Source organism: Anguilla rostrata, unplaced genomic scaffold (assembly GCF_018555375.3).
Source record: "Anguilla rostrata isolate EN2019 unplaced genomic scaffold, ASM1855537v3 scaf1000, whole genome shotgun sequence".
In the NCBI taxonomy this organism is placed as follows: domain Eukaryota; kingdom Metazoa; phylum Chordata; class Actinopteri; order Anguilliformes; family Anguillidae; genus Anguilla; species Anguilla rostrata.
In genome coordinates this window covers 1-54,219 of record NW_026986352.1, presented here as the reverse complement: position 1 = coordinate 54,219, position 54,219 = coordinate 1, and the positions used below count along the sequence as shown (strand labels likewise).

General features: G+C 41.4%; 5 protein-coding genes, 1 long non-coding RNA gene and 1 pseudogene across 6 annotated transcripts; 2 read left to right on the top strand and 5 right to left on the bottom strand.

Annotated features, from left to right (window-relative positions):
• Window positions 1-18,933: 18,933 nt before the first annotated feature.
• Window positions 18,934-20,219, bottom strand: LOC135246975 (GTPase IMAP family member 4-like). The gene is made up of 2 exons (XM_064320249.1): window positions 20,122-20,219; window positions 18,934-19,730 (listed from the first exon to the last, which is right to left on the bottom strand). Exons 1-2 carry the CDS (start codon window positions 20,126-20,128, stop codon window positions 18,934-18,936), a joined length of 804 nt encoding a protein of 267 aa, XP_064176319.1. The 5' UTR covers window positions 20,129-20,219.
• A 5,916-nt stretch (window positions 20,220-26,135) lies between these two features.
• Window positions 26,136-44,205, bottom strand: LOC135246980 (E3 ubiquitin-protein ligase TRIM35-like; annotated as a pseudogene).
• On the bottom strand, window positions 31,651-34,507 carry LOC135246978 (GTPase IMAP family member 9-like). The gene is made up of 2 exons (XM_064320251.1): window positions 34,347-34,507; window positions 31,651-33,413 (listed from the first exon to the last, which is right to left on the bottom strand). The coding sequence occupies exons 1-2, from the start codon at window positions 34,351-34,353 to the stop codon at window positions 32,335-32,337; spliced, it is 1,086 nt and encodes a 361-aa protein (XP_064176321.1). The 5' UTR covers window positions 34,354-34,507; the 3' UTR covers window positions 31,651-32,334.
• LOC135246977 (GTPase IMAP family member 7-like) lies at window positions 35,758-37,973 on the top strand. Its single transcript, XM_064320250.1, has 2 exons — window positions 35,758-36,049; window positions 36,443-37,973. Exons 1-2 carry the CDS (start codon window positions 36,043-36,045, stop codon window positions 37,525-37,527), a joined length of 1,092 nt encoding a protein of 363 aa, XP_064176320.1. The 5' UTR covers window positions 35,758-36,042; the 3' UTR covers window positions 37,528-37,973.
• On the bottom strand, window positions 39,860-40,534 carry LOC135246982 (zinc-binding protein A33-like; the record flags this gene model as incomplete). The annotated part of the gene is made up of 1 exon (XM_064320254.1): window positions 39,860-40,534. A coding segment is annotated over one exon (576 nt), but the record flags the coding sequence as incomplete, so codon positions are not given.
• A 1,882-nt stretch (window positions 44,206-46,087) lies between the features above and the next one.
• Window positions 46,088-53,896, bottom strand: LOC135246979 (E3 ubiquitin-protein ligase TRIM35-like). Its single transcript, XM_064320252.1, has 6 exons — window positions 52,984-53,896; window positions 50,892-50,987; window positions 50,576-50,806; window positions 48,055-48,077; window positions 47,463-47,581; window positions 46,088-47,045 (listed from the first exon to the last, which is right to left on the bottom strand). The coding sequence occupies exons 1-6, from the start codon at window positions 53,386-53,388 to the stop codon at window positions 46,522-46,524; spliced, it is 1,398 nt and encodes a 465-aa protein (XP_064176322.1). The 5' UTR covers window positions 53,389-53,896; the 3' UTR covers window positions 46,088-46,521.
• LOC135246981 (uncharacterized) lies at window positions 48,565-49,845 on the top strand. Its single transcript, XR_010328042.1, has 2 exons — window positions 48,565-49,414; window positions 49,687-49,845. It is a non-coding gene; the product is annotated as an uncharacterized LOC135246981 (long non-coding RNA).
• Window positions 53,897-54,219: the final 323 nt, after the last annotated feature.

The window sequence follows — 54,219 nt, the reverse complement described above, 5'->3', positions numbered from 1 at the left end:
AACACTTTCTTTGTTGATTACTTTCTCACGTCATTCCAAAAGGGCTAATCCAAAATGACAAAAAATAGAACAAAAACCGTGGGGAAAAATTTTAAAATTAGAGTGGTACAGCCCCCGTTGTTTTCCTTCTTACGCTAGCCAGCAGCAAGTGGCCCTCCAGATGCGAACCATGCACCATAAATTAGTCCATAGTCTTCCTGGTCTTTTTGGGAATTGAAGAATGGCAGAGTAAAATTACGGCAGTCTGAAAAAGCTAAAGGTACGATTACTAGAATTAACCTGTTATTTTACCCTGACAAAAGTGCGGAAGGTGATTTCCAGTTTGCTTTTACTGTATCACCAATGTGAATTACGCAGAACTACCGCATACCTCACAAACTGTATCAAACGTTTTGAGTCAATTACAACGGCTAAGAAATCCGAAGAAAATATTCAGCAACCGAATTAATCCGTTGAATGTTTTAGTACGTAATATGCTCTTCCAGCACGAATGCTTAGCATTTTATAAAACGAATACTAAAGCAAGAAAAGAACAGAAGAGCACACGTTATAATTCCAAGACGTTGGCAGGCTGTAACCAAAAGTAGGCTACTGCGCCGCATAACATACAAGTTTGATTTGAAGTTATTATGAAAATAAATTGGTTTGCGCCTGCATATTTTCAAACATGGCACCTGAAAATAGACACAAAAAAATCCCGTGAGTACTCGACCAATCAGAAATGTTCAGCGCTGCAAGCTCAACCCAAAAGGTTCCTGTACTTTCGGAAAGTACTACCCCCTGAGCAGGAACCTTTTGGGGGGTAAAACAAAGCCCCCAGAACTAAATTTAGACCCTAGTTCCTGCGGTGGAAACGCACTGAGTTCCTCAAAAGGTTCCTAGTTCCGGGGTATAGTTCCTGCGATGGAAACGTGGCTTAAGTCTTAACTCGTCTTAACTATTGCTTGAATGTTCTCAGACTGCGTTGTTGCTGTTCTTGTTTGTGTTAGCGTTAATCAGTTTAACCAACTGGGTCCAAGTTGAACTATGCGGTTGTTCCCTGCACTTGGAACTGTAGGCTACTGCCTGGGTTTTCGACACACTAATTCCTGGTTATGGTTATACACTTTGTTGTACGTCGCTCTGGATAAGAGCGCCAGCCAAATGTGTGTAATGTAATGTAATGTTATATTTCCTAGCAACAAGATAAACCCGACATTAGCCCTAAAATATGCCAATACAGCAGTGACAAGGCTGCTCACTGAATAACGACATAAACGAGACAATTTTTCTTTAATTATACCATGTCTTTCTACATTCAATATCTGGGACTAAACTTTGAATAATTATACAATCTTACCACTGGTTTCACGCGTAGAGATGTTGCGACTGAGTGGTCATATATTGTCTTGGACAATCCGTTTGTGATTCCTGTTGCTTACGGCGTTGTCGCGGTTTTTAGTACAATTTGGCTTGAATGACAGTTCATTTATTCAGTAGGTGAGAGTATAAGCTTTCTAACGATGTAGCCTATAACATGTCTGATTTTGCATTTGGAACGGCGTTTTATAGTTCAGCGTAACAGAATGTTTTCTTATCGCATACACTGTGGCGTAGCATTAAAGACGATGCACTTAACGAAACGCTGTCAACGATTTTCATAATTTCTTGGAGAGTACTATTATTATTGATGACTTCGGGGCATAGCTAAGCCATTTCTTTGCTGATAGACCTATCTGACATCGTTTTCTGACGCAAAACAGAAGCGGATAGGATAGGACAATATCTGGGATATTGGTTTTACGCGTAGAGATGTCCCTTTTGCGACTGAGTGGTCATATATTGTCTTGGACAATCCGTTTGTGATTCCTGTTGCTTCTCATCTGCCAATAAATAAATAAAACGGTCGGCAGCTCTGCCCGTAGGTCGCGACTTGATAACTCGTCTTTTGTTTCGTTTTTTCTCAATGTCGTATTTATTATTTGAAATGTGTATTTATGTGTTATCATTCTATCTGTCTCTGAGGTGCTCTGAAATGTGCATTCTCTGCTAAACTGAGCAATGGATTGGAATATGTGTCTGGCGTAGTGTTGCATAGTAGTGGACGTAGTGGTACATAAAAAAAATAATAAAAACGGTTTCGTATTTGAATTTTCCAACGTTCGGTAGTTCTGCGTCAAATGTAAAAGCCAGGGAAATGTGTCTCCCGCATTACTGATTTAGAGGATGAAAAGTGTAGTTTGTCAGAATCTTCGCTAGATGGCAGTAGCAACTAAGGTTGCCAAGTGAGGTGACCTGCGCTTGTGCATTCCCTTCCCTCATACAGCGCAAGCTTTGACTCAGTTCACTTCAGTAGCAATAGGTGTTCCAATTTGGAAATATTTTATTATAGATAGATGCTTTATTGTTATTAAAATATGCTGTTTTTACATATTTTTCTATTGTTCAGTGTTGTAACACTATAGGCCTATGCATATTAATATGTTGAAGAGACTTCAACTTACAGGTTGTTAATGAACCAGGTTGTTAATAAACCATGAATTTGAAAATGAGGTCAACCCTTGTGGACATTACGTTTCTGATCTATTAAGGTAATTTCAGTATCGTTAGGTACCGAGTATCGAATTAGCACCGTTTAAGTTTCAAGTATCATTTCAGTATTGAGTATCGTAATACTAAACCTGGTATCAGTATCAAAGTCAAAATTTCGGTATCATGACAACACTAGTGTGACGCCTTTTTTAGCTGCGGCGCAGAAACACTGCAGCTGTGCATGCACACCGGACCATCTAAGTGTTATGACATCCCATCTAAGTGTTACGACATAGTAAAGGCCTTGACGGGAAGCGGCCAGGACACATCCATGGCGACGTAACTAAGTCATCCGACAGTGTCTCTTAGCTCAAAATTGGCCACAAGTCATCAATATTTCATACGATCATCATGATATTCAGTAGATATGTTGGGTGAAGGCGTATGATCATGAGGACAAAGCCATTTTAAAATCGCTCCATAGGGGGCGCGATGCTGCCAATGCTTGGACCCCTTCCAACGCCGCTTGCGGCTTTAATTATTATTATTTTTCTCCGCTAAAAGTGTCTGAGGCTCAGCACCCATAAGTCCTGGAGCAACCAAATTTGGCAGGTGGGTTCCTATGGCCCCCCACTACTCAGGCACTAAAAAGCACGCAAGTCAGCCAGATGGTGGCGCTATAACAAAGGGTAACGCGTAAAAGCCCATAACGCCCACACCATAAGTTAGATGAACACAAAACTTCATCGACCTATGCATCTGAACGTGCTCTACAACTTTGCCATTGGCCCCACCTATGTCCGCCATATTGTTTGCCCGCCAGTTAGACTTTTTAGTTGGGGCGTGGCAGTTTTCTCCTCAAAAATGTCTGAGGCTCAGCAACCATAAGCTGTAGACCAACCAAATTTGGTAGGTGGGTTCCTATGGCACCCCACTACCCAGGCACTAAAAATCACCTATGTCGGCCAGATGGTGGCGCTATAACAAAGGATCATAGTTTAAAAGCTCATAACTCCCACACCGTAAGTCAGATCAACACAAAACTTAATCGACTGATGCATCTGAATGTGCTCTACAACCTATTGGGAGCACCTATGTCCGCCATATGGTTTGCACACCATTCGGACTTTTTCATTAGGTGGGGTGCGGAAAAGCTGGAGCTCCAAATCCAAACGATTACGACATCGAGTAAACTTCTTTACGGCAAGCGACAACCATGGCGACGCTAGTTTTTATCAGTGAAAGCACGGTCTGACACTGCCACCTAGCGTGCATGCTAAGATCGGCTACCCAAAGTTTCTTAGTAAAAGCTTTCTGAGAGGATGAATAATTACTTTTATTTGGCATGGATCCATTTGAAGACAGTATCGGGTGAGTTCGTTTAGTCTTTGAATCTGTCATTATGCTGAGAAACAGCTAAACCATTTTATTTATTGGTTGTGAGTTTCTGTGAAAACGCGCGAAAACACGCTGGTCTAATGAAACAATGACGGTAGCGTAATACATATATTGTCCGCTTCGTTCCGTTGCTATCATAACATAATGACCTACAGCTGCAGTTTCTCGCTGCATTTACTAATATTGAATATAAACAAAAGACGCAATTTATGCTGTAAATCGTATCCTCAATTTAATCTCTAAATCGACTGTAAATTTAGGGTTGTAACTAGGTAGTTGTTTCGTAGGTGATTTAACTCGTCTTAACTATTGCCATAGGGTCTAGTTTTTATCAGTGAGGGGACGGTCTGACCGTCGGGAAGCATTGGAAGACAGTACCGGGTGAGTTTGTTTAGTCTTTGAATCTGTCATTATGCTGAGAAACAGCTAAACCATTTTATTGATAGGTTCTGAGTTTCTGTGCAAACGCGCGAAAACACGCTGGTATTATGAAACAATGACGGTAGCCTAATACATATATTGTCCGCTTCGTTCCGTTGCTATCATAACATAATGACCTACAGCTGCAGTTTCTCGCTGCATTTACTAATATTGAATATAAACAAAAGACGCAATTTATGCTGTAAATCGTATCCTCAATTTAATCTCTAAATCGACTGTAAATTTAGGGTTGTAACTAGGTAGTTGTTTCGTAGGTGATTTAACTCGTCTTAACTATTGCCATAGGGTCTAGTTTTTATCAGTGAGGGGACGGTCTGACCGTCGGGAAGCATTGGAAGACAGTACCGGGTGAGTTTGTTTAGTCTTTGAATCTGTCATTATGCTGAGAAACAGCTAAACCATTTTATTGATAGGTTCTGAGTTTCTGTGCAAACGCGCGAAAACACGCTGGTATTATGAAACAATGACGGTAGCCTAATACATATATAGTCCGCTTCATTCCGTTGCTACCATAACATAACGACCTACAGCTGCAGTTTCTCGCTGCAATTACTAATATTGAATATAAACAAAAGACGCATTTTACGCTGTAGCCTGCCAATGTCTAAATAAATAATACGGTCCATTTGAAGACAACATCGGGTGAGTTCGTTTAGTCTTTAAATCCGTCATTGTGCTGAGAAATCGTATTCTCAATTTAATCTCTAAATTGACTGTAAGCTTAGGGTTGTAACTAGGTAGTTGTTCCGTAGGTGACTTAGTCTTAACTCGTCTTAACTATTGCTTGAATGTTCTCATAGACTGCGTTGTTGCTGTTCTTGTTTGTGTTAGCGTTAATCAGTTTAACCTACTGGGTCCAAGTTGAACTATGCGGTTGTTTCCTGCACTTGGAACGCTATTTCTCTCTAGGGTTTTCGGCACACTTATTCCTGGTTATGGTTATACATTTTGTTGTACGTCGCTCTGGATAAGAGCGTCTGCCAAATGCCTGTAATGTAATGTCATGTAATGCAATATTCCGTAGCAACAAGATAAACCCGACATTAGCCCTAAAATATGCCAATACAGCAGTAAAAACGCTGCTCACTGAATAACGAAATAAACGAGACAAAGTTTTAAAAAAAAATACCACGTCATTCTACAGTCAATATCTGGGACTAAACATTGAATATATATAGAATCTTACCATTGGTTTTACGCGTAGAGATGTCCCTTTTGCGACTGAGTGGTCATCTATTGTCTTGCACAATCCGTTTGTGAAAAATATGCGCATATGTGACGACTGGGTCGACTATCTTCAAAAACAGCTGTGCGTAATACCACACCTGTTGCTTAGGGCCAGTGCGATTTGGCTATTTGACAATTCATTTATTCAGTAGGTGAGAGTATACGCTTTCTAACGATGTATAACATGTCTGATTTTGCTTTTGGGATAGCGTTTTATAGGTCAGCATAACCGAAATGTTTCTTATCTGCCATATGTCTAAATAAATAAAACGGTAGGCTACTTTGCGCCCAGTACGCCGATCGCGAGTTGATATTAGTCTTTTTTTTTGTTTTTTCTCAATGTAGTATTTATTATTTGAATTGTGTATTTATGTGTTATTATTCTATCTGTCTCTGTGGCGCTCTGAAATGTCCATTCTCTGCTAAGCTGAGCAATGGATTGGAATATGTGTCTGACGTAGTGTTGCACGGTATACCAAAACTTCAGCACTTTCTCGGTACTTAAAAAAAAAAAAAAAAAAAAAAAAAAAACGGTTTCGTATTTGAATTTTCCGACGTTCGGTAGTTCTGCGTCAAATGTAAAAGCCAGGGAAATGTGTCTCCCGCATTACTGATTTAGAGGATGAAAAGTGTAGTTTGTCAGAATCTTCGCTAGATGGCAGTAGCAACTAAGGTTGCCAAGTGAGGTGACCTGCGCTTGTGCATTCTCTTCCCTGATACAGCGCAAGCTTTGATTCATTTCACTTCAGTAGCAATAGGTGTTCCAATTTGGAAATATTTCATTATAGATAGATGCTGTATTGTTATTACAATATGCTGTTTTTAAATCTATTTAAAGGTGAATGACCTGTTTTAAAGATTATTTAGTTTACAACTGTTCAATTTCAGAAATATATTTAACATATTTCTCCATTGTCCAGTGTTGTAACACTATAGGCCTATGCATATTCATATGTTGCAGAGGCTTCAACTTAAAGGTTGTTAATGAACCAGGTTGTTCATAAACCATGAATTTGGAAATGAGGTCAGCCCTTGTGGACATTACGTTCCTGATCTATTAAGGTAATTTCAGTATCGTTAGGTACCGAGTATTTTATAGGTATCGAGTATCGTGATACTAAACCTGGTATCGGTATCAAAGTCAAAATTTTGGTATCGTGACAACACTAGTGTGGCGCTTTTTTTAGTTGTGGCAGGGAAGCGCTGCAGCTGTACATACATGCTCGGCCATCTAAGTGTTACGACATGCCATATAAATGTTACGACATAGTCAAGGCCTTGACGGGAAGAGGCCAGGACACATCCATGGCGACGTAACTAAGTCATCCGACAGCGTCTCTTAGCTCAAAATTAGCCATAAGTCATCAATATTTCATACGATCATCATGACATTCAGTAGATATGCTGGGTGAAGGCGTATGATCATGAGGACAAAGCCATTTTAAAATCGCTCCATAGGGGGCGCGATGCTGCCAATGCTTGGACCCCTCCCAACGCCGCTTGCGGCTTTAATTGAGCATTATAATTGTTCTTAGTTGTAAATTTTATAACCAGCTCAAACACATATTTTGTTGTCCAGTATTTTTCTACATAAAATTATTACATTCATTTTACATGTATATTACAGGCATCTTATCCAGTGCGACGTACAACAAAGTGCATAACCGTACCCAGGGACAAGTGTGTTGAAAACCCTAGAGGGAAGTACAGTTCCAAGTGAAGGGAACAACCGCATAGTTTAACTTGGACCCTGTAGGTTAATCTGTTGAACACAAAGAAAAGCAGCAACAAAGCAGTCTATGCAAATAATACAGGCAATAATTAAACAAGTAGGCACGAGGCATTCATGTAGTGAAATCTATCATTTTGGCTTGTATACTTTCTGCTCTTGTGCTGTCTATGTAGGCAGTAAAGTTTACTGTCAGTCTGTTTCCTCAGTAAAGTGTGAACTCTGTCTTGTCTTTTCAGGAGAAACTCAGGACTGCACTGGCTCCACTGCAGGAGAAGCTAAAAGCCTTTAATGCAGTGAAACTAGTCTGTGATCAAACAGCAGAGCACGTCGAGGTACTGTACTGAAGCTTTTAAATCACAGTGTTGAAAATGCAGCAGTGGATTGTGCTGAAATGATGGTGAATAATATTTATTCCAGAGCCAGGCCCAGCGCACAGAGAGACAGATAAAGATGGAGTTTGAGAAACTTCAGCAGTTCCTGAAAGATGAAGAGGCAGCCAGGATCCCTGCACTGAGGGAGGAAGATCAGTCAGATGAGTCAGATGATGAAGAAGAAGATTGAGAAAATGACAGAAGAGATATCATCGCTTTCAGAACTAATCAGAGCCATAGAACAGGAGCTGGAGCTGAAGACATCTCATTCCTGCAGGTAAGACGTGTCATAATCACACATAAAACATGTTTATCAAGATACTCAAATGGGGATATATTACAATGATACAGTTTTTATAGTCTGAGTATTGGTTATAGTAATAAAAATCACCTCTTATCCACTTATTTCAGAGCTACAAAGATGTGAAGAAACATGCTCCTCCAGCCTTTCTCTCTTTGCAATCTTTTAATCTCCTCTTCCTTTCTCTGTTCATTTTTAATGTGAGGGGGAGTTCACTAGTACTGTAGCATTTCACCAATCATGAGTAAAATGGGACCAGATGGAAAAAATGTTACATTCATACCTAAATGAGTTATCATATGAATTTATAAAATGATTGTATGTAGTATATTATGTTGATCATAATGATTAACATCATAAAAAAATTAATATCATTATAATCATCATATATATTACAGGTAATCAGTGATAGAATATAAATCCCCCCCCTCCTGTGTGTGTGTGTCCCTCAGTGGGGGTCTGGCTGCTTCATATCTGGCAGCCAGTGGGGCTGTGTGGCAGAACGCTGGGAGGGATGGAGCCATTTTCTTATAGAATTAGGATCTAATGTTGCTGCTGATAATCTTTATGGTAATGAAGCCACGCCCACAGCACAAGTGTCTCCTGAATATTATTGCCGAGCCCAGTGCACACTGGCGGATCCAGAGAAGGTCTCAGGAGCATTGATTGATGTGGCCAAGCACCTGGGCAATCTGAAGTACAGAGTGTGGGAGAAGATGCTGGGGACTGTTCAATACAGTGAGTACTGGAGGCAGGGAGCTCCACATTGTCACTGTACAGGGGGAATCTTCAGCATCCTTTCCACAAGCTGATAAAGCCAGTCAGAGTCATATTGGTCCTGTTTGTGCAAGGGCCCTGTGTAAGCAGTAAATATGAAAATAATATGGCAAAGACGTAGTTAGAATTAGATGTGCAGAGCCAAATAAGCATGTCGTGGCAAGGTTATTCCCAGTGAGAAATTGCAAAAAGGCTTAATATTTCCAGGTGCAGTGTTCAGTACACACTCAGGAAGGTCCAGCTGATGGGCAGTAATGTTAACAGGAGAAGACCAGGAAGATCAGGAGGCAGTAGACAAATATCTTGTGGTCTCTAGCAAAAGAAACCGTTCTTGTCGCAATGTTTACTTGTCCCCACACATCTAAGCCTAACTCCTTCTTCTTTGCCATATTGCTTGAAACGTTGGTGCGTATTTTACATGCACTAATATGGCAAAGAATGAGTTTAGATATGCAGAGCTTACTGGCACTACAGGGTAAGAGTATTAGGCTCTCCCACCCCTCCAACTGCTTCGCAGAGTAAATTCTCCTCTTAGAATAACCAGCATGATGAGGTTTATCCATATAAGAAATAGGATTTATTTCTGCAGAAAGAGTTCGGTACCTACACACAACAAGATGGATAAGCCAGAACTGAAGAAAACAGGGACGGTCCCTGCTTTTAATAGAAAAAAGTGTTCTAACGATAACATACATAATTCTGTGTCTACTTGGTATGTGGTTAATACATAATCGTAAAGAAAGATTTAACAAAGTAAATGATTGGCTATGTCTAGTCATATAGCATGAATCCTGAATAAGCACACGGTGACCACTTAGTCTTAAACAAGTCAGAAATAATAGTTTAGTCTTTAATCTATCAGTTACGTTCAGGGTCCTGGCCAGCATGGCATCATAGTTGGTTCCTCCCTGACAGGATGGCAGGGGGAGGATGAGGAGGAAAGCCAAGCTCACCTGTTTGGACTTCTGGAAATGCATAAGCGACATAGAGATATAAGACACACGCACATGCACACGCACACGCACACGCACACGCACATGCACATGCACACGCAGACACACACACACACAGACAAACGTACATGCAGTATTTCTAACTTATTCTTGTCCTTGGGAGGTTCGGTGCTTGGAGACAGAGGGGCCCTGCTGCAAGACCTGGGAATTTAGTGTTGCACAGACTTCTAGTTATGCTAGAGAGAACTCTCCTCCCTTCAGCAAACTGAATGGACAGACTACAGGTGGCCAAATACTTTTGGCCTGTACAGTATTTTTGTGGCTGTAATGATTCTGTATAATGGTTTTGTGATACTCAGTTTATATTATTAGGAGTGTCATGGTTCTGTGTTCCTGTCTGTGTTTCCCTTGTTGGGCCGCCAGATGGCGGCACTTCTGTTTTGTGTCCTGCTCCCCCCTGTTTAATTGTATGATTGTTTTCAATTGTCTAATCATTGTGTTCTGGCTGTCTCATTTTCCCTTCCCTCTCTGTGGCCTGGTTGTTCATGGTGCCCTCCTGTGTCTCGTCAGTGTCTCGTCTATTTAAGTTCCCTTCTCCTGGACTCAGGTGCTGGATCCTTGTTGGTCGTTGGTAGTCTTGGTCGTTTGGTTGCGTGTCTTTGATCGTGTTCCTGCCCAGTGTGTACCTGCCATGTTCTGTTTCCACGCGCTTTTGGATTTTGGATTTTCTTTGTTCAGTGTTTTGAAGTTTACCTTTGTTTGTTGAGAGTTGCCCTGCGAGGCCTTTTGTTCCCTTGTGTTCCCTTTTTATTAAGTAAAATCTTTTGTTCTGATCCTTTTGGAGGTTGAGTTTTTCCCCCTCCGCATTTGGGTCCTAACCCCACGCACGCATCCTGACAAGGAGCCCATTGTGTCTGATGGTTTCTCTTTATGCAGATCAGTGCTGACGTCTCATTCTCTGTCCCTTCAGCTCCTGTGACTCTGGACCCAAACACAGCACATCCCAAACTCTCACTGTCTGAGGATCTGACCAGGGTGAGACTCAGTGGTGAGAGACAGCAGGTTCCTGATAATCCAAAGAGATTTGATGAGTGGTCGTTTGTGCTGGGCTCTGAGGGATTCAGCTCAGGGAGACACTGCTGGGATGTAGAAGTGGGGGATGAGAACTGTGTGGTGGGTGTGGTTAAAAAATTATCGACCCGTAACGCTTCTACCCTTTCTGTCCAAAACCCTTGAACGAGCAGTTCATAAACAACTAACCTCTTTTCTCCATCAGAACAACCTGCTAGACCCTCACCAGTCTGGCTTCCGATCCGGGCACTCAACAGAGACTGCGCTCCTAGCTGTGACGGAGGCACTTGCTACTGCAAGAGCCTCACTCCTCTCCTCTGTCCTGATCCTTCTTGACCTGTCTGCAGTTTTCGACACGGTCAACCATAAAATACCCCTCTCCACCTTGGCTGGGATGGGAATCGCCGGGACTGCCCTGTCTTGGTTCGCTTCCTGTCTTGCAGATAGGACCTACCAGGTCACCTGGAAGGGGTCTGCCTCTGCTTTTCATCCACTTGTTACGGGAGTGCCGCAGGGATCTGTACTGAGTCCTCTGTTGTTCTCCTTATACACCAGATATCTTGGTTCAGTTATTAATTCACATGGCTTATCCTATCATTGTTATGTAGATGACACACAACTCTTTTCTTTCCCCCCCTCGGCCACACAGGACAATGATAAGATCTCTTCCTGCCTGGCTGACATCTCCACCTGGATGGCCAGCCACCATCTGAAGCTCAACCTCAACAAAACTGAGCTGCTCTTCTTCCCGTGCAAGACCTCCTTACTTTGTGAGCTCTCAATCACGGTCGATGGCACCACAGTGACTGCCTCTCACTCTACCAAGAGCTTGGGGGTGGTCCTGGATGACAAACTGGACCTCAAGGAGCACATCAAGGCAACATCACGGTCCTGCAGATTCCTTCTGTACAACATCAGAAGGATTCGACCATACCTGACGACGCACTCCACCCAGCTGCTCGTCCAGTGACCTCTCGCCTTGATTACTGCAATTCTCTCCTTGCAAGCCTGCCAGCTTGTACCATACAGCCACTACAGATGATTCAGAATGCCGCTGCCCGACTCATCTACAACCTCCCCAAATTCTCCCATGTCACTCCTCTGCTGCGTTCACTCCACTGGCTACCGGTCGCCGCCAGGATCGGGTTCAAAGCCCTGACCCTTGCCTACACTGCTGCCAACAGGACAGCCCCCATCTACTTGCAGGACATGACTCAATTCTATGTGCCTGCTCGACCACTCCGCTCTGTGGCAGCAGGGCGCCTTGTAACACCTCCCACCCGCCCAAAGGGATCACAGAGCTTCTCCACCCTAGCTCCCCAGTGGTGGAACGAACTCCCCGTCCCTCTCCGAACCTCCTCCTCACTACACATCTTCTGCCGTGGCCTGAAGACTCATCTCTTCAGACTATACCTAGACTTACCACCACCACGCTGTATATTTCACTCAATAGAATACAATAGCTGTACAAAATAAGTATTGTACCTTACTGAACCTGTGTTTAGCTGTTGTCTATGACCATGAAATGCACTTTTCGTATGTCGCTTTGGATAAAAGCGTCTGCCAAATGAATGTAATGTAATGTAAAGAGTCTGTCAGCAGGAAAGGGGCTGTGTATCTGAGCCCAGCAGGAGGAGTGTGGGGTTTACGGCTGCTCTGTGGGACATACGCAGCCGTGACCTCCCCAACTACAGTCCTCACTGTGCAGAGGAAACTTCAGAGGGTCAGAGTGCAGCTGGACTGGGACAGGGGGGAGGTGTCATTCTCTGACCCCAGTGACAACACTGCTCTCTACGCTTTTAAACACTCCTTCACCGAGAGAGTGTTTCCATTCTTCAATACTGGTTCTCTACAATTCATTACATTACATTACATTACAGGCATTTGGCAGACGCTCTTATCCGCGTACAACAAAGTGTATAACCATAACCAGGAACAAGTATGATGAAACCCCTAGAGTGAAGTACCGGTCCAAGTGCAGGGAACAACTGCATAGTTCAACTTGGACCCTGAGGGTTAAACTGATTAAAACTAACACAACGAGAACGGCAACAACGCAGTCTATGGAAAAAATACAAGCAGTAGTTAAGACAGTTAATGCACCTGTCACCTATGAAACAGCTGCCTAGTTACAACCCTAAGCTTAGTCATTTACAGGGGGGTAGGGAGGGATGGGGAGAGGTGCAGCCTGAAGAGGTGAGTCTTCAGTCGTCGTTTGAAATGGGTCAGTGTCTCAGCTGTTCTGACCTCCACGGGGAGGTCATTCCACCATCGTGGGGCCAGAACAGACAGGAGACGTGTTCTGGAAGTGCAGGTGTGAAGAGGGGGAGGTGCTAGGCATCCTGAGGTAGCAGAACGGAGGGATCTGGCTGGCATGTAGGGTTTGAATATCTTGTGGAGGTATGCTGGGGCTGATCCCTTGACTGCCTGGTATGCTAGGACCAATGTTTTAAATTTGATGGGAACTATAACAGGCAGCCAGTGGAGGGTAGTGAGCAGGGGAGCAGTGAGCAGTGAGTTCTGTCCACTGAAGGTGTCTGTAAGGGTGGAATAGTGCTGTGGTTTGTGTGCAAGGATTAGATGAACAGGCTGCTTCTTTCACTTTGATTAATGAGAAAAAAATATCTATTACGATGTTTTCTTTAATTATTTAAAAATATAGATCCATGATGAATGTCTCTTTGTAACCTCATGATGTCAATGTTGGAACTGGTTTGTGTGTAATCAGTTGAATTGTAATAAATGCACCAGTGGAATCACTCCAGAGTGCTGCTCTTTTCCTGACCCGTCACCAGTGTGTCTCCCAAGTGTGTGATGAGGTAAGTCTCCCTCTCCAGTGCAGTATGAACACAGAAAGAGACAAATTCTCCCCTTTTACGCTGGGTTTGGGATCAGTTCAAACTGAATTCAGCAGATCAAGTGAGAGAAGTGGATAAGCCCAGTGCCCCCTGGATGGTGCTGTGAACTGAGAGTGAGGGAAATGTCTGTGGTCATATTCACCCTGTCCACCAGAGGGCGACTGAAGCTGTGCTGAGATGTTGGATGAAGCCCTCACTCCACCGGGTGTGTGGAGTGAGAGAGCACTAGGGCTCTATGTGCCTGCTCGACCACTCCGCTCTGCAGCAGCAGGGCGTCTTGTAACCCCTCCCACCCGCCCAAAGGGATCATAGAGCTTCTCCACCCTAGCTCCCCAGTGGTGGAACGAACTCCCCGTCCCTCTCCGAATCTCCCCCTCACTATCCATCTTCCGCTGTGGCCTGAAGACTCATCTCTTCAGACTATACCTAGACTAACCACCACCACGCTGTATAAATTTACAAAAATAAAAATAAAAAAAACAACCCTTTTTCCTGTCACTTGTTACATGTTGCCCCATCCCTGCACTTCTTGGTACATTGTATTTGTCCTAATACTGTAGCTTATTCTTCTGCCTAGTCGGCTTTGCAGATGTTAGACCAGGATAGTGTTCATTGTTCTCGGCTAGAAATAGCTGTACAAAATAAGTAATTGTACCTTACTGAACCCGTGTCAAGCAGTTGTCTACGATCATGAAAATGCACTTTTGTACGTCGCTTTGGATAAAAGCGTCTGCCAAAAGAATGTAATGTAATGTAATGGCTCCTGCCTCACCTGCTACAAACCCGGTTTGGGTTTATTAAAGACAAGTTTGTGAGCTGTAGAGAGGACAGAGATGAGCATTTTTTACTTTTTTAATTTAAAGATTCTGTGCTTAAGCATTAAGCTCTACCAAGGGTGTGTTCCAATCACTCCTTTCATCCGTTCTTGCTTCTTTTCCTTGCTGCCTTTCTTAGGCCAAACCTATCAAAAATACATGAAATTGACATCTGGAATCTCGCGTTGTCAGCGTGTTTTCGACAGGTGCAGTCCAATCGCTTATTTTTGCCTCCTTAGACAGCCAATCACAGTTTATAGTTAATAATTTGATTATACTGCAAACCTTTCTCTCCATAAATGCAGATACCTCTAAACCATTCCTTTGTCTCATTGCACTTTCAATCATTGACATTTATGGAAAAAAACAAGGCAGAAAGATTAAAGTGCATATTAGTCCTCAAGGAATTCAACAATGAAACAAAGAAGGCATTTATTTATTAAGCAACTGACAAAAGTAAATGTAGTGATCTCAACCCAATCTGCTGCGAATAGTATCAGGCAGGTTGATCGAAAATTTTCTGAAAACGCCCACCCCCCCCAACACCCCCGGATAAAATGAAATCACGCCGATTCGCTTCCTTCTGCATTCCATTCCATAGCAGTGCTTACAATGCTATTAATAAACTAATTTCATTTTATCCAGAATTTTTTGTTCATGCTAACTGTGGCTGCTAGTAATGCTGGAGGGCACTGTATATGGTATCTCATAAAAAACACGAAAGTCACTTGGCCCTGTGTTTTGTAATCTTACCATTTTACAATGTCATGCAAACTTTGTGTCAGATCAAAGTGTCAAATATTTCGAATTGCCTCATGGAACACATTGAAATTCATGTAGAAAACTGCTGGTCAGTAACTACAGGAGGCATATTTCTCCAGAGAACATATGTTTATACTTGCTTCTGAACTCAATTTGAGTAAACGTACAAGTGATTGTATATTTGCTACGTACAATAAATACTGCATGTAAAATACATATTGTACATACATGCATAGAGGACTTCTTTATCCCCATGGGGACATTTCCCTCGCAGCATGTTACATTCACATTTACGAACACACACTTATACCAAGAAACATACTATCATTCACGCAACAGAAAGGCTGGGCAGCGAAATACATACATACCAATACAAATTGGACATATAGACGCCTATTCAACCAGTCTTCACTGTGAGAAAGCCATCCACACATATGTTTGGCCTGTTCATGTACTGCATGCTTATACACACAGGGCCAAGTGACTTGAAAGAACTAAGGAAATATTGGGTAGCATTGCTCTTATTTAATTTTGGTGAGGCAAGATAGCCTATATTGTTTGTAGTACCGTAACTTGGCGTCATTTTGATATCAATACTTTTAATGGCAGGCCTGGATTTTGGCAGTCTGAATGAATGAGTTATAGACGGTGTATGTCTTGTATGTGTGAGTAACTTGGCATTTTTGTACGTTGAAAACGTGTTTTTTATGAGATAACATTTCTTTTTACAAAGCGTTTTATTATGAGAGTGAGAAATGCGAAGTGACCCTACAAGAAACGGGTGTGGATTATGACTATCCTTGTGTGAATTTGTACAGTCTGATGAGCATGTACCGTTTAGCAGTTTCGGTTTGCTATGTATGTAAAACAGTGGCTGTGACAAAGGGTGCGGTGGTGTAAGTGTAAACCTGAGACTGTAAAAAGGTGTAAACGCATCAGAAACGCAGGTGAAATATGGCCAGTGTATGTACTCACGGATTTGACGGCCATCCAACGAGTCTTTATTGACAAAAGAATCAGCAAGCCCGTAGAATTAGAGCTCCCTAGGTCGCAACTTGTGTACCCCTCTGTCCTGCTCCGTTGTCTGTTATTTCGTGGAGATGCACTTTTGGTGTTTGTAAGGTTTATAACGCATTTTGATAGGCTTATCTGCAGGTAGGAATCCTCTTCGCTGTTTTGCTAAACTAGAACCAGAAAACTTGATAGTGGAGAATAGGAGCAGATGCATATGTCCCAGTAGGCTTTGCATATGAGAAAATAACAACAGTGTGAGATAAATTAGGAGATATAATGAAATTGCGTAGTTGAAACAACATGTTTTTAACAGAATGGGCATGTAGGTGAAGGTTGACATGATCACAGGCTATAGTGCGAAGTAAACGAAGTGACCATGAGCGAGCTTAGTTTCCTTATCGAACGGTATATATAACAGTCTGTATAAAACACCAGTTGTTAAAGTGGAGGGTAAAGTAACATGTGAAATCTATTGCACTGATGTGCTTTTCTATTTAGTAGTAGTTATAATTATGAGTGAGTCATGATTTTAAATGTAATGTTTTAATGGGGAGTTGCAGAACGTACATACGTAGTAATTGTTTGTATGTGGCTAGATAGAGAACAGGGCGAGGTAACATGAATGTAGAAAAGTGGCGTTTGCTGATAAGAAGGTTTTGTATGGTAGCCAAGTGAAGAAATATAGTTAGTAGAAATGGCACAGTGGTGAACTGGTGTAACTTTTTAATAAAAGGAATACATTAGCCGTCATGAAATGCATATGGGTGGCCGTGAGTGAGTTTTGGTAAAGCAAATATAAGAGTAAGAAAACGTTAGTGTAAAAGAGGAAATTATCTGCCTGAGGACGAGGCGGGATTCAATCGTTCAACCGGAAGTTTACCAGTCTGTGACTTTGTTAGTGCAGCACCATGACATAGCTATGCAATGCGTGAATATCATTATCATTAGCAAACCTGTCCGTGGTTTTAAAGAAGAACACAAGCCAGTAAGCACAGAAGAGCTCCCGTTGAATCCATATGGCTTAGCAATATTGTAGCCGGTTAATAACTGAACGTGCTGTCGGTACGTCAGAATGCAGTGTACACGTTCGGTGAACGGCGGCTAGATATGGTGCAAAAGCAATAATTGAGAAGTAGTAGACAATTATTAGTGAGAGTAAAAGCAGGTTAAAGAAACATGTCCCTAGCTGGGCTTGAACTTACAACCCCATGTCCCAAAGACTGGGACCGTGCCCACTAGGCCACAGGCAGGCTAGCTCTTGGAACTGGAAATGTTTCAGACTAAAAAGGTATGGGTATTTTGCGTGTGTATGCAAGTTTTTCATTGGGTCGTGTAGGTGATTTGGCTGGTGTCGGCGGCAGGAACAATAAGAATGAGAAGAAGAAGAAGAAGAAGAAATAGAAGAAGAACAAGGAGAAAACGCAAAATCCCCTTAGTTTGGGGCTTTATTGTGTGGACATTTTAAAGTTGTTTATGCAATCTGTCTGTTGAAATTAGGTTAGAATGTACAGAATTTAATGTTTTTAAGGGCTGAGTGTCTGTGGCTGTTGTGATTATTTCTGTGGAGAACCCTGAAAAGTGCCAGATTCTCTGTGCTGTATAGGTATGGGGCATGCCCCCGCCAAGGCGTAACTTGGCGGGATGGCATACCTGCCATCCCAGCCCAATAGGTATAATGTTCACCAAAGATCTTTGGAACATTAGGTAAGTGGAAAGTAGAAAAGGGGTATGAAAGGGACAATAAACCAACAGTAATTTGTTGTGCACAATAAAGCATTGTTTTATTTTATTTTTAAATTTCCCAACACATTAAGAGATACATTTTTACATGGTTAAAAAAATGTGTAGAGAAGGTCCCACTCGGAGGAATGATCAAAACAACTGGAGTATTTTACTGTACCATCATATATTTTGTATCAGAAGAATAGAGGTGATGGCTAGGGCATTCACCACTCTACAGAAACATGACAGAGACTGACAAATCGATTACTAATAAATCATTACAAAACAGTCACAGCATTCCACAGAATTTCCAAAAAATCGCAATACACAGACAACCTTATAATTTTAATCACCACTTAAATTATGTCTTATTTACTCTTTTAGTTCAGCAAAAGAAAATAGGCTTTTAGATAATGAAATACAATTCGACTATATCAAGGAGCACAATCATGTGAAAGATTACACGCATACAGTTCATTTTGTTGGTTGAACAGAGACGCATAGTATTGTCTCTGGACACCCCTAGTACACGGCTTTCATTTTAAGAAAGAAATCTCAGTGGTGTTGATACATAATTGACATTTAGCTAGTTTTAGCTGAACTGGAGAAAGTGTGTTTGTGAATGGACGCGGGGTGATTCATGCTTTCATTTTTAAACAGTTAAGAACAAATGTTGATTGACTCCTGGCCATTTCCTGTAATAAACAGTACTGCAAAATTAGAAATAAGAATTGGTCAATTTATGTGAGCTTTTTTGCATCGGCTATTTTATTTCCAAATAGATTTTGCTGCTGCTATTGTTTCGTCTTTAACAGCAGCTGCCGCTCTCTCTTGGCGGCTTCACTCAAGGTCTCCGCTTCCATCCCAGCTACACCTACCGCTTTCACCCCTACCTGTGATGCTGTTACAGCCTGTACTGTTGCTTCTACTGCTGCCTGGGTCAGCATGTTGGTTGCTACAGTGAAACGTTGTCCAATTGTTTATCCTGTAAGAGCTCGCAAAATATGACCTGTAAGACCCAGCAATGCACCATACAGAGCCCCTACTGTTGCGCCTGGTAGGGTTAACAACCATCGCCATGTGCTCTGTTTGGCCTCTTCTATGGTTTTTCCCTTTGCCATTTCCTCTTTTATTGCTTTTTCCACAGCTTGAAACATCTCGTTGGTGTAGCACGTCCCTACGTTCTGTTCCACCATCTGATCAATCGTGTTCAGCAGCTTCTTGATTTGAGCGGCATTGCTTCTGACATCATCATGGCCAGCAGCGGGATTCTTCCAGTATTTGTTATCGATGACATGAAACCTGTTTCCACACTTTTGGACAATTTTTTTCAGATGGTCAGTTTCATCCACAAACTGCTGGATGGTCATGTCGTCGTCAAGCTGGTCTCCGTTGGTAAACAGGACAACAGCGTACTTCAGAGCCCCCTCCCCAAACATTTTCAGAATGTCATCTACTGCTTTATTCTCCTCTTTTGTCTGCCTCCCCACAGGCAGCAATATGACAAAGGCGTGAGGTCCAGGAGCACACTCTGTGATGCACCTGGCTATTTCAGGTTTTAGCTCTTCATCAGTGCACTCAGTTGAACACAACCCTGGTGTGTCAATCACAGTGATTTTCCTCCCATCAACAGTTGCTGTTTCAGCCTCACATGTAGACGTAACAGACTTTGCACTACATGAAGTCTTGAACTTGTTCTCTCCCAGAATGGTGTTGCCTGTGCTGCTCTTCCCCGCTCCTGTCTTTCCCAACAGGACAATCCTCCATTTAGCTGACCCTTTGACAAATAAAAATTTATATAGAATTTAAATAGAAAAATAGAAAAAAATTGAATAAAAAAAATGTCATATTTATAAAATACTTGGGTGCACTTACACCAGAATCACTGAATTATATCTGTATAATCAGGGGGTCATCATGTCTGATTCTGCCCAATTTAAAGAAGGCGTTCACACTGACAGAAAACCCCCCAAATTTCTGAAATCAGAACTACACCTTTATGCTACACAGCTCGCAACCAGCTTTAGATAATCTTTATGTCTTTGTTAGACTTTCATTTAAAAATAGGACCATTGTTATATTTTATCTGCTCTCTAATAACTATCTAGAAATCAGTTTTCCTCTAAAATACAAAACAAAGTTGGCAAAAATGCTGCTGAATTACTTACCTGGCATTATACTTTTCTGGTGTTGTCTTGAGAGTTGAAGAACTTGAAAATGAAAAGTTCTGATCAGACCTTCTGTTCAAGCATTAATGTCAAGAGTGGCTCTTTGATGAAATAATTTGACTTCTTAGCTATTCACATGACAAGGAAGTAAATTCCTGCAAATCTGCTTACCTTGGCCTTTATGGTAAATCATGTGTTTAGCAGGAACATGACACTACCTGTGATAGATATGCAGATTAGAGGAAGGGAAAGAGGAGGAGTGAATAAATTTTTTTGGAAAGAAATGTCAATAATGCTGAAACATTATGTTGCCTTGTTTATAAGGCATCAGTTTGCAGTTTTTGGGCAATGTGACTTTAGCCATTAGAACAGTGGCAGATTTCAAAGCCTCCTTCCCAAACATTTTCAACCTTTGCTTTGTTTTTTAATGGAAAACTGATTTTTAGACATTTATTAGAGTTCAGATAATATAACTGTGAAGATGAAAGCCTATTCACTAGAAATTTATTTAAACTGGTTTAATGTTATACAGAAATATCTGTTATAATCAAGTTCAAGTTACATTTATTTTGTACTGAGAGACAATGCATGGATTATCAGACAAATTAAATAATGACTGCTACAGATTTCCAGGTTTTATTATGTTCAAAACATTTAATGTGAGGTCTTCATTTTCATTACCAATGTATTGCATTTTTAACTATTTGTATAATGCTTTTGATAACTGATAATGGATTTTGAAGCCCATCTGTATCTGAAGAGGATTAATTAATAACTCTTTTGTAAATGGTTGTTTCAGCTGATTTGGAAGAACAATGATTAAATCAGCAATTAACACATTACTTCAGTCTAACTTAAACTGCTGCTGGTGTAGTGCCCTGCTTTGTCACAATAACAATGCACATATTTGCAAATGAAAGTCTAACAAAGACACAAAGATTATCTGAAGCTGGTTGTGAGCCATGTAGCACAACGGTGTAGTTCTGATTTCAGAAATTTTGTGGGTTTTTTATCAGTGTGAAAGCCTTGTTTTAATTGGGCAGTACCATACACGTCAGCCACCTGCACTGTGTATTTTATAATTATTTAAATACTCTCTTTTGTCTACAGGGTCAGCTGATCTGAGGATTGTCCTGTTGGGTCAGACAGGAGCTGGGAAGAGCAGCACAGGCAACACGGAAAGCCGTGTACTAGGGGTGTCCAGAGACAATACTATGCGTCTCTGTTCAACCAACAAAATGAGCTGTATGCGTGTAATCTTTCACACGATTGTGCTCCTTGATATGGTCTAATTGTATTTGATTATCTAAAAGCCTATTTTCTTTTGCTGAACTAAAAGAGTAAATAAGACATAATTTAAGTGGCAGTTAAAATTATAAGGTTGTCTGTGTATTGTGACTTTTTGGAAATTCTGTGGAATGCTGTGACTGTTCTTGTAATGATTTATTAGTAATCGATTTGTCAGTCTCTGTCATGTTTCTGCAGAGTGGTGAATGCCCTAGCCATCACCTCTTTTCTTCTGATACAAAATATATAATGGTATAATAAAATACTCCTGCTATTTTGATCATTCCTCCGCGTGGGACCTTCTCCACACATTTTTTTAACTATGTAAAAATGTATCTCTTAATGTGTTGGGAAATTAAAAATAAAATAAAACAATGCTTTATTGTGCAGAACAAATTACTGTTGGTTTATTGTCCCTTTCATACCCATTTTCTACTTTCCACTTACCTAATCTTCCAAAGATCTTTGGTGAACATTATACCTATTGGGCTGGGATGGCAGGTATGCCATCCCGCCAAGTTATGCCTTGGCGGGGGCATGCCCCATACCTATACAGCACTGAGAGTTTGGCACTTTTCAGGGTTCCCCACAGAAATAACCACAACAGCCACAGACACTCAGCCCTTAAAAACATTAAATTCTGTACATTCTGACCCATAAACAACTTTACATGTCCACACAATAAAGCCCCAAACTAAGGGGATTTTGCATTTTCTCCTTCTTCCTCTTCTTCTATTTCTTCTTCGTCTTCTTCTCATTCTTATTGTTCCTGCCGCCTATCCCGCTAACAACATGTCTCCCCATTGGACATTTTACCGACACCAGCCAAATCACCTACACGACCCAATCAAAAACTCACATACACACGCAAAATACCCATACCTTTTTACTCTGAAACATTTCCAGTTCCAAGAGCTAGCCCGCCTGTGGCCTAGTGGGCACGGTCCCAGTCTTTGGGCCATGGGTTTGTAAGTTCAAGCCGAGCTAGGGACATGTTTCTTTAACCTGCTTTTACTCTCACTAATAATTGTCTACTACTTCTCAATTATTGCTTTTGCACCATATCTAGCCGCCGTTCACCGAACGTGTACACTGCATTATGACGTACCGACAGCACGTTCAGTTATTAACCGGCTACAATATTGCTAAGCCATATGCATTATGACGTACCGACAGCACGTTCAGTTATTAACCGGCTACAATATTGCTAAGCCATATGGATTCAACGGGAGCTCTTCTGTGCTTACTGGCCTGTGTTCTTCTTTAAAACCACGGACAGGTTTGCTAATGATATTTCACGCATTGCATAGCTATGACATGGTGCTGCACTAACAAAGTCACAGACTGGTAAACTTCCGGTTGAACGATTGAATCCCGCCTCGTCCTCAGGCAGATAATTTCCTCTTTTACACTAACGTTCTCTTACGCTTATATTTGCTTTACCAAAACTCACTCACGGCCACCCGTATGCATTTCATGACGGCTAATGTATTCCTTTTATTAAAAAGTTACACCAGTTCACCACTGTGCCATTTCCACTAACTATATTTCTTCACTTGGCTACCATACAAAACAGCAAACAGCAAACGCCACGTTTCTACATTCATGTTACCTCGCCCTGTTCTCTATCTAGCCACATACAAACAATTACTACGTATCTACGTTCTGCAACTCCCCATTAAAACATTACATTTAAAATCATGACTCACTCATAATTATAACTACTACTAAACAGAAAAGCACATCAGTGCAATAGATTTCACATTACTTTACCCTCCACTTTAACAACCAGTGATTTATACAGACTGTTATATATACCATTCGATAAGGAAACTAAGCTCGCTCATAGTCACTTCGTTTACTTCGCACTATAGCCTGTGATCATGTCAACCTTCACCTACATGCCCATTCTGTTAAAAACATGTTGTTTCAACTACGCAATTTCATTATATCTCCTAATTTACCACACACTGTTGTTATTTTCTCATATGCAAAGCCTGCTGGGACATATGCGTCTGCTCCTATTCTCCACTATCAAGTTTTCTGGTTCTAGTTTAGCAAAACAGCGAAGAGGATTCCTACCTGCAGATAAGCCTATCAAAATGCGTTATAAACCTTACAAACACCAAAAGTGCATCTCCACGAAATAACAGACAACGGAGCAGGACAGAAGGGTACACAAGTTGCGACCTAGGGAGCTCTAATTCTACGGGCTTGCTGATTCTTTTGTCAATAAAGACTCGTTGGATGGCCGTCAAATCCGTGAGTACATACACTGGCCATATTTCACCTGCGTTTCTGATGCGTTTACACCTTTTTACAGTCTCTGGTTTACACTTACACCACCGCACCCTTTGTCACAGCCACTGTTTTACATACATAGCAAACCGAAACTGCTAAATGGTACATGCTCATCAGACTGTACAAATTCACACAAGGATAGTCATAATCCACACCCGTTTCTTGCAGGGTCACTTCGCATTTCTCACTCTCATAATAAAACGCTTTGTAAAAAGAAATGTTATCTCATAAAAAACACGTTTTCAACGTACAAAAATGCCAAGTTACTCACACATACAAGACATACACCGTCTATAACTCATTCATTCAGACTGCCAAAATCCAGGCCTGCCATTAAAAGTATTGATATCAAAATGACGCCAAGTTACGGTATACAAACAATATAGGCTATCTTGCCTCACCGAAATTAAATAAGATGTATTCCAAAGCAATGCTACCTAATATTTCCTTAGTTCTTTCAAGTCACTTGGCCCTGTGTGTATAAGCATGCAGTACATGAACAGGCCAAACATATGTGTGGATGGCTTTCTCACAGTGAAGACTGATTGAATAGGCGGCTATATGTCCAATTTGTATTGGTATGTATGTATTTCGGTGCCCTGCCTGTCTGTTGCGTGAATGATTGTATGTTTATTGGTATAAATGTCTGTTCGTAAATGTGAATGTACTGCGAGGGAAATGTCCCCATGGGGATAAAGAAGTTCTCTATGCATGTATGTACAATATGTATTTTACATGCAGTATTTATTGTACGTAGCAAATATACAATCACTTGTACATTTACTCAAATTGAGTTCAGAAGCAAGTATAAACATATGTTCTCTGGAGAAATATGCCTTCTGTAGTTACTGTAGTTTTCTACATGAATTTCAATGTGTTCCATGAGCCAATTTCAAAATATTTGACACTTTGATCTGACACAAAGTTTGCATGACATTGTAAAATGGTAAGATTACAAAACACAGGGCCAAGTGACTTTCGTGTTTTTTATGAGATACCATATACAGTGCCCTCCAGCATTACTAACACCCACAGTTAGCATGAACAAAAATAATAATAAAAATGAAATTCGTTTATTAATAGCATTGTAAGCACTGCTATGGAATGGAATGCAGAAGGAAGCGAATCGCGTGATTTCTTTCGGTAAACATGTACAAACAAGGGGCTATTTATAGCGCAAGAACGTGTGCGATGAACAGAATTTGGGCGCCGTCTCATTCCTTTCGGTCGTCCGTGGGGGTTGGGGGGGGGGGGCGGGGATTTTGGTGCGGGAAGACACGACAGCAAATCATTGAATTGCTAGCGTCCTGGTGTTGGCGGCTGCGCTGCGCGTGTGGCAGACCTTGCCTTCATTCTCTCCGCTGGCGTGAGTCGACAGAAAATAATTCAGGGATTTTTTTTCACCGTCTGTCTCACATTTACAGAGAAACAGATAAACGCAATGGCCCTGGTTTACTTTTTTCCTTCATCGTGATTTTTTGCCTGGGGGTGTTGGGGGGGTGGGCGTTTTCAGAAAATTTTCGATCAACCTCCTTAATACTATTCACAGCAGATTGGGTTGAGATCACTACATTTACTTTTGTCAGTTGCTTAATGAATAAATGCCTTATTTGTTTCATTGTTGAATTCCTTGAGGACTAATATGCACTTTAATCTTTCTGCCTTGTTTTTTTTCCATAAATGTCAATGATTGAAAGTGCAATGAGACAAAGGAATGGTTTTTAGGTATCTGCATTTATGGAGAGATAAGTTTGCAGTATAATCAAATTATTAACTATAAACTGTGATTGGCTGTCTAAGGAGGCAAAAATAAGCGACTGGACTGCACCTGTCGACAACACGCTGACAACGCGAGATTCCAGACGTCGATTTCATGTATTTTTGATAGGTTTGGCCTGCCATACTAAGAAAGGCAGCAAGGAAAAGAAGCAAGAACGGATGAAAGGAGTGATTGGAATGCACCCCTGGTAGAGCTTAATGCTTAAGCACAGAATCTTTAAATTAAAAAAGTAAAAAATGCTCATCTCTGTCCTCTCTGCAGCTCACCAACCTGTCTTTAATAAACCCAAACTGGGTTTGTAGCAGGTGAGGCAGGAGCCCCAGTGCTCTCTCACTACACACACCTGGTGGAGCTAGGGCTTCATCCAACACCTCAGCACAGCTTCAGTCACCCTCTGGTGGACATAGTCAGTATGACCACAGGCATTTCCTTCACTCTCAGTTCTCAGCTCCACCTGGGGGCAGTGGGCTTATCCACTTCTCTCACTTGATCTGCTGAATTCAGTTTGAACTGATCCCAAACCCAGCGTATAAGGGGAGAATTTGTCTCTGTCTGTGTTCATACTGCACTGGAGAGAGAGACTTACCTCATCACACACCTGGGAGACACACTGGTGACGGGTCAGGAAAAGAGCAGCACTCTGGAGTGATTCCACTGGTGCATTTATTACAATTCAACTGATTACACACAAACCAATTCCAACATTGACATCATGAGGTTACAAAGGGACATTCCTCATGAACTGCTGCAGACATGGATCTATATTTTTAAATAATTAAAGAAAACATCGTAATAGATATTTTTTTCTCATTAATCAAAGTGAAAGAAGCAGCCTGTTCACCTGATCCTTGCACACAAACCACAGCACTATTCTACTCTTACAGACACCTTCAGTGGACAGAACTGTAGAGAACCAGGATTGAAGAATGGAAACACTCTCTCAGTGAAGGAGTGTTTAAAAGTGTAGAGAGGAGTGTTGTCCCTGGGGTCAGAGAATGACACCTCCCCCCTGTCCCAGTCCAGCTGCACTCTGACCCTCTGGAGTTTCCTCTGCACAGTGAGGTCTGTAGGTGGGTAGCTCAGGGCTATGTATTTCCCACTGAGCTGACATATACCCCACACTCCTCCTGCTGGGCTTGGATACACAGCTCCTTTCCTGCTGACAGACTCTTTAACCACACCCACCACCCAGTTCTCATCCCCCACTTCTACATCCCAGCAGTGTCTCCTTGAGCTGAATCCCTCAGAGCCCAGCACAAACAACCACTCATCAAATCTCTTTGGATTATCAGGAACCTGCTGTCTTTCACCACTGAGTCTCACACTGGTCAGATCCTCAGACAGGGAGAGTTTGGGATGTGCTGTGTTTGGGTCCAGAGTCACAGGAGCTGAAGGGACAGAGAATGGGGCAACATAGCTCAGGAGGTAAGACCGATTGTCTGGCAGTCGGAGGGTTGCCGCTTCAAACCCCGCCCTGGGCGTGTCGAAGTGTCCTTGAGCAAGACACCTAACCCCTAACTGCTCTGGCGAATGAGAGGCATCAATTGTAAATTGTTTTGGATAAAAGCGCTATATAAATGCAGTCCGTTTACCATTTACCAGAATGAGACGTCAGCACTGATCTGCATAAAGAGAAACCATCAGACACAATGGGCTCCTAATAATATAAACTGAGTTTCACAAAACCATTATACAGAATCATTATAGCCACACAAATACTGTACAGGCCAAAAGTATTTGGCCACCTGTACTTTTTTTAAACTAAGTAACAAATAATATATGCACATTTAATGAATAACAAACCAAAGTAGTTTTCTTTTTCAATTTCTACCTACAATAACTGAAAAAGTTGACTTAAAAATAATCTTAGACACGACTTTCTTCGAAATAGCCTCCTCTGGCTATAACTACAATTAAATGAATTATTGGCAGTCTGTCCATTCAGTTTGCTGAAGGGAGGAGAGTTCTCTCTAGCATAACTAGAAGTCTGTGCGACACTAAATTCCTAGGCCTTGCAACAGGGCCCCTCCGTCTCCAGGCACCAAACCTCCCAAGGACAAGAATAAGTTAGAACATTACATTACGTTACATTACATTTATTTGGCACACGCTTTTATCCAAAGAGACATACACAAAGTGCATTTCATGGTCATGGGCAACTACAAAACACAGGTTCAATAAGATACAATACTTCTTTTGAACAGCTAGTTAGAAATATTTCATGTACGTTTGTCTGTGTGTGTGCGTGTGTGTGTCTCTTCTTTCTCTGTGTCGCTTATGCATTTCTAGAAGTCCAAACAGGTGAGCTTGGGCCTTCCTCCTTATCCTCTCCCTGCTGTCCTGCCAGGGAGGAACCGGCTATGATGCCATGCTGCCCAGGACCCTGAATGTAACTGATAGATTAAAGACTAAACTATTCTTTCTGACTTGTTTAAGACTAAGTGGTCACCGTGTGCTTATTCAGGATTCATGCTATATGACTAGACATAGCCAATCATTAACTTTGTTAAATCTTACTTTATGATTATGTGTTAACCACATACCAAGTAGACACAGAATTATGTATGTTATTGTTAAAATGCTGTTTGCTTATGAAAGCAGGGATTGCCCCTGCTTTTTTCAGTTCGGCCTTATCCATCTTGTTGTGTGTAGGTACCGAACTCTTTCTGCAGAAATAGATCCTATTTCTTATATGGATAAACCTCATTATGCTGGTTATTCTAAGGGGAGAATTTACTATGCTGAACATTGCGAAGCAGTTGGAGGGGTGGGAGAGCCTAATACTCTTACCCTGTAGTGCCAGTAAGCTCCGCATATCTAAACCTAACTCATTCTTTGCCATATTAGTGCATGTAAAATACGCACCAACGTTTCAAGCAATATGGCAAAGAAGAAGGAGTTAGGCTTAGATGTGTGGGGACAAGTAAACATTGCGACAAGAACGGTTTCTTTTGATAGAGACTTCAAGATATTTGTCTACTGCCTCCTGATCTTCCTGGTCTTCTCCTGTTAACATTACTGCCCATCAGCTGGACCTTCCTGAGTGTGTACTAAACACTGCACCTGGAAATATTAAGCCTTTTTGCAATTTTTCACTGGGAATAACCTTGCCACGACATGCTTATTTGGCTCTGCACATCTAAGTCTAACTAAGTCTTTGCCATATTATTTTCAAATTTACTGCTTACGCAGGGCCCTTACACAAACAGGACCAATATGACTCTGACTGGCTTTATCAGCTTGTGGAAAGGATGCTGAAGATTCCCCCTGTACAGTGACAATGTGGAGCTCCCTGCCCCCAGTACTCACTGTATTGAACAGTCCCCAGCATCTTCTCCCACACACTGTATTTCAGATTGCCCAGGTGCTTGGCCACATCAATCAGTGCTCCTGAGACCTTCTCTGGATCCACCAGTATGCACTGGGCTCTGCAATAATATTCGGGAGACACTTGTGCTGTGGGCGTGGCTTCATTACCATAAAGATTATCAGCAGCAACATTAGATCCTAATTCTATAAGAAAATGGCTCCATCCCTCCCAGCGTTCTGCCACACAGCCCCACTGGCTGCCAGATATGAAGCAGCCCGACCCCACTGAGGGACACACACACACAGGGGGGGGGGGGGGATTTATATTCTATCACTGATTACCTGTAATCTATATGATGATTATAATTATGTTAATAATTTTTATGATGTTAATCATTATGTTCAACATAATATACTTATAATCATTTTATAAATTCATATGATAACTCATTTAGGTTTGAATGTAAAATTTTTCCATGTGGTCCCATTTTACTCATGATTGGTGAAATTCTACAGTACTAGTGAACTACCCCTCACATTAAAAATGAACAGCGAAAGGAAGAGGAGATTAAAAGATTGCAAAGAGAGAAAGGCAGGAGGAGCATGTTTCTTCACGTCTTTGTAGCTCTGAAATAAGTGGATAAGAGCTAATTTTTCCTACTATAACCAATACTCAGACTATAAAAACTATATCAAGGTAATATATTCCCATTTGAGTATCTTGATAAACATGTTTTATGAGTGATTATGACACGTCTTACCTGCAGGAATCAGACGTCTTCAGCTCCAGCTCCGGTTCTATGGCTCTGATTAGTTCTGAAAGGGATGATATCTCTTCTTTCATCTTCTCAATCTTCTTCTTCATCATCTGACTCTTCTGCTGATCTTCCTCCCTCAGTGCAGCGATCCTGGCTGCCTCTTCATCTTTCAGGAACTGCTGAAGTTTTTCTAACTCCATCTTTATCTGTCTCTCTGTGCGCTGGGCCTGGCTCTGGAATAAATATTATTCACCATCATTTCAGCACAATCCACTGCTGCATTTTCAACACTGTGATTTAAAGGGTGATAATGATAGACTTCACTACATGAATGCCTCGTGCCTACTTGTTTTATTATTGCCTGTATTATTTGCATAGACTGCTTTGTTGTTGCTTTTGTTTGTGTTCAACAGATTAACCTACAGGGTCCAAGTTAAGCCACGCGGTTGTTCCCTTCACTTGGAACTGTACTTCCCTCTAGGGTTTTCAACACACTTGTCCCTGGGTACGGTTATGCACTTTGTTGTACGTCGCTCTGGATAAGATGCCTGTAATGTAAATGTAAAATGAATGTAATAATTTTATGTAGAAAAATACTGGACAACAAAATATGTGTTTGAGCTGGTTATAAAATTTCCAACTAAGAACAATTATAATGCTCAATTATGCAGACATTAAATCATACGAAAAGGATAGTGTAATTATGATTTGTTTTACACGAATACTGATCATTTCTTCATTTTTGTTCTATGTTAATATTACATTTATTACACTCAACATTTATTATGCCAAAAAATGAGCTTGTTGCAAAATACTGCATTAATTGTCAAAATCTGTTTATAAATACAGTCTGTCCATAATCTGTGCCAGGACTGTAGCTATCATTTTAACTGCAGTCACTTAATTAAAGTGAAAAGATTGTTAAAATTGTGTTTATTGTTATTCATCTCATTACAGGGTGTATTAAAGAACAAAATGCATTACCCCAGGGAACACAGTGCATTAAAAGTATATAATTGGTTTCTCACTGTGCAGACTGCGGAGCACTTCAGATCCTGCTTTAGCTCTCTGACTTCTCTCCTTTAAGAATGCCTCACAGGTATTCGTCAGAGACAGTTTATCATGTTTTCTTCCACATCCTGAATAACGTTTTTATTTTATAGGTCTTTTTAGTTAGAATTTTCTTTGTAATACAATTTATAATTTGAATGAATTCATTTATTCATTAATCTTTTTTGCAGTAGTTAGCCTCATTTGTGCCTTTGCCCTGTAAAAAGATGAGGTATTTTTTTTTATTTTAAATTTTGTAAATTGACTCACATTGTGGGAGTTTTATATATATTTATATTTACAGAGTTCTTTTAATTTTTAATTTTTATTCTGGCATCTTATTCACCAGTGAAACTTACTTTTCTCCAGATCGACTCAGATTTGCAGCATTATCAGGGACTTGGACTGTTCTGTCGTTGCTGAGGTCATTCCTGCAACGACAGGAAATCTGTTCTGCAGCGCCGGTGCGACATTCATCTTCGTCGATCGGCGTAATTTTTTCGGCAAACATGTAAAAACAAGGGGCTATTTATAGCGCAAATATGTGTGCAACAAAACAGAATTCGGGCACTGCTTGCAGTTCAATGAATAGCTGTTGCTTCTTTCATACCCCCCCCCCCGTCCCCACGCCTACGCGGAAGGGCACTTCCCCGATTCCTCTATATGAAATATTCTGTTTCGTCGCACATGTATTTGCGCTATAAATAGCCCCTTGTATTGTATACGCCGATTCGCTTCATTCCATTTCTGATCCGCCACAATAGCAGAGCTTGCAATCCATGATAACTGTGGGTGGTAGTATTGCTGGAGGGCACTGTATACGGTAGGAGAGTATCCATCCTCCATCAATCCATTATCTATACCTGCTTATCCTGGTCAGGGTCACGGGCATGTGAGTATCCGAACCCAAGGCCTATGCAGAAATGCACAGCTTTGTATGTATTTTTTCTTCCCGAAAGTTGACCAAAGATCTTTGGAAGATTACATGGAAAGTAGAAAGGGGGTATGAAAGGGATAATGAACCAACAGTAATTTCTTGTGCACAATAAAACATGTTTTATTTAATTTCCCAACACATTAAGAGATACATTTATTACATAGTTCAATAAATGTGTAAAGAAGCCCCCACTTGGAGGAATGATCAAAACAACTGGAGTATTTTACTGTACCATCATATATTTTGTATCAGAAGAATAGAGGTGATGGCTAGGGCCTTCACCACTCTGCAGAAACAAGACAGAAACTAACAAATCGATTACTAATAAATCATTACTAAACAGTCACAGCATTCTACAGAATATCCAAAGATCACAATACAGACAACTTTATGATTTTAATCACCACTTACATGATGTCCTTGTTACTCTTTTAGTTCAGCAAAAGAAAATTGGCTTTTAGATAATGCAATACAATTAGAGCATATCAAGGAGCACAATCATGTGAAAGATTACACGCATACAGTTCATTTTGTTGGTTGATCAGAGACGCATAATATTGTCTCTGGACACCCCTAGTACACGGCTTTCATTTTAAGAAAGAAATCTCAGTGGTGTTGATACATAATTGACATTTAGCTAGTTTTAGCTGAACTGGAAGTGTGTTTGTGAATGGGGTGCGGGTGTGATTATTGCCTTTAATTTTTAAATCTTTAGTTGAGAACAAATGTTGATTGAATCCTGGCCATTTTCTCTAATGTACTGTAACATTGGAAATGAGAATTGTTCAAATTTATGTACGCTTTTTTGCCCATATTGCATTGGCTATTTTGTTTCCAATGTATTTTGCTGTAGCTCCTGCTCTGTCTTTAACAGCAGCTGCTGCTCTCTTGGCGGCTTCACTCATGGTCTCCGCTTCCATCGCGGCTCCTGCCCCAATGGCCGTCCCCGCTAACGTAACACAAAGGGCTGCTGCTCTAGCTACACCTACTGCTCCCACCGCTACCTGTGATGCTGTAGTCTGTACACTGGTTGCTAATGTATCTTCATTGAAAGGTCGTTCAATTGTTTGTGCTGTAAGAGCTCGCACAATATCTACACGTGTAACAAGACCCGGCAATGCACCACACAGAGCCCCTACTGTTGCGCCTACTAGCATGTTTATCAACCGTCGCCATATGCTCTGTTTGGCCTCTCTGATTTTTCCCTTTTTCATTTCCTCTTCTATGGCTTGTTCCACAGCTTGGAGCATCTCGTTGGTGTAGTGCTTTCCTCCGTTCTGTCCCACCATCTGATCAATCGTGTTCAGCAGCTTTCTGATTTGAGCGGCGTTGCTTCTCTCATCATCATGGCCTTCAGGGGGATTATTCCAGTATTTGTTATCGATGACATGAAACCGGTTTCCACACTTTTGGACAAGATCTTTCAAGTGGTAATTTTCATCCACAAACTCGCGGATGGTCATGTCGTCGTCAAGCTGGTCTCCGTGGGTAAACAGGACAACAGCGTACTTCAGGGCCTCCTCCCCAAACATTTTCAGAATGTCATCCACCACTTTATTCTTCTCCTCTGTATGCCTCCTCACAGACAGCACTATGACAAAGGCGTGAGGTCCAGGAGCACACTCTGTGATGCACTTGGCTATTTCAGGTTTTAGTTCTTCATCTGAGCACTCAGTACAAAAATACCCTGGTGTGTCAATCACTGTGATTTTCCTCCCATCAACAGTCGCTGTTTCAGCCTCACATCTGAATGTTTCAGACTTTGCAGGATGTGAAGTCTTGAACACATTCTTTCCCAGAATGGTGTTGCCTGTGCTGCTCTTCCCAGCTCCTGTCAGACCCAACAGTACAATCCTCAGATCAGCTGACCCTGTAGACAAAAGAGAGTATTTAAATAATTATAAAATACACAGTGCAGGTGGCTGACGTGTATGGTACTGCCCAATTTAAACAAGGCTTTCACACTGATAAAAAACCCACAAAATCTCTGAAATCAGAACTACACCATTGTGCTACATGGCTCACAACCAGCTTCAGATAATCTTTGTGTCTTTGACTTTCATTTGCAAATATGTGCATTGCTATTGTGACAAAGCAGGGCACTACTTTGTCATGCTGAATTATTTACAGCCATCGGAGAGAAAGAGTATCTTTTAAAAAAGGCATTTATTCAAAAGCTTTACAACAAGGAACTTGCATGTTTTCCCCAGAAGAGACCTCAACCATACAAAATGGCCCCCTCCTGCCCATCACACACCTGTGTTAAAGACATGTTAATTATAATCACCAGCAGGTGTGCCACTAGCCTTAATCAGTCACATATTTAGACCAGCAGCAGTTTAAGTTAGACTGAAGTAATGTGTTAATTGCTGAATTAATCATTGTTCTCCCAAATCAGCTGAAACAACCATTTACGAAAGAGTTATTAATTAATCCTCTTCAGATACAGATGGGTTTCAAAATACATTATCAGTTATCAAAAGCATTATACAAATAGCTAAAAATGCAATAAATTAGTAATGAAAATGAAGACCTCATATTAAATGTTTTGAACATAGTGAAACCTGGAATCAGTAGCAGTCATTATTTAATTTGTCTGATAATCCATGCACTCTCAGTGCCAACTTGATTGAACTTGATTATAACAGATATTTCTATATAAAATTAAACATTTTAAATAAATTTCTAGTGAATAGGCTTTCATCTTCACAGTTATATTATCTGAACTCTAATAACTGTCAGAAATCAGTTTTCCACTAAAAAACTAAGCAAAGGTTGTCAAAATTGCTGCTGTATTACTTACCTGGCATTATACTTTCCCAGTGTTGTCTTGAGAGTTGAAGAACTTGAAAATGAAAAGTTCTGTTCAGACCTTCTGTTCAAGCATTAATGTCAAGAGTGGCTCTTTGATGAAATAATTTGACTTCTTAGCTATTCACATGACAAGGAAGTAAATTCCAGCATATCTGCTTACCTTGGTCTTTATGGTAAATCATGTGTTTAGCAGGAACATGACACTACCTGTGATAGATATGCAGATTAGAGGAAGGGAAAGAGTGAAGAATTTATTTTGGAAAGAAATGTCAATATTGCTGAAACATTATGTTGCCTTGTTTATAAGCATCAGTTTGCAGTTTTTGGGCAATGTGACTTTAGCCATTAGATCAGAGCCTCCTTCCCAAACATTTTCAGAAGCTCTTCCAACACTTTATTCTCCTCCACTGTTTGAGTCCTCACTGGCAATGCTATAACTTAAAGCTTGATCCGGGCATTGAAGCTGGAAAGACTTTCTGAAGATAACCCTGAGAATGAGGGGAACAATCAGATGTTACATACGTGAATGATGCTCCTCCCGATGACCCACAGTGACTCAGAGGAAGAGCCTGTTTCTACCCGAGAAGAAAACAGAACAAATCTGAGACATGAATCAGTCTCAAACTCAGCCTCAAAACAGAACAAACCAGAGACATGAATCAGTCTCAAAAAGAAAGGGAAAAGCAGTCATCAGACCATTAGAGGGGGAGGATGTAGCCCTATAGAAAACTAATCGGTTTGTTACTATAATAATTTGTTAGCTGCTATGTTTAGTATAACGCATATGCTCAGTGATATGTAAAGGCTTAACTATATCTACTATTTAGCTTACCTGAATACCATTGTGTGGAGCAGCAGTCTATCTTATAATGGGCCTCATTCACAAACCTTTTCAGAAATAATTCTTACATTTGTTCTTTAAAATGTTCCTAAGAAAAACCAATGTGGGATTCATGACATGTGCAGACCTTTATTTTAGTGCATATTCCAGGTGTATGACATAATCAGTGCTGACTGTTGTGCGCAATCTTGTTCATGTGATTAGCACAAGCAAACAGCCATGAACCAATACCTGTTAGAAGAAAAAATGATGAATGCTGAACTGTTCCTGGAAACGTTCACACACCCGTACAACACCCCTGGGAGGGGCTGCAGCAGTTCTGGGAAACAACTGAATTCCACACACCTCCCACCCCAGAATGCAACCAAAGGCTAATTCAGCTTACATCAAGACCGCTCCCTCCGGGTTTTTGGCACCAAAACTGTCACATGCCAGCGTGACACACCGGGGAGGGAGACACGGCAATTCCAGGAAACACGTTGGTTGCCGCATGGAGAGAAAGAGAGCGCACCCACACAGACACAAACATCTTCACCCTTCCCCCTCACGGGTCCAGGGCAAAAACAATAAACTACAACAACAAACGAAAATAAGAAGAAAAAAGAAAGTAAAACAGAGCGACCATTTTTTGTCAGACAGAAAACATGCAGGAGAACCAGGTGTTCTGGCTGTAAAACAAGCTCTGCCACATTCAGACAAAGAAATACGAATGTTGTTGGATGTGTATGCCTGTAAATTATTTCATCCAAGAGCCACTCTTGACATTAATGCTTGAACAGAAGGTCTGATCAGAACTTTTCATTTTCAAGTTCTTCAGCTCTCAAGACAATACCAGAAAAGTATAATGCCAGGTAAATAATTCAGCAGCAATTTTGCCAACTTTGTTTTGTATTTTAGAGGAAAACTGATTTCTAGATAGTTATTAGAGAGCAGATAAAATATAACAATGGTCCTATTTTTAAATGAAAGTCTAACAAAGACATAAATATTATCTAAAGCTGGTTGCGACCTGTGTAGCACAAAGGTGTAGTTCTGTTTTCAGAAATTTGGGGGTTTTTCTGTCAGTGTGAAAGCCTTCTTTAAATTGGGCAGTATGAGACATGGTGACCACCTGATTATACAGATATAATTCAGTGCTTCTGATGTAAGTGCACCCGAGTATTTTATAAATATGACATTTTTTTCTATTTAATTCTTTTTCTATTTTTCTATTTAAATTCTATATACATTTTTATTTGTCAAAGGGTCAGCTAAATGGAAGATTGTCCTGTTGGGAAAGACAGGAGCGGGGAAGAGCAGCACAGGCAACACCATTCTGGGAGAGAACAAGTTCAAGACTTCATGTCGTGCAAAATCTGATACGTCTACATGTGAGGCTGAAACAGCGACTGTTTATGGGAGGAAAATCACTGTGATTGACACACCAGGGTTGTGTTCAACTGAGTGCACTGATGAAGAACTAAAACCTGAAATAGCCAGGTGCATCATAGAGTGTGCTCCTGGACCTCACGCCTTTGTCATAGTGCTGTCTGTGGGGAGGCAGACAGCAGAGGAGAATAAAGCGGTGGATGATATTCTGAAAATGTTTGGGGAGGAGGCCCTGAAGTACGCTGTTGTCCTGTTTACCCACGGAGACCAGCTTGATGGCAAAATGACCATCCACGAGTTTGTGGATGAAAATGACCACTTGAAAGATCTTGTCCAAAAGTGTGGAAACCGGTTTCATGTCATCGATAACAAATACTGGAAGAGTCCCACTGAAGGCCACAGTGAAGTCAGAAGCAATGCCGCTCAAATCAAAAAGCTGCTGAACACGATTGATCAGATGGTGGAACAGAACAGAGGAAAGCACTACACCAACGAGATGCTCCAAGCTGTGCAACAAGCCATAGAAGAGGAAATGGCAAAGGGAAAAACCAGAGAACAGGCCAAACAGAGAATATGGCGATGTTTGTTAAACCTGCTAGTAGGGACAGCCGTAGGGGCTGTGTGTGGTGCATTGCTGGGTCTTGTAAGACGTGTAGCTCCTATTGTGCGAGCTCTTACAGCACAAACAATTGAACAACCTCTCACTGTAGCAACCAACATGCTGACCCAAGCAGCAAGAGAAGAAGCAGTAAAAACCAAAGCACGGTCTGTAATAACATCACAGGTAGGGGTGGAAGTGGTAGGTGTAGTTGGAGCAGCAGCCCTTTCTGGTATGGTAGAGGGGGCATACATTGGGGCAGGAGCTGCGATGGAAGCGGAGACCATGAGTGAAGCTTCCAAGAGAGCGGCAGCTGCTGTTGAAGACGAAACAATAGCAGCAGCAAAATCTATTTGGAAATAAAATAGCCGATGCAAAAAAGCTCACATAAATTGACCAATTCTTATTTCTAATTTTCCAGTACTGTTTATTACAGGAAATGGCCAGGAGTCAATCAACATTTGTTCTTAAATAATTGTTTAAAAATGAAAGCATGAATCACCCCCACGTCCATTCACAAACACACTTTCTCCAGTTCAGCTAAAACTAGCCAATACTGAATGTTAATAATGTATGCGTGTAATCTTTCACACAATTGTGCTCCTTGCTATAGTCAAATTGTATTTGATTCTCTAAAAGCCTATTTTCTTTTGCTGAACTAAAAGAGTAAATAACACATAATTTAAATGGTGATTAAAATTATAAGGTTGTCTGCGTATTGTGATTTTCGGAAATTCTGTGGAATGCTGTGACTGTTCTTGTAATGATTTAGTGTTAATCAGTTTAACCTTCAGGGTCGAAGTTGAACTATGCGGTTGTTCCCTGCACTTGGACCGGTACTTCTCTCTAGGGGTTTCGTCATACTTGTTCCTGGTTATGGTTATACACTTTGTTGTACGTCGCTCTGGATAAGAGCGTCTGCCAAATGCCTGTAATGTAATGTAATGTTGTCGTAAAACTAAAGGTGATCGTGCCTTTGAGGTTGTGGCTCCGACACTGTGGAACGCTCTTCCTTCAGACATACGTTCTGCGGTCTGTGTTGACATTTTTAGAAGGATGCTGAAGTCCTATTTATTTAAACAGGCCTTTGTTTCAATAAGTACTACCTAGGATGTGTACTCTTTAAGGTGTGTGATACTTTTTACTGTTTTCTTGTAATTCAATTTTATTCAATTATAATATTTTAATTAGTTTTAATTGTGACGCACTTTGTGACTATGTCTGTGAGAGGTGCTATATGAAATAAAAGTTACTTCCTTACTTACTTTTTTATGTTGTCTGTCTCAATATTACTCTTAATTATATAAACCCAAACCGCCCCACTACTGAGAGCAGCAGGTGAGACAGGAGCCCCAGTGCTTTCTCACTCCACCTGGTAGAGCCAGGGCTTCACCCAACACCTCAGCGCAGCTTCAGACGCCCTCTAGTGGACAGAGTGAGTATGACTGCAGACATTTCGCTCACTCTCAGACTAGAGCTTGAAACGGGCCCAAAAACTTCAGCCTGACCCTACATGAGCCCACATTCTATTCAGCCTGAGTCTGACCAGAGCCCGTGAGTTGCAACATTTTGGAAGCTGAACCTGGTTTGAACCTGACTTTTAATAAGTGCATCAGTACAGTAGACACGCTGTGGTTTGGGGTATCGCTGATGTTCTGTTCAGAAAAGGTGTGATCGATGTCAGGATCAGATCAGTTGATGGTGCACAGCGGCAGGCTTGTGCATTATACTGTCATAACGCTGATGCTCCTGTTTCACGGCTCCCATACTTAAGCAGGGCATCACAGAATTCGCATTTTACGAACCCCACGCTTTCGTCTGCAGCTCGATCAAAAACCGTGTAAAAGTTTGTCCAGACCTGGGATTCTCCATTCGATGGCTGCTGCCTCACATCATTCTCCCCTGACTATAACTTCTTTCTCCCCGGCTCTGAGGCGTCCATTCTGTCACTCACAGAGCTCAGCTGAGACTCGCTGGCCTACAACTGCCATCCAGCTCACACAGCACTCTGTGCTCAAAATATAAAGGCCCAGCTACAAAGAGCAAAACCCCAACCAGCCCAATAGAAACAGGCAGAATTAGGACCTGAACCGACCCAATCCTTCGGGTACTGGTCCGGTTTTATGGGGCTCAGGTGAAAATTACAAACTCACTCTCCGAGCTCATAGCACTTGCAGGGTAGTTAGCTAATCAGTATATCAGATCAGCTCATGTGAGTTTGAACTGAACCCAAACCCAGTGTATGAGTGGCATGTTTGCCTCTGTCTGTGTTCATACTGCCCTAGAGGAGGAGACTTACCTCATCACACACCTGGGAGACACACTGGTGACGGGTCAGAAAAAGAGCAGCACTCTGGAGTGATTCCATTGGTGGATTTATTACAATTCAACTGATTCCACACTAACCCACATACTTACACTACCACCATATAGCACAGTTATTACTCAGTGATAACATTGGGAAGTTATGTGCAAATAAATTAGACACTTCTCATGGAAACACTACAGAACTAAAATACAAAAATAATATTTTGTTGATGCTGATTGACCGGCAAATATTTTAATGAATCCTGCTCAGATGTGATGGAATGCAGTTCTTTTAACCTGATTTTTACTGCAACATCATGAAATTTCAAAGTTACATTCATCATGAACTGCTGCAGAAATGGATCTATGTTTTGTAAATGATTCAATAAAATATTGTAAAAGATATTATCTGCAAATATACTCATTAATCTTGTCAAAGTGAAAGAAGCAGTCTGTTCACCTGATCCTTGCCCTACAAACCACAGCACTATTCCACTCTTACAGACACCTTCAGAGGACAGATCCGCAGAGAACCAGGCCAGAAGAATGGAAACACTCTCTCAGTGAAGGAGTGTTTAAAAGTGTAGAGAGGAGTGTTGTCACTGGGGTCAGAGAATGACACCTCCCCCCTGTCCCAGTCCAGCTGCACTCTGACCCTCTGGAGTTTCTCCTGCACAGTGAGGGCTGTACGTGGGGAGGATAGAGCTTTGTATTTCCCATCGATCTGCACTATACTCCACAGTTCTCCTGCTGGGCGCAGATTGCAAACCCTTTTCCTTCTGAAGGACTCTTCAGCCACACCCACCACCCAGAAAATTTCACCCCCTACTTCTACATCCCAGCAGTGTCTCCCTGAGCTGAATCCCTCAGAGCCCAGCACACACCGCCCCCAATAAAATCTCTCTGGATTATCAGGAACCTGCTGTCTCTCACCACTGTCTCTCACACTGGTCAGATCCTCAGACAGTGAGAGGAGGGGATGTGCTGTGTTTGGGTCCAGAGTCACAGGAGCTGAAGGGACAGAGAATGAGACGTCAGCACTGATCTGCACAAAGAGAAACCGTCAGATACAATGGGCTCCTAATGATATAAACTGGGTTTCACAAAACCATTATACAGAACCATTATAGCCTCAAATACACAGTACAGGCCAAAAGTATCAGGCCACCATTGTTTTTGGCTAGGTAAAGAAGAACGTATTTAATGTTTGCACATTTAATGAATAACAAACCAAAGTACAAATATTGCTTGCTATTTCTACCAACAATAACTTAAAACGTTGGCTTACAAATAATCTTAGACACCACTTTTTAAAATTTTATTTAAATAAAAAGCAGGGACTACCCCTGTTTTCTTCAGGTCAGGCATATACATCTTGTTGTGTGTAGATACTGAACTCTTTCTGTAGAAATAAATCCTATTTCTTATATGGATATACCTCGCCGTGCTGGTTATTCTAAGGGGAGAATTTACTCTGCTGAACATTGTGAAGCAGGTGGAGGGGTGGGAGAGCCTAATACCCTTAGCCTGTAGTGCCAGTAAGCCCCGCACATCTAAGCCTAACTCCTTCTTTGCCGTAGTAGTGCAAGTAAAATATGCACCAGCATTTCAAGCAATATGGAAAAGAATGAGTTAGGCTTAGATGTGTGGGGACAAGTAAACATTGTGACAAGAATGTTTCTTTTGCTAGAGACCACAAGATATTTGTCTACTGCCTCCTGATCTTCCTGGTCTTCTCCTGCTAACATTACTGGCCATCAGCTGGACCTTGCTGAGTGTGTACTGAACACTGCACCTGGAAATATTAAGCCTTTTTACAATTTCTCACTGGGAATAACCTTGCCACAACATGCTTATTTGGCTCTGCACACCTAAGCCAAAATTCTTCTTTGACATATTTCTTTCAGATTTACTGCTTACACAGGGCTCTTACACAGACAGGACCAATATGACTCTGACTGGCTTCATCAGCTTGTGGAAAGGATGCTGAAGATTCCCCCTGTACAGTGACAATGTGGAGCTCCCTTCCCCCAGTACTCACTGTATTGAACAGTCCCCAGCATCTTCTCCCACACTCTGTACTTCAGATTGCCCAGGTGCTTGGCCACATCAATCAGCGCTCCTGAGACCTTCTCTGGATCCGCCAGTGTGCACTGGGCTCTGCAATAATATTCAGGAGTCACTTGTGCTGTGGGCGTGGCTTCATTACCATAGATGATTATCAGCAGCAACATCAGATCTTTATTCAATAAGATAATGGCTCCATCCCTGCCAGCGTTCTGGGGATTTATATTATAGGTAAATATTCATTTCATTACTTTAATATTGTAAAAACCTGCCTCTATATATAGCCATTATTAATGATGCAGTAATTATTATAGAGAGAGAAACATTGCAAACACATTCCACAGTACCTGATGACAGAGAATGGAGTTTCTTACCTGTTTTGTGTGTCCTTGTAGCTCTGAAATAGAGTGAATTATTATTGCTTTAGCCAATGCTGTAGATGAACCACAGTAATATCTGACTGTATGTTGCTGAACATGGTTTAGATATAACACATGACACAGAAAAATAAATGTGCTGTTTTATCATAGTGAAATATGTGTACAGTGTGTGGATCTAGAATGATGAGAAACTTTAAATCAAACTTTGCCAGCAAAAAGGAGACTGCAATTCTTCTGCTTGATAAAGCTTTGAAATGTTTTGATGATATTAGCAAGTTTAAATTTAAAAGTGGTTTAGAGAATATTATATTCTATACATCACATGTGTGTGAGCTTAACAGCAGTTTGTATAGAGTCCTGCAGACACAGAGTGAACAGGTCTTACCTGCAGGAATGAGACGTCTTCAGCTCCCAGCTCCTGTTCTATGGCTCTGATTTGTTCTGAAAGGGATGATATCTGTTCTGCCATCTTCTTAATCTTCTCCTTCATCATCTGACTCTTATGCTCCTCTTCCTCCCTCAGTGCAGTGATCCTGGCTGCCTCTTCATCTTTTAGGAACTGCTGAAGTTTCTGAAACTCCATCTTTATCTGTCTCTCTGTGTGCTGGGCCTGGCTCTGGAATAAACATTATTCACCATCATTTCAGCACAGTCCAGTTCTGCATTTTCAACACTGTGATTTAAAGGCCTCAGTACAGTACCTTGATGTGCTCTGCTGTTTGATCACAGATTAGTTTGACTGTATTAAAGGCTTTTAGCTTCTCCTGCAGTGGAGTCAGTGCAGTCCTGAGTTTCTCCTGGAAAGAAATTGCACTCTTTACAAAAGAAAGAGTCAAACAGTAAACTTCACTGCCTACACAGACAGCACAAGAGCCCCTGTTCAGACAGAGGGGAGCCAGAATAGAGACTCTGGTCATGGCTTGTGTAAATGTAATGTGTTCACTGAGACACATTTCAGTGCATTGCCTCTGTGAGAGCTTATGCCAGGTAAACAGGTTTTTTAATGCATTGCCTATGTGACAGGTCATGCCATATAAACGGGTATGACAGTAGAGAATTGAAACACTCATGTTCTGTTCTTACTGGCAAAATTTCATTGCAATAGTTTTAAAATGAATACGTTTAATGTGCTGTATCTTTAGAGTTACATTTGACACATTAACAGTGATCTGCCCTCTAAGGCCACATTGTGTCAGAAACATATATCTGAGCCATGAACTTTGACCCCTACTGTCCCATGCTGAGCACTGCTCCCTAGCACAGCTCTGAGAATGTCTCCGCACTCCTGCCCCTCCCTCCTGTTTCTCTGTCAGTCATGTGACATGGCCTGATAACTAAAATGGCTGCTTTTTGGATCATTATAACCCTTTAGAAATACAATAACTTCTTCATTAGTAATTCAAAATAATTATTAATTCAGTATTAATTATATTTCTGACACAAAGCGTTTATTATGTGTTCATTTCAGCTGTTTGATAAGCTTCACCAAGTTTTCAGTAGACGACAGCACAACAAGCCAAACTTTTTAATCACCAATAATTTACAAGCGAATTAATTCTGTTTACAAGCAAGGAAAAATCAAATGTTCAAAGTCTAAATTCTCTTAAGAAAAACAGTTACCTTATACTCTTCTGCAGCCTCCTGAACTGGTAGCAGTTCGTGGTTTGCATGTTTTCTTGAAGTTTGACAGACAAGGCAGACGGGTATTTGATCCACTAAACAGAAGAGTTTGAGTTTCTCACTGTGCAGACTGCAGAGCACTTCAGATCCTGCTTTAGCTCTCTGACTTCTCTCCTTTAAGAACGCCTCACAGGTATTCCTCAGAGACAGGTTCGGGAGAGGTATATCCATAGAAGATATTCTCCTGCAAACTGGGCACTCCCGAGATCCCTTCTGTTCCCAGTACTTCTGCAGACAGGCCTTACAGAAGCTGTGACTGCAACTCAGGACAACAGGATCCCTGAAGATTTCAGAGCACACAGGACAGGACAGCTCCTCTTCCATGAGAGAAGATCCAGACGCCATTCTGTCTCAGTCTGTTCTGAGCTCAGTAATGATTTCTGCTAAATCCAGTAGCTTAAGTTTCAGTTTCACTCACTGCTGTTACTCAAATGGCAGGTAAAAAAGCCTCTTTAACCTCTCAAATCTCTGTTCTTCTTCTCAGTCCAGCATTGTTTTTCCCTCCCATAAATTCATTTTTTTCTGAGATTCATTCATTTCTGGAAAACATTCATTGGAATCATATTAAAAAGGTCCGTGAGGTAACTTAAGCTTTACCTGTGAGAAACTTTACTTCACTCTTCCTGTTAGACACACCTGATTATCAAACAGCACTTTTTGCATGGGGCAGCATTGTACTACTGAGGTTTGATTGGCTGATGTAAAACTGCTGGCAGATCAGCTTTTACTGGTTCAGTCAGCTCTCTGACGTGTTAATCCAAATGGAATCTAATTCTCCAGCTAATGGCAAGCACACACCCTCCCTTAGAAACATGATTCAAACAAAGATCCAGAGTTTGTGTCCACAATCCATTCCTCTTTATAAATCCTGACTCAGAGCAGAGAGAGAGTTGTGCTGTAGAACAGGTGGTCTAGCACTGATGGAAGCACGCGACTGAAACGTTTGCTGCTGCGCTGGACCGTCAATGCCTCTTGTACTTTTGTATCTTTGGCCGAGCAAATCCCAGACAAATCATACAAAGAAGAAAATACTAACTTTTTCAGAAACAATACACAGAAAGCCACTTCTTAAAGCGGCTCACTTGTCAATGTAAATTTCAGCATTGGGGGGGAAAAAGCTACGTCCTAACTGGTTTAAATCAAGACACATCACGCCTTCCTCGCACGATGGCACGATTGGGTTGAAACGGTTTTCCCTATTTCTTGCACCCCAGCAAATGGACTCTGCTGATTTCTTTCGCAGACCTTGACAGTTTTGCAGGAGAAGTTGCAGCAGTTTGGTGTAGGATTTTAGCTCCATCATACAGCCGCGTATATGGACATTTCAGGTGATGATTTGCAGACAGTTCAGGCCTAATTCTGTTTGTAAGTACTTCAGTTTATTATGTTGTCTGTCTCTACAGTACTCTTTACATAATAATACATAATTACATAAACTCAATCCGCCCCACTGCTGAGAGTAGCAGGTGAGACAAGAGCCCTAGTGCTCTCTTGTCCCACACCTGGTAGAGCCAGGGCTTCAACCAACACCTCAGCACAGCCTCAGGCGCCCTCTTGTGGACAGAGTGAGTATGACCACAGATATTTCTCTCACTCTCAGACTAGAGCTTGAAACGGGTCCAAAAACTTCAGCCTGACCCTGCATGAGCCCGCATTCTATTCAGCCTGAGTCTGACCTGAGCCCGCGTGTTGCAGCATTTTGGAAGCTGAACCTGGTTTGACCCTGACTTTTAATAAGTGCATCAGTGCAGTAGACACGCCGTAGTTTGGGGTATCGCTGATGTTCTGTTCAGAAAAGGTGTGATTGATGTCTGGATGAGATCAGTTGATGGTGCACAGCGGCAGGCTTGTGCATTATACTGTCATAACGCTGATGCTCCTGTTTCACGGCTCCCATACTTAAGCAGGGCATCACAGAATTCACATTTTACGAACCCCACGCTTTCATCTGCAGCTCGATAAAAAACCGTGTGAAAGTTTGTCCAGACCTGGGATTCTCCATTCGATGGCTGCTGCCTCACATCATTCTCCCCTGACTATAACTTCTTTCTCCCCGGCTCTGAGGCGTCCATTCTGTCACTCACAGAGCTCAGCTTAGACTCGCTGGCCTACAACTGCCATCCAGCTCACACAGCGCTCTGTGCTCAAAATATAAAGGCCCAGCTACAAAGAGCAAAACCCCAACCAGCCCAATAGAAACAGGCAGAATTAGGACCCAAACTGACTCAAACCCTCGGGTACTGTTCCAGTTTTATCAGGCTCAGGTGAAAATTACAAACTCACTCTCAGAGTTCATAGCACTTGCAGGGTAGTTAGCTAATCAGTATATCAGATCAGCTCATGTGAGTTTGAACTGAACCCAAACCCAGCGTATGAGTGGCGTGTTTGCCTCTGTCTGTGTTCATACTGCCCTAGAGGAGGAGACTTACCTCATCACACACCTGGGAGACACACTGGTGACGGGTCAGAAAAAGAGCAGCACTCTGGAGTGATTCCACTGGTGGATTTATTACACCTCAAATGATTACACACAAACCCAGATACTTACACTACCACCGTATAGCACAGTTATTACTCAGTGATAACATCAGGAAGTTATGTGAAAAGAAATTAGACACTTCTCATGGAAACACTACAGAACGTTTCAAATAAAATAATATTTTGTTGATGCTGTTTGACCGGCAAATATTTTAATGAATCCTGCTCAGATGTGATGGAATGCAGTTCTTTTAACCTGATTTTTACTGCAACATCATGAGATTTCAAAGTTACATTCATCATGAACTGCTGCAGAAATGGATCTATGTTTTGTAAATGATTCAATAAAATATTGTAAAAGATATTATCTGAAAATATACTCATTAATCTTGTCAAAGTGAAAGAAGCAGTCTGTTCACCTGATTCGTGCCCACAAACCACAGCACTATTCCACTCTTACAGACACCTTCAGAGGAACGATCTGCAGAAAACCAGGACGGAAGAATGGAAACACTCTCTCAGTGAAGGAGTGTTTAAAAGTGTAGAGAGGAGTGTTGTCACTGGGGTCAGAGAATGACACCTCCCCCCTGTCCCAGTCCAGCTGCACTCTGACCCTCTGGAGTTCCCTCTGCACAGTGAGGGCTGTATGTGGGGAGGTCAGGGCTTCATAACGACGAAAGCCCCGCCATATACTCCACACTCCTCCTGCTGGGCTCAGATACACGGGCCCTTTCCTGCTGACGGACTCTTTAGCCACACCCACCGCCCAGTAATCTACATCCCCCACCTCTACATCCCAGCAGTGTCTCCCTGAGCTGAATCCCTCAGAGCCCAGCACACACAGCCCCATATCAAATCTCTCTGGATTATCGGGAACCTGCTGACTCTCACCACAGACTTCCACACTGGTCAGATCCTCATACAGTGAGAGTCTGGGATGTGCTGTGTTTGGGTCCAGAATCACAGGAGCTGAAGGGACAGAGAATGAGACGTCAGCACTGATCTGCACAAAGGAAAACCATCAAATACAATGTGCTCATAATGACATAAACTGGGTTTTAATAAACTACCATTATAGTCTGAGACACATGTGGGAGAGAAGCACCAGAACTAAAAGCTAATAATATATTAATAACTTCCATGTTGCATAATCATTGTAAGAGGGTGCCAAGCCTGTTCTTCGCCTAAAATACATTATCACTCTTAAAGCAGCATTTTATTATGAGAATCAGTGAGATTAAGGACTGGTGCTCAGTCTCTTCACTCCAGGGCTCTTATGCAGACAGGACCAATATGACTCTGACTGGCTTCATCAGCTTGTGGAAAGGATGCTGAAGATTCCCCCTGTACAGTGACAACACAGAGCTCCCTGCCTCCAGTACTCACTGTATTGAACAATCACCAGCATCTTCTCCCACACTCTGTACTTCAGATTGCCCAGGTGTTCGGCCACATCAATCAGCGCTCCTGAGACCTTCTCTGGATCCGCCAGTGTGCACTGGGCTCTGCAATAATATTCAGGAGTCACTTGTGCTGTGGGCGTGGCTTCATTACCATAGAAGATTATCAGCAGCAGCATCAGATCTTCATTCTATAAGAAAATGGCTCCATCCCTCCCAGCGTTCTGCCACACAGCCCCACTGGCTGCCAGATATGAGCCCGACCCCACTGAGGGACACACACTCACAAGAGCATGCAAGGAAAAGATAATTATTTACCCATTATTTGTACGATGATTATAATGATGTTTATCATTATAATTAACATGATACACAGACAATCATTGTATAATTAAATCAGATAACTAATTTAGGTATGAATGTAACATTCTTTTTTTTATTTTTCCATCTAGTCCCATTTCACTCATTATTCATGAAATGCTACAGTACTAGTGATCTACCCCTCATATTTATACTGAAGAGAGGAAGGAAGAGAGGATTAAAAGATTGAATCGAGAATAAGGCAGGAGTTTACATACCGTTTCTCCATGTCTTTGTAGCTCTGAAATAAGTGAATAAGAGTTTATCACTATAATCAATACGCAGACTATTTAAACTGTATCAATGCAATATGTTCCAATATGAGTATACACCTGGGCAAAAAAGATTGGCCAAGCCCAAAATGGTAAAATATTAAGCTTTTAATGGTCTTAACAACAAATCAATGGTCAGGAAATTATTAAGAATTAAACAAATGCACTCCTGAGACCTCCTGTGCCATCATTTACTTTTGCTGCAGTGAACTGTTTGGGGAAAAGCTAGAAACAGGGAAATTCACTTATATAGTCTTCTTGTACGCAAAGGTTAAATCATGATAATGATTCAAATGTTTGATGTAAAAGTCAAACTAACACATGTCTGCGTGTACAAATTTTTTTTCATTATTTGGTTATCTGCCACACCTGATGCAGCCCATCAAGGGCCTGATAACAAGCTCAGAAATGGAACCAGGATTGATAGAGCAGAGAGAGATCTACAGCATGCAGTGTTGTGAGCAATGTTCCCTCTAAGCTGCGCGCGTGCGCAATCGCGCACTGCCCGCACATTCTCAGCGCACAAGAAAATCTATCCAGCGCATAAACAACATCAACATAACGTATTAATTCATATCTAATATTAGACCTAATCTAATCTAATTAATTCGCCCAATAATATTGTTTTTTTGTTTCTCACTCAGTGAGTGACAGGTGTCCAGCCAATGATACGATACGGTTCACTTACGGTACGAAGCCAATCATGGCATTGACGGTGCTTGCGTCTGGGCCCTGCCTATATGCGCCGTGCAGGTTAGCTAGCAGGTTAATAGATGCTAATACAAACCCCGCATCATGGCGAAACGAACAGGCAACGACACATCCACTCAGCAAGCCACAGTAAAAAAGAAATGCAGTTCTTTTAAGATGGAATGGCTGTCGGAGTATGTGCAAATTGAAGAAAAAGCGGTGAAATTGGGTGAGATTTTTTCTTTTTCAAGTGAGAAAGGTCTACTCTGCAAAACATGCAGCGATGCCAAAGTAGCAAGTGAGTTTTCAGAGGGAAAAATGTGGACTGAATGGAAGCTGGACTATCTCAAGCGTCACGTTCAGCATAAAAGTCATTTAAAAGCTGTCGAAACTGTACGAAGACTCAAGATGGGACAGGGGATTGGTACATTATTGCGGGAGAGCGCAAAAGAGCGAGAGAAAAGGAACGAGCTGTCACACAAAACAAAATCGGACCCTGAACAAGTTAAAGACCAGCTGATGCGCATAAAGTCAAAGCAAGAAGCAGACGAAGCCATCAACCTGGACAAAGTGTACAACCATTGGAGAAGTGAGAAGGACAGACGTGAAAAATAAGGTAAAATTTAAGTCAGATTTGTGCATATTCTAGTGACGGTTATTAAGATTTTGTCTTTATGGATATTAATCATTAAATGTTGTTACTATTAGATCATTTATGGGTAGTAGAAATGCCAAGAAAAACTGTGTAATTAGATATTTTACAGACAAAGTGTTACAGGAATTTGCACTGTATCACAAGCTACAGCACAAGTCATTGTGCAAAATGTGAATGTTTTAATGTAAGCAAAATGTTATGTCTGAAAGGTGTATATGTCTCATATCTTCCAGAACAGGACCCTCAGCCAGGCAAAGCAGGACTCTTCCCATGGCCAAAGCAGGACTCTCACATACTGTATAACATCTACACATCCCATTTTTCAGATTTTTGTCTTTTTTTAAGTGGACCAAATTACTTATTTAAAAATAAAGCGTGCATATCTAATGTTGCTCACAGTAGTCCTCAGTTTGCTCAGGGAGCTTGTGTGTATGCCCAGATACATGAAAAATTAGAGGGAACATTGGTTGTGAGACCTACATTAAAGGAGCGAGATAATATGCTCCAAAAAAAGCAAAATATCATGCAGAGGTTGCTGTCAGAAACCGCATAGCTGGTCTTCATCAGGCCAACTGCAGCTATTCTGAAATTTTCAAGACCCTAAAGGCAGAGGTAATCCCTATTTCTCTATCAGCTATTGAGAGAATAGGTCAACGCTTTGAAACAACAGGTAATGTTGCCAGAAAGAAAGAAACTGGAAGGCCCAAAGCCTCATCATGCAAGGATGACCACCTGCTGAAATTTACAGTTCTCAAAGACAGGAAAGAAGCTTACAAAAACTGACAGCAGAATTCAAGACCTCAGAAAACAAACTAACCGGGAAACATTTTCCAACTACTAATCAACTGTTTGAAGCCATCAACATTGAATGAAACAACATTGACTCTTCTTTTTTGTAAAAAGCTGTCCGCAGGTTTACCCACAAGGCTGAAACATTTAAAGAAATCAGGGGAAAAGCTATCCCATACTAAGTTACTTTATCTATTTGTTTAATTCTTGCTAATTTCCTGACCAATGAGTGGTTGTTAAGACCATTAAAAGCTTAATATTTCATTTTGTTTTTTTGCCTAGGAGTGTATATTGACAAACATGTTTTATGTGTGATTTTGACACATGACTTACCTGCAGGAATGAGATGTCTTCAGCTCCCAGCTCCTGTTCTATGGCTCTGATTTGTTCTGAAAGGGATGATATCACTTCTGTCATCTTCTCAATTTTCTCCTTCATCATCTGACTCTTCTGCTCCTCTTCCTCCGTCAGTGCAGTGATCCTAGCTGCCTCTTCATCTTTTAGGAACTGCTGAAGTTTCTCAAACTCCATCTTTATCCATCTCTCAGTGCGCTGGGCCTGGTTCTGGTATAAACATTATTCACCATCATTTCAGCACAATCCAGCGCTGCATTTTCAACACTGTGATTTAAAGGCCTCAGTACAGTACCTTGATGTGCTCTGCTGTTTGATCACAGACTAGTTTCACTGCATTAAAGGCTTTAAGCTTCTCCTGCAGTGGAGCTAGTGCAGTCCTGAGATTCTCCTGGAAAGAATTGACAGAGTCCATACTTTACTGAGAACACAGACTGACAGTAAACTTCACTGCCTATATAGACAGCCCAAGAGCAGAAAGTATCCAAACCAAAAGCTATGGTTTTCACTGCATGGATGTGATCATGTTATGTAGACAAACGCTGGACAACAAAATATGTGTTTGAGCTGGCGATAAAATTTCTAAGTAATATAAGTTAGAATGGTCAATTATGAAGGCATTAAGTAAAACATACAGAAAAGTGTAATATTTTTTTTTTTACACAAACAGTAATCATTTCTTCATTTTTATTCTGTGCTGATGTTACATTTATTACAGACAATATTTATTATGCCAAAAAGAGAAGTAGTCGCAAAATATTGCATTAATTGTCAAAAGCTTTTTATAAACGCAGTTTATCCATAATCTGTGCCAGGGCTGTAGCTATCATTTTCATATCAGTGACATAATTAAAATGAAAAAATTGTTAAAGTTTATTGTTATTCATCTCATTACAGATGGGTGTAAGAAAAAGAAGAAAATACATTAGCCCAGGGACCACAGTGCAGTATAAGAACAGCCATAAGCAATTAAAAATAAGAATTAATCCAGGAATGAAAATTATAACAAAGAAAAAAGGCACTGAACAATACTTAATGGACAATTAATCATCATTCCTGTAAATATGCATGGAATCATTCGGTTAAAAATGCATAAAAACGTGCGTTCAAAACTAGTAGTTAAAAATACATGAAATCCTGACTGGCAACCCGCTCCCCTACTCACATTTTACAGGACTTGTCAGTTTAAGGGTTCACTCAAGTGTTGGCAGCGTTTACTTTACAAAATGGATGTTAGAAAATATCTCAAAGCTCTACCTGCCCCATCCACAACAGGACAGAGTTAAGAATTTACTGGATCTTCTCATTCACACGCAGAACCACCGATACGTGCCAAAGCTACAGCGTCTGGATCTACAACCTCAAATGAAGTCAGTGACACTGCTGGTCTTGCTATGCAACTCGATCCAGCTAATTCAGCTAATGACATCAGCTCCCCTCCAGCTTCACTAGCTAGCAGGAGCACATCAGGTTCCAGCAGCACTACATTTGGACCAGACCCTCCACTGCAAACTCCACCAGAGGATTTTAGAAAAACCTGACCAGGTGAAAGAGGACAAGTATCTAAGCCTCATTTTTAGTAGGAAAATGCTCTTTTGTAAGTGACTGGGGTCACAGGAGAGACTGACTGGTATACACAGTAAAAGCAGATGCAGTTTCTGTTTCCCTTCAGATAATTGTGTTCCAAAACTGATTCAACGTTTAAAGTGAAGGGACATTGCAGCTGGAAGCACGCTGTTGGATATAATAAAGGCTTTCATAAACATGCAAACTCCAAAGAGCATCTGACATGCGAGGCCGTTTGGAGGGATCAAGAGAAACGCTCTGAAACAGACACAAAAATTTCCAGAAGTTGAGTAACACAGAGCAGCCTTCTAGAAATCAATATTACATGGTATCCATAATTGATATTTTGGTAGTCCTGGTCACAAACCAGTTACCTTTGTTAGCTAGACTGGATGCATTCTGATAGCATGTTAGACTGGGGGAGTGGACCTTTCCTCTAAGTTGAGTACATGATCTGAAAGGACCTACAGTTGACCGAAGTCATAAAATCAGCATCTCACAAGTCAACCTACATGGCATCCATAATTGATATTTTAGAAGTTCGAATATAACACTGCCATCTAGACCCATGTAAAAATCAGTGCCCTCCCAGTAAAAAAAGTTCCTCCTCTGATTGACGTCTGATGCTGGCTTTGCCCCGCCTCTTGCCTCTCTCTGTTAGTCATGTGACACATAGTATGGAGCTCAAACTGCAGTCATGCCTGATAACTAGGGTCACTTTATACAGTTCTTTTATTAAATCCAAATAATTTATATTGTATTATATTCTTACAAGCCATACAAAATTAGGTAAAATGTGAAATATGTTATCTGACAATTACCTTACACTCTTCTGCAGCCTCCTTTACTGGTCGCATTTTGTGGTTTTCATGGTTTTTTGAAGTTTGGCAGATAACACAGACAGGTATTTGATCCACCAAACAGAAGAGTTTGAGTTTCTCACTGTGCAGACTGCAGAGCACTTCAGATCCTGCTTTAGCTCTCTGACTTATCTCCTTTAAGAACGCCTCACAGGTATTCCTCAGAGACAGGTTACGAGGGGGTTCATCCTTAGAAGATCTTCTCCTGCAAACTGGGCACTCCCGAGATCCCTTCTGTTCCCAGTACTGCTGCAGACAGGCCTTACAGAAGCTGTGACTGCAACTCAGGACAACAGGATCCCCGAAGATTTCAGAGCACACAGGACAGGAGAGCTCCTCTTCCAGGAGAGAAGATCCAGACGCCATTCTGTCTCAGTTTGTTCTGGACTCAGTAATAACTTCTGCTGAATACAGTAGTTTAGTTTCAGTTTTACCTACTGAAACTTATACAAACTGCAGCTAAGAAGCACTGTTTATAAAGATCACTTTAATATCTCTGCCTTCTCAATCTTGGCTATTTCGCTTCCATCTTCAGTATATTTTCAGAAAATTCTTGTTTCCTGAAAAATGTATTTTGAAATCATATCCTGTTTAAGATCCTGTTTGTAACCAAACCTTCCGAGTGTGAGACACTCGCCCAGTCCCAAACAGCCCTCTGGAGTCCTGGACTGTGGACTCACAGACTTCAGTGGCGTATTTCCGGGGACAGGTGAGTCCACAGGTGAGGGGAATATAAAGGGAAATACGGGGCAAGCGTTCTGATATCAGTCAGCACGTGACACATTGCTGAGAGACGGAGACACTGCCATACTCTAATTTATATGCCAAGAGCAGAAGAGGTGAGTCATCAGCACTTAGGAACAGTAACCAGCCGGGTGGGGGGGGGTGGGGGAGGGGGGGGAGGGGGTGCTGACAACACGGGCAGCCCCACTCAGGATAATCTCGGTGACCAAGTGAGGTGCGAGTTGGGACGCACAGCAGAGTCCATCAACGTCCTTCAGGAGATGCGTCTGATCGGTTAAACAATGGGCCTCATTCACAAAACTCTTCTTAAATTATTCTTACTTTTGTTGTTCAAAATGTTCCAATGAAAAAACAATATAGGATTTATGACACATGTGCAGACCATTTTTTTGTGCATGTCCTAGGTGTATGAGATGATGAATGCTGGCTGTTTGTATATTTTACGCATAATCC

Excerpts from the sequence above, each read along its gene's own strand:
- LOC135246979 (XM_064320252.1), bottom strand. The coding sequence starts at position 53,388 with ATGGCGTCTGGATCTTCTCTCCTGGAAGAGGAGCTCTCCTGTCCTGTG. Across the intron at positions 50,988-52,983 it reads AGGCTGCAGAAGAGTGTAAG|GAGAATCTCAGGACTGCACT; the intron begins GTAATTGTCAGA and ends AATTCTTTCCAG. Across the intron at positions 47,582-48,054 it reads TACAAAGACATGGAGAAACG|AGCCCAGTGCACACTGGCGG; the intron begins GTATGTAAACTC and ends ATATTATTGCAG.